Below are 72,089 nucleotides of genomic sequence, written 5' to 3'. Positions count from 1 at the left end.
GACGAGCAAAGCGTCCATGGTATCCTGACCTTGTTTATATGCGACTTGCTGTGGATTTATTAAATTATGTTTCAGCGCAGTTTCCCTAGACAACAAAGCAGTGAAATCGGTCTGTAACCCAGTACTTCCGGTGATATACTACTCGATTTTGGTATAGGTAGAACAATAGCATTTTTCCAACATTGCGGATATACACCCTGCATCAAGATATTATTGTATAACCTTATTATTCTGAGTTTTAAAATAGAAGGCAGTTTTTGTAGCATGGGATATGAGATTCTGTCTGCACCTGGGGTTTTACCTGACATCGACGCAAGGGCTGATTCAAACTCAATGAGGTCAATTTCATTTTCAAAAACGGTAGTGGAGGAGGTATGAATGTCCTTAGACTTCGCTAAATATTCTTTTTTTGTAGAAATGAAAGTTGAGTGGAAATTTGAGTCTTGCGAGTATTTAGACCAAACCATGGAAAAATGATCAGCTATTTCTTTAGGGTTAAATATAGGACCATTCGGACCGTTCACCAGGGTTATAGTTGTTTGTTTATAAGAGCCTGAGATCATTTTTATATCAGCCCAGGCCTTTTTTGTCTTTGTTTTGTGATTAATTTTCTCGGAAAATTTATTTAAACATTCTCTTTTCGCTTGCTTTGATTTCTTCCTAAACATAGCATTGGCTTTTTTGTACGTGATTAGGTTATCGTTTGACCTATTTTTTTTAAATTCGGCCAAAAAAATTGTTTTTCATTCCTTAGCTTGGAGAGTTCATTGTTCCAATAAGGCACACAGTTTTTATGCATTTTCCTGGATGTTTGAGGAATAGAGTGATGAGCTGCGGTGCGAATAATTTTCGTGATTAATGAAGCCTCACGGTTAATGTTATTGGAGGTATCTAATTCATTGGAAAGTTGGGTAGCCTTACATTTAAAATTTTCCCAGTCCGCTTTGTCTATCAAGAATTTGGGGCATGCAGTAATGTTTTGAATAGTCCTTGCGTGCACAGTTGTTGCAATGGGGTAGTGATCGCTACCGTATAGCTCATCTAAGGTATTGGTGCAGAGCTTAGGTGCTATATTTGTGGAGCATATTGTTAGGTCTATGTTGCTAAATGAGGAATGCGTAGAAAAGTGTGTAGGTTTATTATCATTTAGTATTGTAAAATTTTCGGACAAAATCCAATCTTCTACTATTTCACCTCTCTTATTACAAATTTGGGAGCCCCAAAGAGGACTCCAAGCATTAAAGTCACCAACAATTATTACTGGAGTTCATATAGATCGGACTATATTGTTTAAATCTCTAAGAGTGAAGTTTTGTTGAGGTGGTAAATATAAATTTACAATTGTGAACTTAAAACTGAGTGTTATTTCTACTGCAAGAACAGCGATATTAGACTGTATGTGGACGTATTTATGTGGGATATTTTTCTTAATCAACACGGCAATGCCTTGCTTACTTTGAGTGTTATGGGGGAGATTTAGGAAATAGCTTTGAAATTGCTTCGGAACGGATGCGGTTTTGTCGACAGCTAAATGAGTATCTTGGAGAGCAATAACGCTTGGAGAGTGCTCTTTTATCAGAAGCTCTAGTTCAGTGTAGTTATTGTAAAAACCTTTCAGATTCCACTGTAAAACCTTAAACATTGAGAATGCTTTGTAGTTAAATTGATTAAAATGATTACATATATTGAGGATCGCTGATCGTTGTCTGACATCGTCTGATCGTGGATGTTATTAGCGTCGAATTGAGATTGGCTTAGTATTTGACTGATTGCTGAAGAGTTGGATGTGTGTGATTGTGGAACGTATGCAGTTTGTATACTTTGAGCTTGTGTGAGAATATGGGAGAGAGTGGAGTCTAAGAGAAGTGGTGTATGTGGTGAAAATTGAGGGTGAGAGTTGAAATTGAGTTCATTTGGTACAAACGACGGCATTGTTTTGCTTACGTGGACGTTATTGTTTTCTGAGACAAGATTGCTTAAATCTGAGTTTATTTGGAATGAAGTACCAGAAGGAATACTGAGTGAATCAATAGACGATTGAGAGTTGCTTATTTGCTGGTTCTTGTTATTTTCTGTTGTGGTGTTGGATGAAGTTGAATTCGGTTGTATTAAGATGTCGGAGTGAGCATTGAGCGAAGCTGTGCTCGGTGATTTGCTTGATGGGCTAGGTGCTAAAGCGGCAGGGGGTTTCGTTCTGCTTTGTTCGATCTTGCTCAGATTTTGGGACTCGCTTACAACAGCAGCAAATGAGGCGCTGAGTGTGGTCGGTGTCTGTTCCTTGTAGAGTTTAAGTGCTTCGCGCATTGAGCATTTGTTTTGGCATTTGATTTTCAATATTTCTTTAGATTGCATATATTTTGGGCATGATTTAGAAGAGGATGGATGATCGCCTGCACAATTTGCACAGTAGATACGTGAACATGGTGGTGGGTGTGGGGGGAAATTGCATGATTGACAGGAGGGTGCATTGTTGCAGCGTTTAGCTGTGTGCCCTAAAAGCTGACAGGTTTTACACCTCATTGGATTTGGGTAATAAGGCTTGACTTTTGCAATACGCCACGATACTTCGACTTTTTCTGGGAGCTTGAAGAGGTTGAATGTAAGAAGTACGGTTCCTGTATATTGTGATACATTATTTTCCAGTTTTGAAAATTTATAAACGTCTGTGACACCTTGTGCGCTCATATTTTAAATAATCTCTTTTTTGTCCACATTGTTTAAGCATGGTGCGAAAATTGTGCCTTTTGAGCTGTTCAGGTTTTCATGGTAGTTCACTACAATATCACATACACCAATTAGTTTTTTAGTGGAAATGAATTTTTGTGCTATTTGGGAGTTTTTAACCAAAAGCAATAGGTTACCGTCACGTAGCTCAGATATTGAGATTATTTCCTTACTTATGGATTCTAGCGCTTTATGCACAGCAAAACACGAGTATTTGGAAATCGGTTTATTTGCATCAGCAGCACGAATTGTGAGAAATTTAGGGTTTTCTTTTTTCAACTGCGGCAAATCAGGAAAGTTTATTGGGGTATATGTTGGTTTTTTCCTTTTTGACTGGGGACCCGAGGCAAGCAACGCAAACCTGTTGTCCCCGGGATTTGGTGGCCCGCGGGCCATTGTTAATATCACTACACAATAACACTTGTATTGATATACTTGTATATATATACTTTGATAGAAGTTAAGTTAATCCGTAACGCGTTTTGAAGAGGAACACGTGCGCGTTTGACACACCGAAAGAATAGTCACAACAGAAAATCTGGTATATATATTTATTTGTAATAAAATGTAAAATAAATGTTGTTTTTAATTATAGTGAGCCTAAGAACAGTTATTTTGCATGACTCAATACCCAGGCTGGCATGATTTACTTTTGTTCGAAACCGTATTGTATACATCAAAAGGATATACGACAGACGATGAAATTGTCTTCATTCACATAATACGTTATAACTTCTACAATTTTTCGTTGATTCAGACAAACTTAGGCTTAAAATGTAGGTGACAAAATTATCTTTCAGAAAACCTATCTTATGTGGATATAAAAAATTTTTTTGTTCCAGAAAAAAGTTAATAAACTTTGATAATTTAGTAAAAAACGTCAAAAATGCCTTTTTTTAACTTTCAACAGCTGTTTTGCGAAAACTACGACTTCAATTGACACGAATTATATATTGCCATGTAGGTTATATGTGTGCCTTCGAAATTTATGCACTTCAAAGAAATGGCGTGCACTGTGTGCTAGATTGCAAGTAATAACTGCACTATTGTTTTTTGGGAATATCTCGGAAACGGTTCTGTGGAAAAAAAAATAAAATTCATTTTTGGTTTCAGTGACCTCAAATTAGTCTAAAAAACGCTTTTTGGTCGAGGACCATTTTTGAAAGTGAAAATTCAATGACATTGCGCTGACGATAGTTGCCCAAGAAACCTCTCAGACCCAGAGTATCTGCAACGAAACAACGACAAAGGTCAAAGAATTGCTGTTGGGAGCGAAACTGCAGCTAGCAAGACATAAACTTACAACGTGCAGGAAAATGCTAGAAACGACCACGCCAAACATTGATGGGTACAACGTTACAACGCAAACTACCCATGGTGACGGCAGCGCTAACAAGAATTAGGGCCAACATTTGTGATCTCCGCCAGATTAGGAGAGCGCTCTTGGCTAAAGTTGGTCAGACCTGATTTATGTATGCAGCACCCAGAAATCTTACTGGAAATAGGTTCGAGAGTAAGCGCTATTCGAGTTGGCTGTGCTTTTAGAACGGTCTCGTATGAAGCCGTGAGTGTCAAATCTGGTATTATGCCGCCGAACGTAATGGCTTGCGAACTTGGCAGAATATCTGGCAAAGCCCAAAGTCTAAATAGACGACTTACGTCTGACAAACACAAAGAAGGTAGACAGAGGAGCGTGGATAAGTGGCAAAACCGCTGAGACTTAGCGACAAAAGGGAAGTGGGCACATAGAGATATCGGTAGCGTACAGACATGGGTCAAGCAAAGACATGGTGAAACGGATTTCTACCTGACGGAATTCCAAACGTGACATGGCTGCTTCGGAGAGTACCTTCATAGATTTGATCATGATTATCCAATAGAGCGCTCGTTCTGCGGTAGTTGCAGTGAAAATGCGGAACATATCTTCTTTTTCTGCCCGATATATGTGTCCGAACGGACGGCTATAGAAGTTATAATTAAAGAAAGAGGTACGCCATGCAATACAGTAAAACACATGATCGAAGTTCGTGCCAAAATGAAAGACTGGCCAGCGAATGCGCTACAAAAACTGCGGAAAGAGAAAGAGCTGATAAATAATGGCAGCGCTGTGCAGAAAGGAGACAACCAAACAATGGAGAGTGCAGCACTGTGTATGTCAAGGGGCATAAGCAGAGAATGTTAATGCAATGAGAAGGAGCAAATGTTAAATGAGTTTTTTTCGAGCACTAATTTGTAGATTCGTATTAAGGAATTTTCAAATTCAACTTTCCTCACTAGTGGGGGATTGCAGATATTTACCATGCAAGTGGAGGGTTTCTATATTTACTTACCACGCTAGGACAGGAATTCAGATTTTTTTCTGAGGAGGAGGAATTTCATAAGATTTTTCGGCACACTACTAAGGAAATCGATTTATTTCATGCCCACAGCGAAGCGAATAAATTTGCGATTAAGAAGGCCGCGCGGCAGTTAATTTGTGGTGCATAAGCTAAAGTCGGCAGAATTATTCGTTTTGTTTTTTGGCACGTATTTAATTCAGGTTCAAGTCCTGAAGTCATATTTTTTTCCTTGCACATTTTTTTTTACAATTCAAACCAGGAAAGTTTGGTAAAATTTTTGAGTTTATTTTAATTAAAATTTCTTTAAAATACGGTTTCTTTTGTATGTCATAAATGGAAATTTCTTTTCGGTATAAAATAGTTCATACTGGATATGACCTGATTTTTATATAAATCAATCCAAACAGAAAATATGTAGATATGTCGTTAATCTCTTTCATCAAATCCAAATGATGTATGTATATTGATGAGAAAATATTCTAATATCCATCCAGGAAGCCTAACGCGCATACTCACATATGTGTATAAATATATGTATGTACAAACTACCACCATTCTAACAAACCCAGAACACAAGCTTCTGCGCACACTTGACACAGGGCATGTAAAGAACAACAACCATTCGCTGTGGGCGCCTACTCCTTACCCTTCAGGAAAATACCGAATATCTACAATACATATGCGGTTGTTCACACACAATTCGCTAAAAAGGAATCCGCGCGCATTCAAAGGCACAGCATTATGCCGAAAATTATGAATTATGAAGCGAAAACAAAACTGCCCCATAATATATGTACTTAGATACCTTTTTAGACCTTTTGTAAGAAGTGTAACTTATTATGTGGTATATGAATACTTATATTAATGTCGAGTGTTAAGTGTTAAAGCTTTGAAATAAAAAGTACATATTGATTGAAAAATTTTGGTTAAAAATTTTGAGACATCGGTCTCTTTTGTTATGAACAATACTGCACATCAACACAACTTTTGTGCACTTTTTATCAATCGGAGAACCACATACGTAAAGGAATATATTAACTTTATATTTATATACCACGCGAGAACTAAAAATAATGGTTTAGAAATTTTCCCTAGTATCGAAATGTCTTTTCATACTTCATGACTTTTTCATATACTACTTGTCATTTTTTGTGCCAATTACTGTAGCTTTTGCGAACACTTGACTCACAGCAGCTGCGGTATCCAGCAGTTGGAACACATATTTACATACATAGAAGCGTGCATAAATATATATGGAGCCGCGGCCACTCGACATCACAAAAATTCAAGACTTACAAAATATTGGCAAATAATTTCAATTCGACGCGAAATATTCCAATATTGACTATTTTCGGATGGTCGCGAAAATTGGCATATGGGCGGCTCGTTTTATGAATGAAATTGAAATATGAGCTCGAACTTATGAATGAAGTTTTCTTTTTTGTTCTAAATTGTTCAGCGCCGTCGCTGATAGAATCATGGTCGCTGCGACTGCGTCTACGAATGTATTTTGTTTTTGTAGTCGCTAGGCTTAGATTTTAGCTTTGGGCGACATGCGCATGTGAATGTGTGGTGGCAAAGCGGCCATCGCGTTGCGCTTGCTGTTGCTTTTGCGTCTATCAAAATATTGTGTTTTTGTAAGTACAATATTAGGAATATCGACTGGTGAAAGACAAAAGTACACGGAATCAAGAAGGGAGCGCTGTGCTCGCGCATATATGTATGCTTGAATGTATGAACGTGCATAGATGTAGTAACATATGAAGTATAGAAGGCAAGTAGGTATATATGTATATATATATATTATGCTAGGACATAAAGTGGGTATATATACATACATAGAGCAGAATTGTTTTTGCACTTGTTAGGAAGAAACTCGTTCACTAGTGCGTATGTGTATTTGATTTCTTGTAAGAATGTGATGTGCTGTGACATGTGTACATATATATGTACATAAGTCAAGGTTATTGGGCATACATGCATATGTACATATGTAGGTATGAAAGGAAGATGATGTCCTTACGCTTGTGCATTATTGTTTTTCATATACAAATGTACATACATACATATGTATGTAAATGCTGTCGAATACATTGACTATAAAGTGACATACAATATAAAATAAGTGTTGATTTATCTTAAACCGTTTTATTTTCTGAATGCAAATACCTATTGACATGTACATACATACATATTATGTATATTGTCATATACCGTCATTTATGTATGTACATATGTAATGAAAAACTTCATGAATTACTTTCAGAATTTATTAAAACTTATTCGCGTCGCGCGCATACATATCTACGTAGACATCACAAACCTTTTGTTCACAACACAGGCGCAGAAATAAACGCTCTGCGTATTTATCCTCCCCACGTGACTCGCCATCAATTCTCGGCGCAAATTTTTTTTTCGTTTTTAAATTTATTTTTTTTAATGTAATCGTAAAAAAATTTGTAATAAATTTTATGTATCCGCTTATCATTTCAAAAGTAACAAAATGGTAAAAAAATAAGCAGTCGAAGAAATAAACGCTCCGCCTATTTTTCCTCACCACTGTTAGACTCGATTTCAATTCCCGGTGCAAACTTTTTTTATTAATTTTTTTTTTAAATTCGTTTTTTTTTAATGTAATTGAAAAAAAAATTATGTAATGAACTTTACGTATTCGCTTATTATTTCAAAAATACGAAAATAGTAAAAATTTAATTGGTTTAATGTCGAGGTGAGAAATGTGTTGTGTGTTGAGGTGAAAGATGTGTGGTGTTTCTAATTTTTGTGTGGGCAAAAGTCACTGAGGTGTCTATAAACTCGGTGTGCTAAATTTCCTTACTTCAAATCTTTCAAATCTCAATTGTACTAAAAAAAGCTCACAGTAACATTTGCACCTTCTCATTGCATTAACATTCTCTGGCATAAGTGTCCAGCTTGACTCTGCATAAAAAAGTCTAACAGCAGTACAGCAGGGCAAATTAAAGCTACAACACTCGGAGTTAAGGGTTTAGTACGTAGGTGTACTGTTTCGCAACTCAAGTTTAGTAAGATAATACTGACTGTGCGTGGTCCCAAATGAGATGCACCTAAAGCGAGCAGTATAAATCGTGCACGATGCCGTCTATCTTACATAGATTCCCCCTTCGGGTTAAAAAAAAACCGAAACAAGACTCAAGATATATATAGACCAACTTAACACATACTCCTGGTTTATGCAGCAAACGAAGCGATACAGCTGAACGACGAAAAAACACGGGTTGATCACAAGGTTTAGGATCAACGAGCTACTCAGCAAATTCCAACCAAACTCGGAACTCAGCGGCCGCAACACATCTACTCTCATTATTAATATAACACAGTTCTCACCCCAAAATTATCTCAAGGTACCTGATTGTGATACTAAGTCTTTCCTGGCTGTTATCAAAACAGGCCATCAGAGACATGTTCACAGCAGTGTACATAAATCACCCCAAATTATCGCAGGCCCAAAAACTATAGCATTTGAGACAAAAAACTCGTGGAAATGCTGCGCTAATTATAAATAATTATGCACTCAAAGATATTAATTTCCAATTCACATGGGATCCACTCAAATCTCGCTACGAAAATCTTACGATTGTGGTTGACAATCAAATAAGAACTCTTTTCAACCTTCAGCCTGCAAATACTGAAAATGGAGAAAAAATCCTACAAATTCAGACTACAGTTAACAACTGTCTGTCTACCCTTAGAGCATTTCCATTGAAAATTGTAATTGAGAAATCTCAAGTACTCCCGACAGCAAACATTTCAATCTTTCACAAAGGAAAAACAACCCAAATTCGTATATTCAAAGGCCAGAAATATCAAAAAACCAACTAAAATCTGCTTAATAACAAAATGTTCACCGATCAAAATGTTCGCGTAGTAGATATCCGCACCCAAGCGGAACCATCATATACGAAACTAGATTCACTACAGTACGCAAATTTAAGTCTCCACTTCTATGCGGCTTACCAAAATGTGAATGCGATATTAGATTCACATTAATTATTACTCTCCCCATCACACTACGTGCTCACCCTACTTATAATGCCTTTTCTATATTAATTTTAATTTCAGATCTCTGGGCTTTAAGAAATGCCAGTTGTGTTGCAAAACGCACTATTACGTTATTGCCGTGCCTTCCTGGCAATGATCCCAGACAAACGTTATTAGTCGGCCAGGGTACACCGCTACTGCATCAACTGCTGGTGCATTCAACTGGCGTCCGTGATTTACCAGATAGCTGTCGGTGCTGCGACCAAGCTCATCATACCCTGCTGCATCGGCCCACATCGCCGCAGGCTCGCAAACTCACCACACTATATTTTGCAACCTTGCACGGCAGCCAAAAGGGGAACGGAAAATTCGTTTTATACGGCCGCTACCTCTTCAGCTTCCAATCTTAAATCAACAGACAATCTTAAATACATTAATATCGAAAATAAGTGAATACATAAGTAAATGTGAATTGTTATGTCGATTAATTTAAAATATTTTATCTCAGTTTACATATACATACATATAAATAAAATTATAGTAAAGCTATTGAACAGTTGTACACCTTCCAACCTTACAATTCAGGAGGACCGGACGGAATTACACCTATGATGCTAAAGTAGTCAATAGGAACGATTAATATATTGTTACGAATTTTCTGACGATAAAATTCAAATAAATCTCTTACAATAACTTTCTGAGCTCGATCACTGCATTGTTGAATAAAACACAAAAATGAATGGCAACATGCTTGCTTTACTTTATTTCCAACACTTTACCTTTAAGTGCACACGTTCATCTTAAGACTGAATCACTCTATTATTTTTCGTTTATTCGCGCACAAGTTTAATTTCCAACGGAATACACCATGTGTATGCACCTCGGCTTATATACATGTCCTTAATAACTATCGTAATTTCTAGATCTGGCAGCTCGTATCTTCTGGCGAGTTCTGTTGTAGTAGCAGCTTACTAGTCACCATCGTTTTCGTCTAACTTATATATACTTCATGTTTTTGTTTTGGCCTTTCGTTCGCTATTACCGCTATATTAGCTTAAATCTGATCGTTCCGATCTGTCCAGATGTACTACTTTGACTTTTCCCTGTCGAGTTTTGCATTGGTGTTCACGATACACCAGATCATTCCATCTTTTGATTACCTTGTATGAACCTTCCCAGGACGCTTGTAGTTTCGGAGAATTCCATTTCTTTCTTTGGGGATTATACAGAAGTACCAAACTTCCTTCCCTGAATCCTGAGGTCAAATCTGGCCTTCATCTTGTTACTCTTTAGCTGGGTATGCTGTCTCACATAATGGTGTAATTCTTCCCTGTCATTCTGCAGTGTTTCCTTATGACTGCCTACGTTCATTTTAGGAGCGACACCTTTTCCGAAAGATAAATCACTCAAAAGCTTTAAATCGCTTCCAAAAATGATCCTTGCAGGCGATTGGCCAATAGTTTCAATACAGATGAGCGATAGGCCAACAGGAAGATTTGAATGTGTTTATCCCAATTTCGTTGGGTCTTTCCTACTACCTTTTGTAAGTGCTCCTCCAGAGTCCGATTGAATCTTTCGACTATTGCATCTGATAATTCCCAATAAGCAACACATTTCTTTGAATACTGAGAATTTGAAGTGCCTTCCTTGGTCTGAATGCAACTCAATAGGTACTCCAAGCCGAGTCACCAAATTCTGCACAAAAACCTTAGAAATTTTGACCTCTTGGTTTGGTAGAGCGTGCACTTCTGGTCACTTGTTGAAGTAGACCATAACAACAAGTACATATTTGTTGCCAGAGTCACTTGTTGGAAATGGGCCTACAACATCCATGACCACTCACTCGAATGGTGAACCTGCGTTGTATTGCTGAAATCTTCCACGACTTGTCTCCGTTGGACTTTTTGCTGCTGTACACTCCGCGCAATTTTGAGTCTATTCGGCTAATAATTTTCGGCAATTTACCCAGAAAAACCACTGCTTATTCTTCAACAGCGTTGTTCCCTGTACCCAATACGCTTTAGCCACAGGACTTCCTTTCGCCATTTCGTTTTTAGATGGTCTCTCTCTTCAGCCTCTTCCGCTTCCATGATCTTTCCCCGGTCAGCATCATTCAATTTACCTCTTCTTCTTGCACTTGGTTCCCATTCATCATCGGGTTGCAACTGTTATAGTTGCATCCTTCAGACCTCTCGACTTTGAAATAATGCTTACACTCTATAGCACAAGGTCGCTGAGATAGTGCATCAGCATTTACATGGTGTTTCCGTTTTCGATACTCGATCTAAAAGTCGTGCAGTTTGGCCTTCCGGATGCTTGAACTGGAGTAAACATCTTAATGCTGCATGGTCGGTTCTTAACTGCAATCGTTGACCGTAAAAGTATTTGTGGAAATGTTTTTACACTCAACCAAAGCTAACAGTTCTCATCTGGCTTTCACCTTTCCGAGGACTCTACCATACGATTCACATCAATGGGCGAAACGAAACTAAATCTAGGCAGATTACTTCCACGCTTCGCTACGCCCTAATACCTCAAAAAGATAATGCCAAATACTTAGGTATTCCGCTAGACAGACGTCTCACGTAGCGATCGCATATATGTTTACAGCGAAAACAACTGAAACTCTGTTCATTTTACTGGTTAGTTGGCTACAAATCAGCATTGTCACTAGACAGTAAAGTCTCCATATGTAAAACAATTCTCAAACAAATATGGACGCAACTGTATACCACCAAATGCAGTTTTTCCACGGATGACGCCGTGGAAGAAAGTGTGTATGTGTATAATATTTTGTGCTTGGTAGTTTATATTTCTTTCACATACTCTTCGTCTTCACAAACAAGTAATTCCCTTTCTTTTTGTTTGCACCTTTATTTCTTTTAATCTTTTATTCTATCATTCTTTGGTGCATACCACGGTAAAAAGATTTCGGAACTGTTGCCAAGATAAAACCATTAACCCAAGGATGATAGACTACTAGGTTTGTTCAGCTATGGTGAAAACGAAATTGAGCGAATATCTCACACCAAATTTGAAGGAATGGGCTGATTAGCTGATGTAACCGGGGTCCGCCGTCATGTCCCTTGACTTGCTTACGAAAACTCTGAGGCAGTGTTGGTGATATACGAAAAAACTGGCGTAGCCTATGCTCATGCTATGAGACTTTCCTGATACTACTGCTTTGCTCTCAGCGCATTTGACAGAATCGCTGTGTTTGTGACGTCGGACTTGTGCAATTTATTTGTGTATTGTTTGTGTAGTTGGCGGCCGCCGTAGCCGAATGGTTTGGTGCTTGACTACCATTCGGAATTCAAAGAGAGAACGTAGGTTCGAATCTCGGGGAAACACCAAATTAAGAAAAACGTTTTTCTAATAGCGGTCGCCCCTCGGCAGGCAATGGCAAACCTCCAAGTGTATTTCTGCCATGAAAAAGCTCCTCATAAAAAAATATCTGCCGTTCGGAGTCGGCTTGAAACTATAGGTCCCTCCATTTGTGGAACAACAATAAGACGCGCACCACAAATAGGAGGAGGAGCTCGGCCAAACACCCAAAAAGGGTGTACGCGCCAATTATATATATATACATATATATGTTTGTGTATTTTCTTCTTCTTACATTTTGTTCGCATTTTCAGTTCATTCTCTCATGCAACTTCACCAATGCGACGTCTAGCACTATCTGAATGGTGACGTCACCGGGGTCATGATTGCGATTTATTTACGAAAAAACTGAGATGTTGTTGGTGGAATACGAAAAAAATTAACACAGTCCCCACCCATGTAGCTTCGATGCCGTTTGAATAACGACTGATTGGACAAGGGACTTTCCAATTCTGAAAATTTTCCACCACGGTTTTATGAAAAATTTACAAAACAAGTATATATATATGTATGCATGTATACTATATTATATATGTGTATGTTAAGGCATTAAGTGCACCTACGTACATACATATATATATTTGCGTGCCGCTTAGATGATATTTGATTTAGGCAGGAATTCGATCATTTGTTTATTTAAGCTTGAACTCTTGTATCCAAGGCAAATCGACAAAAAGTGATTTCACTATAGAGCTAATTTGTTTTTTCATTGATTGCATTTAGTTTGGATGTTAAAGTGTCTTGCTATTCAAAAAAAAATACTTGTAAATAGTGTTCGTAGCTTTACCGAAGTCACCTATAAGTTGGCCTTATTTGTAAGCTGTTGTATGTATAATATTTAGTAGATATACTAATGAGATGTGTTCTGAGGTAGATCATGGTTTAGTGAGGTAAGTAGTTTAGCGGTTAGTACATATCGCTTATATGCTTCAGTAATGTCATAAATCAAATTTGTAAAAATTACCACAAGTTCTTCTTTTATGTTTGTTAATTGTTACAATTATTGTAATACAATCGCGCATATCGCACAAAAGGCTCATTAAAGGCATAATTAGTGGTATTATTAGAAAGGTTAAATAAACGGTTAATTATTAGACTATAAAAAGAGCTATGGCTTTGAAATTGGCTTGATAACTCCTTACAATCGATATTACTATTAATGATATTATAAACAAAGATTATTGAGAAGTATATTCGCCTATCATGTAATGACTGTAAGCCAAGTAATTTACAGCGACCTATATAAGGGGTAGAATAATCTTGCCAGCTCATTTTAAACAACGCTATTTTTGAGAAAATATTCTGTACATTTTCGATTTTCTTCGAGTGAACCTCGTAGTATAGGTTCCATACCAATGAATAATACTCTGTGCGAGATTGTACTAAGGCAACATAGGGAGATTTCAAAGTTTGAGGATCTTTAAAGTCAGTGGAATTTCTTCTGATGAAAACAACCATTGCAAATGCTTTAGATATTACATAATCGATATGTTTGGTGAATGAAAGTTTAGTATCCAATATAATAGCAAGATCTTTTATGTCCCACTTCCTACTTAGGATAGTTATTTAATTTGTAGTTAACAGAAAAGTCATTTGGCTTCCTAGTATATGTATTTTAGAATAAAACATTTTTTGACATTCAGAAATAGATGGTAAGTTTTGACTATCTATTAAGTTATGTACCTCTTGGAGGAGTTTTGTATTGTCCGCAACCATTAAATGTTTGGGTAAGTCATATATAAAAATAATAAACAGCAATAGCCCGCATGAGCTCCTTGCGGTATACCAGACCATGGATTGACTATGAGTTTAGACATAATGGATCCAATTTTCACTACCTTTTAAGAAACTGGCGAAGAACTTCAAGAGATTTTCTCTAATCACATGGTGTTCCAACTTATACAAAAATATTGAGTGGTATACCTTGTCAAAGGGTTTCGAACAGTCTGTATAAATTGCGTATAATTGGGAATAGTTTTGATTTACAGCTAAAACAAGATTCGAGTACGTAGACCTGCCGAGGGAAAATCCATTCTGGCAGTGTGATATAACCTGATTTATACATATGATCAGATTACTTCATTTGTATTTTGTAATCGGATAATTTAGCAATAGTGCTCTGCTTCACAATAGGCCTATAGTTACAAATCACCTGATTTATAGACTGGTTCAATCCAGCAAAGTTTCCATGAATTGATAAAAGTTCCAGTATTTAAACACATATAGAATATCAATAAAAGAGGATGAGCTTGTAAATCGGTGCAAGTTTAAAAAAGATGTGGTGATTATCCCTCACTATCTGATCTAGCGCTGGGCTTAAGTTTAGAAATCGTCAGAAGCACATCATCGTTACTAATCTCAAAGGAACTGATAGTTTGCAAAGGTGAAGCTGGTAGGTAGGAAATAACGTGGTGCTATATCATACTAGAACTTTGAATAAACCATGGTGGTTCATTGTTGGTTACTGAGTTTTTTAAAGAAACAAATTTTGAAACTGCATTTGTAAGTTTTCGACATAAAATCTCATAGGAATAGGCAGGATCACTTGCTGAATCCAAAAAGCTACAATCGGTTTTATCAAAGAAACTCCTAATGACCTTATAATCAGCCTTTAAATAATTGTGTTCTGCCACGTCCACAGCTGTTTGAGTATCAAAATTATAAAATTTACAAGTATTACATAAAGCTTTGTGATACAAAGTATTCTTTGAAATTGGAGTGACACACTCCGCGCAAATAATCTTCAAGTCGTTTGAAGCAAGCACAAGGTGTAATACTTTACCGTTGTTGTTTAAAATAGAATTGCATTGCACTCGACTTTTGGGAGAGTATAGTACTTATAAATAAAATATCGACATCTGATTTGATATTAATTGGTAACAAAATGGTAAAAACCAAGTTGTATTACTTAAATTTAAATAACCTAAGTATAATACTTCATCGTATTCTACAACATTCAAAATGACATAGTCAGGCATATAAGACAACGCAAATATAATTTCGTCGTTTCGTAATTAGATTTCGTCAATTGTGCCTCCAAAACTGTCCAATTCTACACCTTTACTGCACAAGTCCGCTCGAATCGCAAGTAGTACTCCACCACCTTTTTGAAGACCAGTAGCTTCCGGACAGCGATCATTCCGATAGTAGAAAATCCATGTTTTATTCCGGGAATAAAATGTGGATGAATAAAATTTCAGTTTAAAAAGGAACAAATTCATACACCTTGCAAAATCTCTCCGTTGACAATTAGTCAACTCGGTTGCCTATAGAAGCCAAAAACTGTGCCAGAACAATATACATTTGTGAGAATACAATTCACTTCAGCCGAGAGCCGGCTGAGACCCCGGTAACACTCGAAGGCCGAACTTGGTAGTCTATCATCAAGGATGATAGAATAAAATCTTGCGCCTTCTGAATTTGTTGTGTTCTTAGGCTCCTTGAATAAACATACAAAAGAAAGGTTAATTACTCGCTTGTGAAGAGGAAGAGTAGCGGAAGCAATAGAAACTATTAAACACAAGAAATTATACACATACGTATAGTCTTTCTGTCACTTGAAGGCATTATATTAATCTGTGCTATCACAATTTCACACATGGCACTTTCCTTTCATTAGTTTGTTTAGTTTAAATCTCCTAAATCACAATATTGCCAATCCAGTCACTGAATTTTCACAAGCATCTAATTTCTCCTTCTCTTGTTTGTTTTGCAGAGAACGCTCTTGAGAAGGGTCACGAGCTACGAATAGTGTGAATTGTCAAAAATGAAGTCTAACAACGAAGACTTTTTCACCTCGCCCAGCTCGACAACGTGAAAGTTCTTAACAGAGCCATAACCATAGCCGGTACATTACAGCATTTGTCGATTAGTCATGCACTATCCATAAACAGCTGATATTGAAGTATAATTAAAGCTGGTGCTGGTGTAAAAGGTGCCATACATTAAAGCCATATCCTTAACACTAGTATTGCTCATAACGATATTTACATACATATGTCATCAATTGTAGATGCCATAGCTATAAGCAGCTGATATTTATATATATCATACTTTCACATTTGTACAGTTCGAAGTGCAGAAACTAAAGAGAAGATAACAACAAGTATACCAAATTGTAACAAAACACAATGCAACACAAAGCAACACCATGCAACTGGTTATGGTTACGGTGGAAACCAAAATTCAATTGGTCATGGCTATGGTTATGACTACGGTATATAGTATGTTATTTCGATACATAAATTTATGGCGTTATGGTTATGGCACAGCTGCTTACGCTTACGAGGCAAAACCAAAATTCAATAGATATATACGGCTACGGTTATGGTTACAGCGATATCGTGCGGCAGTGATATCCATTGTTTGATGACAGCAGGTGATTGATACGGTTACGGTTATGGCTAAGGTACGGCACTCTTAATCGCAGCTTAAAACGACCTTACAACTTGCGCGACTCCGTATATATGTATGTTTGCACCCATATATGTATAAATGCTCGACAGGGGAAGGAGTATACAGTACGATGCAGAAAACAACAACAATTAGCTTATAAAAAAGATCTGTGTCGGACACTCCGATATTGGGGAACATTTCGCAGGTATAGTGTCTGTTCTTTCATAGTACGTTTTCCCGATTTGAGCAACACTTAAAAATGTATGAAATGGAGCAACTATGCTCTGAGGTCCACTTATCGTTGTAACTTAACTTTACTTCATTTTATTCGCTCATTTCACTTCTTTTGTGCACGCGGTTTACAGAGAACGTTAAATATAGAGAATTCTCACGAGCTACGAATAGTGTGAATTATCAAAAATGAAGTGAAACCGCGAACACTATTTCACCTCGCTTAACTCGACAGCGGGGAAGTTCTTAACAGAGCTGATTACAGTGAATTATGTACAAGTACATTGGCTCTGCTCAGTTTTTGGTTTCTGTATGAAATCAAATTGACGAATGCCGACGGCATTTGCTTGTGCATTTTTATGTTCCCTTGATAAACGAAAATTTATTCAATTTATATTTAAAGATTTAAAATCCAACGTTTAAAATCAAAGTAACTTTAATGTTTGTTGCTTTAATTTTAAAAGAAGAATTTAAACAAAATACTTTAAAAAAAGACCTCACATTTTGTTGTGCGCGTTTTAGTAAATTTGATGGAAATTTTTACTAATTTTTCGAGTCGAAATTAAATTTAGACAAGAATTCAAAGAGCATATTTGTATATTGATGAATATATAATATATGTACATATATCAATATATGACCTATATATTTGAATTTTTCCAAATCATCCAAAATTATATACATATGTATGTTATGTCTGTCTGTCTGGTGTCTGTAAAACTTTGTTGAATCCCTTCAACTGAATACAAATCCTCTATAGAAAACGCCTCATTACCAGGCGCACAGGAAGATGGCATATGCAAATGTAAATTTGTGAATTTGTGAATTTATATACATATGCGCATATGTATATGCTGTGTGTATGTATGCTCACTAGCGACAGCTCAAAATAAAACGGTAGACTTCTCAAGAAATCCAGCGCGCACTCATAGGCGCTGCGCACATTCATAGGCACAGCATTGTACATATACACATATTTACGTACATATTTATTTATTTATTTATTTATTTAATTAATAGTCTAAAAATACAGTGTTTCTTACAGACTATGAAAACAGATTAATGCTGAATAAATTAATCAAAGTAAAATTAAACTTATAATTAACTAGTTTCAATTATAATGAGTGAAAGGAAAAAAATACATTTTTTATAATTTACAGAAGAAGATTAGATTAATACTAAGAATTTAGTTCAACAATTCATTTAGAACCAATTTGAAGTGATTCTTTGTGGAGCAGAAATCCAGGCCAGTATGATTTGAAAGCGAATTAAAATCACCCAGAGTTCTAGAAATCGGAGCATTGGACGCATAATTAGTTCTTGCCAACCCTAACCAGAAAAAATCATGATTCCGTAAACTTCGCTGAGGAATATTGAAATAGATTTTCTCGAGTAGCGATGGGGAGTCAATAACCCCATTTATCAAATCGAAGAGGAAAGTAATGGAGAGAATGGTCCTTCTTATATCTAGTGATTTTAGATTTATAAGCAAGCACCGACTTTTATAGGATGGACTTGGATCAGTGAAATTTAAAGAACGCAATGCATAACGCACAAAAGCTTTCTGGACACGTTCAAGCCTACTAATATGACAAGCATAATATGGTCTCCAAATAAAGACGGCATATTCCAACTTGGAACGCACCAGAGACGTATACAACAACTTTAGTGTATATGGATCAACAAAGTCTGAACTAAAACGTCGAATAAACGCAAGTACGGAATAAGACTTTGAAATAGTGTGATTTAAATGTTTTTGAAAAGAGAATTTAGAATCAAATACCACACCAAGATCAGTAGTTTCATTTCGATGAGATAAGCTAGAACCACAAATGTGGTAGGAAGTGGGTATAAGAGAACAAGATTTAGAATAAGAGATATAAAAACACTTGCTTATATTTAAATCTAACTTATTTCTTTTACACCAAGAATCAACGTTATCTAGATCAGATTGAAGGTTTAAAGAGTCCACTGTACTTGCAATCCTCGAGTATATCTTTAAATCATCGGCATACAAGAGAAAATTTGCGTTATTAAAACAACTGGAAATGTCATTAATAAAAAGTATAAAAAGTAAGGGACCCAGTATACTTCCCTGAGGTACACCAGAGGACGCAATAAAAGAAATAGATGACGCACCATCAACATTAACAACACATTTCCGAGAGGAGAGATAGGATTTAATCCATTTTAAAAGAGTGGAATGGAATCCTATAGCACTCAATTTGGAAATTAAAACCCTGTGATTAACCTTATCAACAGCAAGATTTGAAACAGTAGATCTACCTTTCATGAAGCCGTGTTGGTCTACTGAAATATAACGACTAACTACGAAATAGATTTTATCTTTCACTATTAATTCAAATAATTTTGAAACCGTGGATAATTTGGCAATTGGTCTATAATTAGCAATATTGTTTTTATTTCCACTTTTGAATACTGGATTAATGGTTGTTACTTTCCAGGCATCTATGAATTCTCCTCGATCAAGGGATTTGTTAAACATTAACAAAAGTGGATAGGCAATTGCAGAGCAGTTTTTAAGAAGATACGAAGATAGCCCGTCTACATCAGATTTTGTTGATGTTTTGAGTTGCCGAATTCCATCTTCGATATCAGAAAGCGTAAAAGTTAACGAGCCAATATTGATTGAGGAATTCATGCTCGAATGAAACTCATCAATTAAATCAGAGTCTACTTGAAAATTTGAACAAAAAAAATCTGCGAAAAGATTGGCTGCATCTGTAGAAGTATGTGCTTGAGTTTCGTTATAGAAGACAACCGAAGGAATACTTGAGCATGATTTCCTGGATCTAACATAACGCCAGAAGGAACTAGGATTTGATTTAATGTCCGATTCGAACTTGAGAATATAATTTCGCTTTAAGTCCCTATCCAAAGATTTAAGTTCTCTAGAGAAATGTAGATATTTATCTTTATCTGTGATGGAATGAGAAAACTTAAACTTTTTGAAATATTTGTTTCTCAAATTTTTTAGTTTTCTCAGTTCCTTAGTATGCCACGGTACTCTATAACTAGTCCTATTTATCACTGGTATATTATTTTTACAGATATCATTAATATTATGCTTGAAAATATCATAACAATTGGCAACTTCAACCCCAGTAAATAAAGAATCCCAATCTATAAAATCAACTGCAGAATTAATTATATTAAAATCAAAGTTTTTAAAACAAAAATTGGTAGTCACATTCTCACGATAAAAATCATTAAACTCATAGAATTCTATATGAAGGACAAGTGGAACATGATGCAGACCAGGAGTAGACAGAGGGTCTACACATTCTAATAAAGAAAAATTTATATTGTCATTAATGAAAATGAGATCAAGAATTCGAGAAAGACGATTTGAGAAATTATTTATCTGAACCAGTCCAAAACTTAAAAAATTATCAATCAAATAAATTTCAGATATACTGCTAACATTGTTTGGACATAATGCAGTACTATCATCTAAACTAGACCATTCAATATTACTCAGATTGAAGTCCCCAAGAACACAAAAGTTGCCGTTATTTGAGGTTAGAGCTAAAACATTATCCACATGTGCTTTATACAGTGTATCAATACTTGACGGAGGAATATATGACGCACAAATCAATATATTTGAAGCGCCATGCACAGAGACACACAGCTGATCCAGGAGTGTATCATTGTTTTTCAGAGATACTAGTGATGAGCTATACTTCCGTTGAACAGCTATTAAAACCCCTCCACCTCTGCAGAGACCAGTTTTCTCGACATCACGGTCTTTGCGATAGACATGGTATAAATTTGGATCAAAAAACTCATTATCGAAAAAGTTCTCATTTAACCATGTCTCGATGAGAACAAAAATATCATAGTCCATGTGCGAACTAAACGCTAAAAGTTGTTTAGATTTAGTTCTCAATCCAGAAACATTTTGAAAGTACATTTTAAGATTTTTTTGGCCATTATTGAGAGCACAATTTTTTATTGCTGATGCGTTGGTGAATCGTTTTTTTGAAAAAAATGAAAAGGTCGGATTTTTACACTCTCTGGCCATATGTCCGCATTGAGCACCTTTTCAAAAGAGCATTCTGATACCCCCAATTTAAAATTAATTTTTCTAAGTGTATTTAGTTCCGTATCTTTTTTAACAAGTTTGTAGCATACCAAAGACTTAGTTTCAATTTCAGCATGCTTCGACACATAAGTCAAAATATCAGTTTCTTTGACATTAGGCGAGAATGATGACAAGTGTAGCCATTTAAATATTGGGACCACTTGTAGCTCATTATTGTTATTGGAACCAATCACAATAGGCTTATTAAATTTCCTTCTACTACTTTTTGTTACGATTTCCCACTGGGATGTCTGTCGTATTGCGGGCACAGATTCAGTAGTAGCATTTAAAACAGAAGTCGCAGAGACCTGAGATGAAGCAGCAACAGAAGCAAAGGTAACTTTTGCAGGTGCAGTAATAGTAGCAGCAGCCGTCTTGGATGTAGTCTTAGCTTTCTTTTCCTTAGCGACGGCAGAACCATGCAAAGCAGATGTTTGCGACGCAGGCTTAGACGTAGCAGCAGAGTTCAGCGCATTGTTTTCATGGTCAGTAGGCGGACAACGAGCAGAAAGAGGAGAGAGCAATGAGCTCGCATGTTTTGACTTTCCACTACCGAGAACGCTAGCAGAGTTCGCAACAATGCATTTGAGATTTATTAACTCAGTTGTTAAAGTGGAGAGAGCGACATCTTTTGCTTCAAGCTTAGAATGCAATGAGCGAATTTCTGCAAGAAGATCATCTGATTTTTGCATTGTTTGTTTTTTTTCTTCACGCAGAGCATTTACAGCAGATAGTATACGACAGTTTTCCGCTCTAAGCGCAGCTAGTTCTTTAACAACAACAAGCAATGTAATTTGTTGCTCATTATTGTGCACATTTGTATCATCCTGATTTTTATTTTTTGTTTCGGCCGAAAGTACTGATAAAGTTTGACACCTAATGGAAGAGCGTCTATCAGCAGAGCAGGTCTTGCAGAGATACGGTTTATCAGATGAGAGCAAGAAATCCACATCTGCCTGTAATAAACCAACACAATCAAGGTGAAAGAACTCTTGACATTCAGCACACTGCACTTTCGGTTGAGGACGATCAACTTTTTGTCCACATACACACGGCATATTTGAATTGTTTTTTATTTAGTTTTTTAATTACACAAATTTGTATTTAGTTCAGACTATAATAAATATAGCTTAAAGTCACTGTCTTTTAAATTTTTGATATTAACACTAAAATGCCATTTTATATTATGTCGAAATAACTTTTATATAGCAAAAATACAGAGCGATTAGCAAAGCACGTCCGACATGTACCACTGTTTATTTTATGTTATTGATGCATACATATGTACGAAGCCGCGGGCACTCGACTTGACAAAAATTCAAGATTTATCAAATATTGGCAAATAATTCTACCCGAAATATTCCAATATTGACTATTTTCGAATTGTCGAGAATGAATGTGAATTGTTATGAATGAAAGTTCTTGCTCTTAGAACTATGAGCTCGAATTTATCAATGAATTTTTTGATGATGAGTTTTTGTTGCACAGTACAATAGTTGAAACTATTCAGCGCTATGGCAACTAGAATGATGGCCGCTACGCCTGCGTCTATGACTGCATTTTGTTCTTGTAGTCGCTAGGCATAGAATTTTAGCTTTGAACGACATACGAATTTTGAGGAATAAAGTGAGTGCCCTGTGTGTGCGGTTGTATGCACATGCATATGTGTATATTAATAAGCATTGTTTTGCTTGAATTCAATTCGCATATTTATATTTGCATATACCATCTTCCTGTGTGCCTGGTAATGAAGCATTTTGTATACAGAATTTATTGATTTGATCAATTGAACTTACATAGATAGATAGATATAGTTAGGGCATCAAGTGTGCATATACGCACATGCACATACGTCGATGTATATGCAGAAGAAGTTGTTTTAGCATTTGCGGGATTTCGATCATTCGAATATTTACTTCCTAATTATTGCATGAAATATGATAAGGTGATGCTCGTGAGGTAGGTCATGTTGCTTCAGTGCACACATATGCGTGCAACACTATATTTAATAAAGATGCAATTGAACTTAGTTGTCCCATATATGCAAATACGTTTCTTTGAAGTTTTCCTTTATTTATTTTAAAGTTTTATACTATCTAGAAAATGCATACATACAAGTGTATGTATATTATTATTCCCTGTAATAAAATGTAAATTGAAAACAATTTGGTTTGCCAAAGGAACAAATAAATGCATATTCAAATGTAAATACATATGTCAACCACAGAAATGTCAACCGAAGCCAAAAAATTCAAAGTCTATAAAATTATGTTGTTTTAACATATTTTTATAGGGAATCTATCAAACGTAACTAATATAAACAAATTTTACATTTGTACAAACCACATTTTGAAATATTCGAATGCAAAGTCGAACCAGTGCAAAAGTTCCGTTTTAAACATTTCTTTTGATAATATTAGTGTGCAAGCTTCGGGAAAGAAAGACGCCATTATAATTGAAGGCAAATTAGTAGCTAAGCGCTTTGTGTTAATGACTAGTAATGCCAGTTCTCACGGAAAGGGAGCCGTTGATGGAGTTGGAGCCGTCATTAAAGAAAAGTGTGGCAAATAACAAAATCTAAAAACATTGTTTTACCAGATGCACTATCGTTTTATCAATGTGCACAAAACAACACAAATGGAATTAAAATGTATTTTATGCCATCTGCTCAAATTAAAAATTTGTCTCTTCATTATAAGTTGGACGAAAAATGGAAGGAAGTGAAAAATATTCCAGGTATATCCCAGTTGCATTCGTTTTGTTGCGATAGCCAACAGTTAGAAGGACTGCATATTCCATTAAAAGAACTTTTTTTGACATTAGTAATACTATTCTCAGTTAAGTTAGTTTCCGCTCTTTGTTTTTACATATCTTATATTAATATACTTATTTTTGTTTTTCTTTATTGAAGATATTTTGTTAAGTTTGTAATTTTTTTTGTGAAAATAAATATATTGAATATATTAAAAACCATTTATAATCATCTTTTGCATGTCTAATTACATAAAAAGTAAAAAAATAAACATAAAAAGTATGATTAAAATTAAATAAAAAATAAACTACTTAATATTATTGAATAAAATAAAAAGCATTATTATTGTAAGATACATCAATGCATAACATTTAAAAATTAGCCGTATTAATATATTTCTTCAGGTTTCGCTGAAAAAAGTGTTTGATTTTTTTGCTTTGAAAGCGACTTCTGTTTTTGTCGCATGCGAATGGCTTGATTTATAATTATCTTGAAAACGAACAATTTCCCAAAATCAACCTTAGCATCAATCATAGTGATAATCAAGTGCTATAGCTCTCGCCTTTTGTCAAAATAAAATAATGTTTTGGTATATGTTTTTTTTCACTTTGAATGCGTACGAATGTCGCATTCGACATTGGAGAAATGCCCATATGTCGATATACCAAAACACTTGTATGCTATGAATTAATTTCGACTCAAAATATTAGTAAAAATTTTCAGCAAATTTGTTTAGTTTTAAATTTACTAAAACGCATATACCAACATGTGAGAGGTAAATTAAATCAAAATATTAAAGTTACTTTGATTTGAAATGTTGGCGCATATAATAATTCAATCATTTTTTCTTCATCACCTTTGTTTGAAAATACAAATTGAATAAATTTTCGTTTACCAAGGGAACATAAAAATGCACAAGCAAATGCCTTGCAAAATGCCGTCGGCATTCGTGAATTTGATTTCATACAGAAACCAAAAACTGAGCAGAGCCAATGTACTTGTGCATAATTCACTGTAATCAGCTCTGTTAAGAACTTCCCCGCTGTCGAGTTAAGCGAGGTGAAATAGTGTTCGCGGTTTCACTTCATTTTTGACAATTCACACTATTCGTAGCTCGTGAGAATTCTCTATATTTAACGTTCTCTGACTTCTCTATACATCAATGTTCTCTGCGATTTAGACTTACTCTTGAAATTATAAGAAACTAGCTGTACCCAGCACGCGTTGATACGCCAACAACAAACCTTCTCCGTGGAAAAATGCATAAATATACCAATTTTTATAATAATCGGTCCAGTAGTTTTTGAGTTCATCGAGGACATACAGACAAACATTCATTTTTATATATAAAGATATAAGTCTATGAAAAATTAAAGAGGAAACTAAGGTAAATTAGAACTTAAATACAAATAAATAATTAATTGTCAAAGCGAATATGTAAAAATGAAAAGAATAAAAAAAAATACTTTGCAGAATTTTTAAAGCATCACGCAAATAAAGCGCAGCTATTAAACCTTACAATTATTCTTCGCAACAATTCTTTACAAAACCTTATTCAACATTGGCGCAATTGAACGGTGCTCCAGCAACGCTAAATACAATGGCTGAACAGGTCGTAGTGCAAAATGATTGTGAGTGTAACCTCACTAAGCGTGCACCATCTGCAAATTAAATTTTGCATCTAGATCTAGATGGTGTCGATGGCAGTCTCAGCGCACCACAATAATTGCTAATCCATAGCAGAACAAAATAGCTCCGTTTATAATAACTTGAAGAGACCATTTAAGCATAGAAAATGTAGACGAGATGATAGCCGTCGACGTGGACTGTGGCAGAGCGTAGTCAGGCCTCACATGTAGACTGCATAGGTAATAGTGCTAACACCACCAAAGTATAATTATTGTACGTTCCGTCAGCTGACACGATGAAACTAATGAGAGACCCATGAAAATGAAAAATCACCACCGTTCCGTAGTATCGTTGATCGTGTACGTGGGGAAATGAAAAATTTTGGATTGTTCCTTAAAAACGTGTCAACTGATTGGTCACTCACCACACAGTACATTTCGGAATCATTTACAAAATAACTTAAAAACAAAGTTGAATAATGTTAATTACAGATAAATGAACTAATTGCATTTGTTGGTTTTTGGCTTTGGTTTATTAAACAATGAAAAAATGTAACTGATAACGCTTATGTGAGTAAAAGTGTGTATGCAAAATTATCATGGCAACAATGTATCAACACAGCCAAATACAAACCCACACAAACCGATGTATTGCCTAAATATGTAATCAATTTTGTGTATCTCACGGGCAACAGAAAGGTACTACGATAAGTCGGTGACTGCAGGCATCATAATTCACCAAACATATTTACAACGTTCACAGCACCAACAAGCACGGCACGTTCGCCAAATCAGGAATTCGCCACTCAGTCAGCCGATGTCTGTAATTTGACGACGTCGCAGTTTGCAGCACGACAATGCGTGCCAAAAGACTTGCTGGTATTTAGCGATAACCTTCAAGAGTAGCATATTTTTGTTAGTGCATGTGAACACAGTACACAAATGGCTGGTTACTCTTTCAAAAATGCCTACGTGGTAAGGCTGGAGACGTCGTGCGCAACTTACTGGTATTACCGGACATGGTACCTGATATCATAAATACGTCCCTGAGCAAATACTTAGGGTGCTTATTGATAGGGCGCGTCAACTACCGTTGCCTAAGGGTAAACTTGATCTACTCATCGACTTTGCATTTACTATCAAGAAAATAATAGCAATAATTCATGTATGCACTAAGCGCTTATCTCACCAGCCTATTATTACTGCAAGAATTCCTTGAGAAGCTCTCTCAGGAGTCAAAACTTAACTAGGCAATTCATTCGACTGGCATTAATAACCCTTGCTTGGATGATTTTTCTACCAGGATGCCCACATTGGCTGAAGTAGCTCGCCGTGTTACTAATCCGGCATCACTCTCAGAGAAACCAAAAAACGTGAAGCTCAATTGCATACGCATAAATCTGATATCGATTTAAAACAATACGAGAAATTCAAATCTATGTCTAGATGCGCAGTATGCGAAGAGTTTAAAGCACTCATTTTGAATGAACACACCGCCAGAACACACTCTCGCCGCTGCTGGAGTAACAAGTTGTGCTTGTGTTGGGTGGATAGCTGCACAATACGCCACTGCAGACTCTAGCATAACTCTGATGTTAACAAAAACAGTGAAGTTTCAAAGCTAATGAGTAACCATCATTCGATTTCCAGCAGCAAAACCATATATTTTTGAATCTTACCGGTAGTTTTGTATGGAAGAAATAAAACAATATCCACATACGCGTTTATGGATGCTGGATCTACACTGACTCTTATAGATCAAACATTTGCAATTGGGTGAGACTGGAATTCTTGATCCTCTGTGAATTCACTGGACTGAAAATATAAACCGACATGAAGCTGATTCGCAACGACTCGATTTTCAACTTTCCGGTAATATTCAAGGTGCGGAAATATATCCACTCTGTGTTGTTTATATGGTTAGTCGCTTAAATATTGGGTGGTCGAAAAAGTCTTTTCGTATTTCTAATCAAACTTCAACTCATTTTTTTTATATTTATAATCAACTTTATTAAACCAAATATGTACCATTTTGGTCGACCACCTTTTGCCATTTTTCTTCTAGAGACATTATTCCATCAGCTCAAAACTTTTGTGGTTTCTCGGCGAAAAACTGCGACAAGTAATTTTCACAGGCTTCTCTTGAAGCCAACTTTACTCCATTAAGGGAGTTCTGCATTGACCGAAACAAATGGTAGTCCGATGGTGCAAGGTCCGGGCTACATGGTGGATGCATCAAAACTTCCCAGCCAAGCTCTCCCAGTTTTTGCCGAGTCATCAAAGATGTGTGTGTCCTAGCGTTGTCCTGATAGAAGACGTTGTTGACAGTAAAGTGTAGAATCAATCGTTCGAGCAGGCTGAAGCAGCTCATAGTGGATGATTCCTTTCCAATCCCACCAAACACACAGCATAACCTTTCGAGGCGTCAATCCTGGCTTTGCGACCATTTGTTGAGCCTCACCACCCTTGCACCATGATCTTTTTCGTACATTATTGTCGTATTTGATCCACTTTTCGTCACCTGTTACCATTCGCTTCAGATAGGTCGACCGGAGCGAGGTGCATCTTTCACATCGAAATTTCCAGAGCGGAAGCGAGCGAACCATTGTTGTGCTACACGAACTGATACAGCATCGTCTGCGTAAACTTCACAAATTTCATTGGTGGCTTGCGTGGCATTCTACCCTTTTTTATACAAAAATTTCAAAATATAGCGAATTTCTTCATTATTTTCACTCATTTTTGAACAGCTATAACTTTTTTTCAACTTCTCCGAATTTAATTTTTTTTGGTTAAATGAAACTTAAAATGTCACCTTTCTAACACCATATGATATGACACAATGCGATTGGTAGCACTGGAGATAGATGACTCCAACGACATCTATTGACAAAATACGAAAAGACTTTTTCGACTACCATCATCATTGATTGCTGACCAATTAAAAATAAAATATGACCATTTAAAAGGCGAAATACTTTCTAAGCTAATTATTGGAGTAAATAACCCCCATTTGATAATGACATTGAAGGTACGTGAAAGTGGATGGCAAGATCCCGGAGGGGTGAAAACCAGATTAGGATGGACAATTTTTGGTGGCGGTAACAATCAGAGTAAAAGTACCGGATTATACACACACAAACATTCGCCGAAAATATTGGAATTTCGATGCCAAAGGTAAATCCGGTTTCAACGGAAGATCAACGAGCTGTATAAATCTTGCGTAACTGCGAATTGCGTGAGGGTCGGTACTTCGCGAGCTTACTGTACTCAAATTATAATACAATATACAATTGCCGGAGCTCTAAGTTGCTTTAAGTGGCTACAACGTAAGTTCTCTAGCAATGCAGAGCTCCAACACAACATGCAGCAAAAAACTAACAACTTAGTTAAAAAAGATTATGTGACCAGGTTACCGAATGAAGCTATGGTGCTTGCGGTGACAGAATTTGGTATTTGCTGTTTTTTACCAACTGCAATCTGCACATGTCAAATAAAATTGGACTTGTGTGGAATGCAGCCGCAAAATCTAGAGGTAACCCTCTAAATAACTCCTTACTGAAAGATATAGATATGTTAACTGCACTTGTAAATATAATGTTCAACTTTCGCAGGGGTAGAGTCGCAATATTCGGTGATATCGAAGAAATGTCCCTCCGTATTAAGTTATGACACCCAGACGCAGATGCTCAGCGTTTTCTCAGGCATACTAATATCAATATTTCGATAAACATTTGCAGGCTTAACGTTTTAAGTTTCGCGCTTCTTGTTCTCCATGTATAGCGCATTACGTGCGAATCCTAAATGCTTCGATTCACGATGCTCAAAATTCTCAGGTAGCGTGTGCAATAAAGAATCACCATTACGTCGATGATTTATTGATTCAACTCGAACCGTCGACGAAGCTATTAAATTGGCGAAAAATGATCGAGGCGTTAGTATATTTAAAACTCAAGCAATTCTTAAGACGTTTTAGCATCGCGTTGCTACTCTCAAGTCCTTTACGAAGATGACTGTAAAGTATAACTGCATACTTTCGTAGACGCAAGTGAAAATGCATACGCTGCCGTATTGCTGGTAGCAGCTAAAGCAAAGGTCGCGCCATTGCGCCCGCTCAAATATAACAAATATGGTTGAGGAAGCACATCGTATACAATTTGAGAAGCGTTGCCTGTGGAGCGTCTGAAAAATCGTTTTTAAGTGGCTTCAACAATTCGTAACAAGAAGCAACTGCTATCAGTGAATGGCACTGAATACCAACAAAAATGAATGTCGTTGATATCGCTACGAAAACGAAGCTTTGCATTGAGGTAGTTTATGAGTGAATAAATGGTTCCGTCCTCCTTACTTTACCTGTTGAGGAGTGGTCGGAAGAAGATCTTGGTACCGTGAACACCAGCGAATTTCAAACTAAGCTTCTAATTCACAACGTGGGAAAGGTAAATATAAACTTTAAATATTTTTCGAATTGGATTCGACTGTATAGAGCTATAGCAAACTGTGTGCTTTACATCGAAAAACTTAAACAACGTCTCCAAGTCACATGGGAAGGCAGTCATCTAACCGCATATCATATTCGGTGAGGAAAACTGTTTATTTTTAAGACAGTTCAAATAAAAAATTTTGATGACTAGACATTGCTTAAAGTTGGTAAGCCTGTATGTAAAGCTGGTCCGCTATGAAACCTATAAGTTTTTATGGACGACGAACTTCTTATTTACGTGAAAAATAGGGCAACATGTTTTCAGTCATGCGGCCAGGCTCAACGTGATTTCATTGTTCTACCACCAGATCATCGAGTAGATTACTATCATCAAATAATAAACGAGGAAAGGTGTTTTAGAGCAACCAGCAATAAAGCTTTCCGTGCTCGACATCGGCATAGACAAGGCAAGCGCCGAAGATTCGTCCGCTTACCGCGGGGACATTGTTGCTTATTTGAGCAATACTTAAAAATATATGAAATGGAGCAACTCTGCACTGAGTTTCACTTATCTTTGTAAATTAACTTTACTTCATTTTACTCGCTAATTTTATTTCTTCTGTGCACTCAGTTTAGACTTACACTTCAAAATATAATAACAAATATTAGTCTTACTTCAAAAGAAACTAAAGAGGAAAGTAAGGTAAGTTAGAACTTATATATAATTAAATAATGAATTGCCAAAGCGAATATGAAAAAATTAAAAAAATAAAATAAAATACTTTGCATCTATTAAAACTTAGAACTATTCTTTTCATCCTTCGCAACATAAGGTACACCTTAAATGAATATATTCATTTACATATGGGGTTCCCCAATTGATAAAAAATGCATATGTATATAATCGAAAAGTTAAAAGCTTATACTGGAAGAGGAGTGGGTACATGCACTTAGCCTTCGGAGTGCCAAATATTTAATATTGAAGCTTCTGTGATCTGTGCAGCGCTATTTATAACAACAGGGGCCAAAGCCTCGAATCGTTAAACTAAAATTTTTCGGTCAATACGAATTTTTATTTCTAAAATTTATTACATACTTTTCCTCTTCAATTTTAAAACTCACATATCGAGTTATACTGTACTACTGTAGGACGTAAAAAGTTGTTTAAGTAAATTATGAAAAAATTTTGTTCACGCTTCATAATTCATATTTTCGGCACAATGCTGTGTCTATGAATGTGCGCTGGATTCCTTCAGAATTTTTATCGAATCGTAATATTTTTCCTGTGGCAAGTGTATCCGCATATGTATGTATTCACATATTTGTATTTCGATTTGCCATATTCCAGTGTGCCTTGTAAAGAATAATTTCTCCATGAAGGAATTTGGTTTGGTTGAAGGAATTCAACAAATTTTAACAATTTGGTGGTCTATTTTTGAATCTATCTGAGGCACTATTAAATTCAGCATACAAGTTTTTAATGATATTTTTATATTTTGTTGAATAAGTAACGAAATGTAAAATAATTCGAAAATAAAGATTTATAAATGGAATGTAAAATTTTTTTCTATATTCAAATATATTACCAATGATCATATTAAAAAGTACCTGTAGCTAGCCTACGGCGGTAACATTTTTCGTTTTTAATTACAAACGAATTCTACTCGTCTTCGTGGGGCTCCTCAAAATTCCTTGCGTTCCTGCGATTCAAACTTCTCTATACATTAATGTCCTCTGTGTTTTATAGTGGAAAGAAACCTGACGTCAGACTGGTCAAAGTTGCGAAAAATAAAGTAATTGTTTTGGAAAGATGCCACCTCCAGTATTAAGTGACCTTGGTCTATCATCCTTGGAAGTTACGTATTCAATTTCTTTTTTTATCATAGCTCAAGGCCAAATCAGGTAATCTCTCATTCTTGGTTAATACTGAAAACAAACAAAACTTTATGGGTAAATGTATGCACGTGTACTTAGCAAACCATGGTGAACCGATTTTTAGAGGTGTGGCCAAGATCAGACCGTTAACCGTATGTACACATAACATTACTTCTCTTGTCACCAGTCTAATTCAGTTGCATATATACATACATATATATATGAGAACAAACATATATTCGCGAAGAGACATATTCAGATCACTTTTGTAAGCATGAGCATGCGTTGGAAAATACAAGTGTAAAATCCACGTTTTTCCTTATTGTTTCGGAATATATAGCTACTAAAAAATTTTGGATATTGTTAAAACTATAGTCAAGATATCAATAGATTAGTCTTTCATGTATGGAATTTTTCTTTTAACGTAAAAAGCTGGGGGGTTCAGGAAGTATAAAAACGTAATTTTAACTAGTACGCAGACAATTAAAGCCCTTCATCCTTTTATAATATTCTGGCACTCATAATAGGTACATATAAGAAAGTATATAAAGCGTTTTTCAATAGGTGCGCTTCAACTTTTTTCCGATAGGGAGGGCGAACGACGCAATATTTTTTTATTTTTCGCTTGTCATTTGTAAACTTCATTAGTATACATTTCATCATGGAACGCTACACACTTGAGCAACGCGTTAAAGTTATTCAGGCTTATTATGAAAACGGGCGTTCAAATCAAAATGCATATCGCGCACTTCATCTTCAATGAGGACGCACATTTTCACCTCAGTGGATTCGTCAATAAGCAGAATTTCCGCATTTGGGCGAAAGATAATCCAAGAGAGATTGCCGAAAAACCAATGTAGCCACAAAAAGTGACTGTTTGGTGCGGTTTACATGCCGGCGGCGTAATTGGCCCATATTTTTTCGTTGACGAGAACGATCGCCACGTTACTGTGAATGGAAATCGATACCGCGACATGATAAACGATTATTTTTGGCCGCAATTGAATGGTATGGACTTAGACGACATGTGGTTTCAACAGGACGGGGCCACAAGCCACACAGCACACGCTACAATTGATTTGTTGAAGAGTAAGTTCGATGAGCGCATTATTTCCAGAAATGGACCGGTCGAATGGCCGCCGCGCTCGTGTTATCTGACGCCTCTAGACTATTTTCTTTGGAGTTATGTGAAGTCGTTGGTCTACAGTAACAAGCGGGCGACGATTTGTGAGCTCAGAGCCAATATTGACCGCGAAATTGCTGGAATTTCGACCGATTTACGCAAAAGAGTGGTCGAAAATTGGGTTCAAGGATTGGACTTCGTAAAACGTGCACGCGGTGGTCATGCAAAAGAAATCGAATTTCATGCTTAAATGTATATGTTCAAATTCGATAATAAAAAAAAATTAGTTAAAAAAGTCAAACCGTTTGTGTTTTATTCAAAAAAAAAGTTGAAGCGCTCTTACTGAAAAACGCTTTATGTACATACCATATTTCTAATGCAAAGAGATGTGAAAATGTTGCAGTCAAATTGGAAATTTACTCTATACATATAGGCTAAGTTAATAGACGAAATATTCGTTTAATTTTAATACTAAAAAATCACCTGCTCCTACTTGTTGTGCAGCACATGTTACAATCGGGTGTTCTTTAAGAGCTTAGGAACTTAAAAGAATTATACAAAACAGAAATATTGTTGGAATGCATTTTGTATTATAATCTGGTGATAATTTCATGACATTTAGTGTCCGACTATAATATCCGGCATAAGTCCGCCGCCGTACGAGTTGCATGTTCTGATCAGTTCAACTTTTTAATACTTTTTCCAATAGATCTCGCCGCGCTAAATGGCAAGTCTTATAGGAACCAAATGTCGTCGATGTTGAGTTGAGTAGTTTTTGTCATTCACAGTAACGGGAGCTCGTTCCTCATTTCGAAAGAAATAAGGCTCGATGGTGCCCCCAGTTCTTTATGAACTTTCGACACAATTTTTTTTTGCTACGTAAATTTTCACAATTTGAAAGAGTTGGTCTGGCTTTAAACGAATAAATTAATGATAACTAGCCAATTCTTACTGAGCAGAAATGTCAACACAGTTTGCTGAACTAAGAATGCGGTCAAACTATAGTTTTCGATATCGATAGTTCCCATGTAGCTAAAAAAGCACCCAATATTTTATGCTATTCAGCCAAAATAAGCATTGCTGCTGACGGTTGTAGTCTTTTCTAGTATTCGTTTCGTTCAAAGTCAAAGCCAAGCATAATTTTTTTACTATAAGCGCGTCCCAAATGCCAGCACGGCAAAAGAAAATTTTAAATGTTTTTGATAATTTCGTTGCAGCATATTAAACCTCGTTAAAAATTATTAACAAAAACAAAAAGTAACATAATAAAAAATAAAGAGTGAACAGTTTTTTAATTGCCGCTCCAAATTACCGGCATGTACACTTAGGGCAAATATGTTATATTCCTTTAATTGGAAAGCAATATTCAAGACTCGCTACTATCGCAACTGAAAGCAGAAAGAACACCTATGTTGTTATAATCAGTGAGCAATACAAACAAACAAACAAAGGCAAATGGTTGGAGGACCCCACCGGTATTGCGGCACTGTAGCTCCCACCAGGAGGTAAACACAACAGAAAACGGGGGCGGAAACGACTTTGTGTGGGCACGCATCCAATAAGTCACACAAATAAGCTGCTATCTAGCGCCTAGCGATAATATCGAAGAATTCCGATAGATGACGTTGAGGACATGGCTTTCGAAACGGAGGACCGGTAATTGTTGCCGGCGATTTAAAATCCAAAGCCATTGAGTGGGGTAGGCCAACTACGAGTTCAAGAGGTAAGAGGGTTGTGGATATATGGGGCACGCTCGAACTGCCGATCATGAACACAGGGGCAGTAACTATATTTAGAAGACCCAGTTGCGAAGAAACAACTCCAGATAAAGCGCTCGTATCTAAGCGCAATGTTAAAGTAAAGACATGGAAATTTCCCGTAAAATTCACAAGCAACGGCTAATACATCTTGTTCAGAGTAGAACATATGGGAACACCAGGTGCGAACATAAGGAAAAATGGTATCCGTAAGTGGAATGTATCAAAGCTCAACCGCGAAGCGTTAATAGCCACCGTTGATGCACATTCCCACGAAGACATAACCCTTAGAAACGCCACAGAAGTAATGAGAGCGGAAAGCCGTCACGTCACACAAGGTTGTAATAAAGCGACGGCTCTAACTAAGAAAAATCATAAAAGTTCCGTTTATTGAAATTGGGAGCTAGGATACCTACACGGGAGCTAAGCTTGAGCGCGATGGATTAAGTCGTAAAAGAACTCTATTCAAGTCATGCATTGTGAGATGGCACTAAGTGTCAAATAAATGTAACAAAAGAGCAGGCGAGAAGCTCCAGTCAGCTGCAAGTAAACTCAAAAGCAACAAGCCACCAGTATCGGATGGCTTACTCACAGAAGTCCTCCAGGAGATCGCAAATATGCAACCATAAGTCTTACTACTTACTGCAGCGTACTCCAAGCTGAAGTTTTGGCGATTAAAGCGCTAAATAAAGACGGAATTAAAGAAAGAAATATCTACATGTATTCCGATAGTCAGGCAGCTCTGAAATTGCTTCAATCATGGAAACTCCCTTCGCACAGTTTTTCTTTATAACTCTACTCTCTCTATGGGTGTCGGGCTGCAGTATCATTGAAGGAAAGTGTAAGGCGGATGAGTTAGCTAGTAGTGCTCCACATTATTCAAGACAAAGTTAATGTACATATGCCCTTGGCAACATGTGAACTGCAAATATTTAGATACACCTTAAGTGTTGCCAGCAGTCAGTGTTGGAGACAGTCACAAACCTGTAGCATTAGAAGACAGACGTGGCCAGAATGGAGTATGGGTCACCCTAATAGTCGACTTTAATCTAATAGGAAAGACGTAAGAACATTTGTACGAGTCCTATCTGGGCACTATCTTATAGGAAGGCATGCCAGTGAAATTGGGGCACCCTATTTTGACTTTTTCCAAGGCTATCAGGTTGTAGAAAAAGAAGAGACAGTTGAACACATCTTCTATGCGGGTGCATGCCTCTGTATAGAGGAATGTTGAGTTTGATCGGAATAGCTTTACTGGGCAGCACCGTTGGAGGACTAACTGATTTATAAGGTCCATAGGATGGTTTAAGTAGGACCAAGTGGAGTAAGGATGGTATAGTTTCTGTGGTACCAGAAGGTGCCTCTATTTGGCCTAGGTACGTCATAAGATAGCCACTTTACTAACCTACAGCGTATAATGAGAAACTACTTGCAAGACCCGCAAACTGTCTATCAAACCCCAGTGGCTTCTCGATGTATACACGTCACTTTAGTAGGGGCACAATGATCAATTCTTGTTCCTGACTTGTGTCGTATCTGATATACAACAAAAATTCCGTATGCAAATGCCTGATACTACATTATCGGATATGCAGACGATATCGCCGCAGTCATCACAGCAAGAAAGCATGAAACAGCTCGTAGAAAACTCAACCAAATCATGATACGGATACAAGTTTGACTAGATTCACATGGCCTCAAATGGGACACAGGGAAAACATGGCTAGTCCTTCCAACCACGAAGCACATCCTTTGTGCACTAGTTTGATCAGGATAGCTGAGGTTTGCTGTGTCAGTGCAAAGAATACTCTTTCAGTCAACGTTCCTTTTGATGTTAAATACGCTGCCCGTTTCGTGTTTGAATCTTATATACTGTTGTAGTTCCCAGATACGAGTCTTTCGTACATATATCTAGTGTTTTTAAGAGCTTGAGAATAAAACAAAACAGAATTATTGTTGGAAAGAATTTTTATTATAAATTTTTGAATATTTTTTTATTTTTTGAATACGTTATCTGACAAACAGTTAGTAACAGAAGTAAGTATACACCGGATACGTTTTCAATTCCCCCCCCCCCAATCGATTCCTTCAAACAACCTAAGTTATAACAAAATTGTGTTTTATTTACATGAATGAAATACAAAAACATATTTAGTCCAAATAATGACAAAATTTTAAAAAGGAACAAAATTATAGCTTTTTATATTAAACTTTATAAAAATTCATGTCTCAAAAGTAAGTATACACTTCATCATATTATTAATTTGTGAAATCAAAAACATAATTAAAATCAAATCCTAGTATTTGGTAACCATTAGACTTTACAATCGCTTTAAGTCGTGATGGCATTGATTGCACCAAGTTTTCAGTTACAGCTGGTGGTATTTTATTCCATTCCTCTTGAAGGACATTTTTCAGTTGTTCCTTCTTTCTAATGGGATGTTAACGTATTTGCCGCTTTAAATGTTCCCATAAATGTTGGATTGGGTTGGTATCCGGGGACTGTGGCGGTGTTTTCAGCTGTTTTCGCACATTGTATAACAGCCACTCTCGTAAAATGTTGGATGTGTGCTTGGGGTCATTATCCTGCTGCAAGATAAACGTTGCTCCAAGGCCCAATTTCGTAGCACTTTCTGTTAAAATATTTTTCAAAATATTTAAGTTACAATAGGTCCATAATATTTTCGATAAATACCAAGTCTCCAACCCCGTTCGCAGCCATACACCCCAAACCATCACAGAGTCCCCTCGATGCTTCACAGGTCCGGTCATATTGTTTGGATCCACTTCCGCGCTAACTTTTCTCCAAACTTTTTCACGTCCATCAGATCCACAGATACTGAACTTACACTCATCAGAAAATATAACTTGGTTCCAAAACCTTCGGTCATATTTTTCATGATCTTTTGCGAATGAAATCCGTTTACTCCGATTGACACTACTCCCGAAGGACTTTTTCCTAACACTGCGCCCGTGATAGCCAGCACTATGCAAAACCCGGCGAATAGTTTGGGTGCTAAATTGTTTTCCAGTCTCATTTTCAACTTCCAATTTCAATTTGGGGGCACTTATTTTGGGGTTTGTCCTGATTTTCCGTACGACTAAGCTTTTTTCTCTGGGACTTAAGAGCGGCGGACGCCCACAAGGCTCTTTATTAGTGGTGCTTCCCGCACTTTTATATTTATTCACAATCTTTTGAACTGTAGCAAAAGTCCTATCTATCAAACGACCGATTTTTCGCAATGATTTATGTTCATTGTGATATTTTATAATCAGTTTTTGTAAATCATCAGAAAGCTCTTTTCCTCTTGGTGCCATTACTAAAAATGCCGCAAAAATTAATACAAAACGTACTTCCCTAAATTTTTATACTCACTTTAATTATTTCCTTTTAGTAGCTTTAACTTTTTTAATCAATACGTAAAAATAAATGTTATGCTAACTGAACAATCGTTTGCTGTATACTAACTTTTGTGACATAAATTTGGCTGGCATCAAAGACAAAGCAAAGCGTGGATAACGGTACCTAAAATTTACAGCTAAATTAAGGCGCATACACTGCGTTACAAAAACGAACTTTTTTTCTGTCCTATGAACGAAATATAATTTTTCGGAAAGGGGAGAAAAAATAAAAATACACGTGTATCGTGATTTCATGTACACGTCAGAATTTTTTTTTATGTATAAAATATAGAGCTCGTAGTCCGCCTGTGTGAAAAGCTTTGGATCAATTTTTAACCCTTTTTCCGTGATCCAATCGCGCTGAATTTCTGCAGGCAGACTCGTGGAAATGTTTTTATTATGTAAAATTAAAAAAAAAAATTGTATCAATTCTCAGATTTTCTTGAATCTCTTTTTTCTAAAAAAAAAATGGACTCCAAATTTTTAAACAACTTATTAACCTTTAATTTATTGTTTCATACAACACACTCTGTGCCGTTTGTGTGTTTGTTACAGTTCCGGAAGTTCCGATCATCTGACAGTTGCGCTACTAGAGAGGAGACGTATACTTTGACAAAAGTGGTCGGATTACTCATGGGTGTTAATTCGTGTATGGGAAGGTCGCAAAAGAGATCAGCATTACACTGAATTTAAGTGGAAGCCGCTAACATGCTACAAAGTAGGCGTAGAAAATCTACCATTAGTGCAGCCATCTCAAATCATTTTGCCATCACTACACATTAAGCTCGGTATCGTATCAAATTTTGTTAAAAACTGGATCGTGAGCCGAGGCGATTGCAAGTTTGCGCAATATTTTTCCGAAACTGAGCGGCGCAAAGATTCATGCAGGTATTTTTTTACGAAGGCTTTTAGTAACTTTATTTTTTTAATGATGTGTATAATTTAAGGAGTTTTCAGTGGTCCGCAGATAAAAAAATAGTTGCAAGTTATGAATTTTCATCAAAATTGAATGCTATCGAACAACGTGCATGGAAAGGCACAGTTGCCGTTATTGAGCAGTTTCTTGGCAACAAACGAGCTGACAATTATAAAAATATTGTTGCAGAAATGATTTCGGCATACGGCGAAATGGGCATATTAATGTCGCTAAAGATCCATTTCCTTCACAATCATTTAGATTGTTTCCCTGGTGATTTAGGAGCTTGTAGCGATGAACATGGCGAAAGGTTCAATCAGGACATTGCGGCTATTGAAAAGCGCTTTAAAGGACAAGACATTACGCATATGCTTGGCGAATACTGTTGGTCTATTTGTCGCGATACTGGCACAAATGCTTACAAACGCAAAAATAAAAGGCCTAACTTTCTTTAAAAGCATTAAAATTTTTAACAATTTTTAATTTTAGTATAATAAAATTAATAAAAAAATTCGGGGTTTTATATCTCTATTGTAATGCGGAGTGAAATACCTTTGTTTTGATACCCACATCGGCATATCTCATGCAATTTTTTTTTTAATTTGGAACAGGTGGCAACCCTGTGAAACATTGTCAGTGGCAACACCTAGGTGAGAAGTCTAGAAATGTGATACACTATCTGTGTGCCCAATTTCATTCAAATCCGTTAAGCTAATCCTGAGATCGTGTGGCTATACAGATATGCATACAACAATTGCTCGTTTAAAGTTATAAAATACAAAACAAAACAAAATTGTGACATGTACATGAAAATCGCCGATACACGTGTATTGTACATATGTGCACCGCGGCTATAAGTTTCTTCTTACATTTCATCAGTCCAAGTTTTGACTACTTTTTCCAATAAATCTGGCCGTATGTCATCAATGGTGACTTGAATATGGCAAATGTCGTTGATGTTTATTTGATAAACTTTTAAAAACAAAAATTCAGGCACATTGGTTCCATAGCGCTCATCATTCACCGTAACGGTAGCTCCTTCCCATTTCGAAAAAAATAAGGATTTATGATACCCCAGTACTCTACGAACGTCGTGAAGAGATTCATATTTGGCAAAGTAAATTTCCACAATTTGGAAGCGTCGTTCTAGCGTTAAACGATTCATGATGACTTGCCAAACCTTACTGAAATGTCAACACAATTTTCTGATCTAAGAATGCTGCCAAACCATAAGTTATCGATATCGATAGTTTTTACACAGCTAAAAAAGTACCCGATACTTTAGTTTTAATCGTTTCCAGTTTCGAGGTTGTATGTTTATTCTGTGCGTCTAGCTGCGTGTATGTCTTTCCAGCAGTCTCAGCAGTCTTCAACGACAACTCCACTTACGTTTGTGACATCTGCTTTGACATTCCGGTGATATTCATCACGTCCCTGACTATACCTGTTGATTGTACTGCAGGCTCTGCCCTCATTTCCGCTTTAGTTGATGATCCCTCAGTTTCCAGCTGGAACGTTTATATATATGTGAATGAATATATTTCGCAAAGAAAATCTCTTTCTATAATTCCACCGAATTCAATCACTGGAATGCTAAATAAAATTCATAACTTAATGCAAAACTTTCTTGCTCTATTTAATTTCAATGATTAATCACTTAATATCGCTTTACACGTTTACACTTTCACACGTCAAGCTTAAGACTGATTTCTTTGTGTGCATACAATTCTGCTTGTATGTGTTACATATACGTGGCAAATCGTATTTTCTGGTCACTTATTTCATGTTATCTTTTATTGTATTGTAGGTCTTCATTCAATCGGTTTTGTTGATCATGATTCATCACAGTATGCTTGTTACGGTCAGCGTCTACAAGTTCGCACGCGTTGTCAAAGACAACCATAAAATATGGTTTTATGTGTTGCATATACTTATGTACGTGTAAATAATTTATAAATTCGTAATGTATCTTTTTTCATTTTTACGCGTTTTAAGCTCAAACTACATATGTATGTCAATCCACCTAAGCAAATACAAAAACTGCAAATGATAAATGTTAATGCTTCCGGCAGTACGCTCAATTACACACTATTCTTACCCTCCATGAATTAGTCGTTGTTCAGTAAGATGTATAGAATGCAAAGCAAGTAGTTGCGTGCTGTTCGTGTGCAGACGTAATTTTTACTGCGCTCCGCGTTTTTAAGTTTTCTCACTCTACGATGGTCATTTAATTTATCAATTTTTATATTTTAACGTCCTCGAGATAGTGACTCTTTGAATTGATAATTATACAAAATACCTTACACTTGCATTTATGTATAAAATGCCTTGTGTGTGCGGACTAATGTTTGAACGCAATCAAGCTAAAGTACAGTGCGGAAAATGTAATGAACTTTTTCATTTGGATTGTGTTAGTGTTTTGCCAGCTGATTTGGAGTTCCTACTCAGGTAGGGCAATAAGTTTTTTTGTAAAAACTGTGCGGCCGCTCGCCGAAAATCTATTCGCTCCCCTACTACTTCCGTTAGTGGAGAGGCATCAAAAAACATTATATCTACTAACTCACCAACTGCCGCTAAAGTTAATGAGAAATTCGGTGTTTCGCAGGTGCAACTAAAGCCTAATTAGTCTCAACGGCTAAGTGATAAAGAAACTTCTAGCCGTCCTATATGAGATTGCTTCTCTTAAAGCTAAGTATGCCCGGGCAATGACTGTTATTAGTGCTCTTCGATCAGACAAACAGCTTTTGATCGAAAAAACTGAAGCACTGCATTTAGAATTAAGAGCCATGCATAATACTAGCATCGAAGGTGTCACCTCTGCTTTTGCCTTGCTCACTACCGAGGTTAACGAGCTCCGTGGTTGTATGCATGCACGTGGTTGTCAGATGAAGAAAGCTAAAACGGCAAAAATTAAAACTAAACATCAAACTAACTCTCCTACATCTGGTGTAAATGCGAATGCTATCTAGCCCTCTCACGGAACAAGTGGTCTAAATGACACTAATACTTATGCTGCTGCTGCTGTGTTAAGAGAGGCTAAGATAGCGGCAGAGCCATTAAAAGGATCATCAGCCTCTAACTGTTAACGCCGGCTTCTGCACCCACTGCTTCAGCACCTACTGTTAGTGTATTGACGCCCACCTCTGCAGCCACTGCTTCGCTCAGTTATGCTGCTGCTGCCGCTGCTAATATCAATAATTCAACTCCGCCTACTCTCTCTGCTTCTTCAACTAATGCTGAAGCTGCTGCTGCTCACATCAATTTGTCGACTGCGGGGGCCAAACAAAGCACTGGTCCCGTACCAGCGAACAAATACATACTCAAACTTCTTGGACAACTATTCAAGGGCGAAGGCGTAAAAACAATAAAAGCTATCGGGATTTAGTTATTGGTATTAATTCAAGTACTGAGCTTGATGTAGTAGCTACGAATAAGTGGTTACATCTTGAGTCCTTTATACCTTCTGTAACTGAGGATAATGTTGCTGAAAATGCAAATATTGATAAAAATCAGATTCTATGTTTTCAGCTGGTAAAAAAGGATACTGATATCCAAAGTTTAAAAAAAAAATTAATTTTAAGCTACGGGTTCTGGGCTGGCGAAAATCCTCCACTGAACCCTCCCCGAGGGTGCCAGCTGGTAATAAGTACCACAGTTTTCCTATTTTTTCAGGAGGTACTTAGCTAAGTTAAGGGTACTATGGGTAGGGTTCAATACTCATCAATAGTACAGCACTACTCAAAGTACTTTTAACGTGGTCGGGGGTGAAGGGCTGGATTAAGGTGTGATGCGACCCGTGCCGAGAATCTGTCAGGCTTGGGGCCCTTCTAATAAATAACTAAGTCTCGAACGGAGCTTACGGATAACTGGCGCCCTCCGTAATAACTAGGCTTACCCGTGTAGTTCGGAGCTATGAACGAGCGGACATCCTTTCTCCAACACTCGTGGGTCCAAAAATGTAAGGAGACTATCATAAAACAAATAAAAAAAAGGAGATCGGTCCTCCTTCTAATAGACCGACAGGAAAAAACAGCTTAATAAGTCGATCGAAGCATATAGCGACAGCCTCAGCGAAAGCGTGGCCAGCTGACACACAATCAGAACTGGACACAGGTCCAAGTACAAGTAGGGGGGTACTAGCCCGGCAGTCAACTGCGATTCAGCCCCCAAAAACGGTCCCGACCGGAAGCACTGCTACTGCTAGCTCCGGTACCGAAGGATGGCCGCTTGTGAGGGTGGTAGACCCAGCGAAAGCGAGCTACCAGGATCGCAGAAAGGCAGCTAGGCTCCTAAGGAGGGTGCACGAAACTCACCTATAGGAAGCTGAAATGTCACAGGAGTTAAAAGAGGCGATTGAAAGAGCGAAAGCGATCATTCCTGATTTCAACCCAGACTTCAAACCAACACAATCGGCTCCAAAACGACAGTGGTCCTTGGAGGATAATAAGCCAAGCGCAAAAAGGCACAAATCAATGGGCGTGACCCCCAGCGTGCGAAGACTTAGGCTGGCACCAAGGCCAGATAAAAATAATAGTGTGCGACGATGAGAGATCGGTTCAGCTGTATAAAGAGGCCATCTCCAAAGTCAGCGAAGTGTACCCAAATGCCAAGCTAGTGGTCGTGGGCAGGAAGGATATTCCGTCCAGGCCGCGAGCAGGGGTTTGGTTACCTTCAACCGTCGAAGACCCGAAAGAGATTATGAAGCTCATTCGGGTCTGCAATCCGGATATCCCAACGCAGGAGTGGAGGTATGTCAAAACACTCACCCACAAAAACAGCGTGGAAGAATCGAAAGAACAGAAGCGCGCCACCATGCAGGCTCTCCTGCTCCTCACAGAAAACTCAATTGAACCGTTAGCGAAATGCGATGGGCAATTGAGATACGGTTTTGTAAAGCTTCACATTTATAAAACCGACACGGATGCAATTGAGTTCCTCACCACGAAGGAAAGTGCAAAGCCCATGAGCGAATTAGAACCCATGAGCGAACACGAGCCAATGAGCGAAGACGACCATCCCACCGAAGAAGAATACGCCTCTTCAGGCTCAGAAATGGGGTTAGGGAGGTTGTACTTCGAACGGGAGGGTAAGTATTCCGTACAACAGCGTAAGTATTCCGAAAGGGAACTTTATGCGAAAACAAAGAAGACCCAGACATAACGCTAACAGCTGATGCATCTTCTGCAGATAAACCTACATCATTGTAAGGAAGCCTGCCTTGCCCTCCTGGATCGTCTGGCCGAAGATCAGCCGGATGTAGTCCTCATCCAGGAACCCTGGGTATGGAATGGCGAAATCTGCGGTCTGAGGACATCAGGTTATAAAGTATACAAGACCAATTGTGAAGGTACTAAAAGAGCATGCATAACGGCAAAAGCACATCTTAACATATTTATAATTCAAAATTTCAGTAACGCAGATACTACGACGGTTAGCTGGGAAGTGAGCGGAAGCAACATCTGGCTAACCTCGTTCTATTTTGCCGGAGACGACACAGGTCCACTGCCGTCGCCGCTAATAAGAAGCCTTGTGGAAGACTGCAAAGCTCACAACCGCAAATTAGTCCTAAGAGGTGATGCCAATGCCCACCATACCGTATGGGGGAGTTCGGATATAAACGAACGAGGTGAGTCTCTCTTTAATTATATTATATGTAGTAAGCTTTTAGTGTGTAACAAAGGCAACGAACCCACATTTATTACGCGCAATAGACAAGAAGTTCTTGATATTACGCTAACATGTCACACCCTATACGGAAAGATGACGCAGTGGAGGGTTCTGAATGAACACTCTTACTCCGATCATCGCTACATAGAAATAAAATTTGGGGGAAACAACTCGCGGGCCCCGTCCGCCAGCAGGAACTTGAAAAAGACCAACTGCCATATATTATACATAAACGGGAACTTAAGGAAAGACTTCCAAATTCCCAAAATATTACTATTGAAGACAGAAAATCACTGAACGAACACGTACAAATCCTTACGGAGGTCTGTAGAACTGCGCTAAACAAGGCTTGCTCTTTAATTAAGTATAAGAAGAACAAAAAGCCGGCCTGGTGGTTGGAAGACCTGACTACATTAAGAAACGAATGCAGAAGACAGTTTAATAGAGCGAAAGCGACACGAGAGAGTAAAGACTCGGACTGCTATTACAGTAAGCTAAAAATTTACAAAAAAGAAGTTAGGAAAGCGAAAAGGTCTGGTTGGAGAACGTTCTGTGGAGAAATCGAAGGAACCACAGAGGCTTCCAGACTGCGTAAAATCCTTTCCAAAAAACACTATCCCACCGGATACCTCCAAAAACCGGACAGGAGTTGGACTACTTCGAGTGACGAAACTCTGAAGTTGCTAGTGGACACACACTTTCCCAGCAACGAATCATCTAACGTATTAATCAACAATGGTACAAAAAGACCAAACTCTGACATTGAAGAAATAATCACTGAAACTAGGATAACCTGGGCAGTGAACACGTTCAAACCATTTAAATCACCGGGCCCAGATGGATTATTCCCGGCCCAAATACAACATTCACTCAACTACATCATGGAGTGGTTGACGGCCATATTTAAGGCTGCTCTGAAACTTAAAAGTGTCCAACACCTAAGGATTTCAGGCCAATTAGCCTCTCCTCCTTTCTGCTAAAAACATTAGAAAGAATTTTAGAAGAGCATATTAGGGCTAACATCCGCCCTAATAAGCTCAGTATCTCACAACATGCGTACTGTAAAGGGAAATCTACTGAAATAGCACTTAACTCACTTGTTACAGAAATCGAGAAGTCAATGTATAATAAAGAATTCACACTGGTAGCCTTTCTAGATATCCAGGGCGCATTCAACAACATCCTACCGGATACCATAATAAAGGCACTGACGGATTTCGGGATCTCTGGCGCTCTGGTTGAGTTCATCAAAAACATGCCCTTGAGCAGATTTGTGATCGCAACCCTAGGGGCCTCATAGATCAAGAAAAAAGTTAGCAGAGGAACACCTCAAGGCGGTGTGCTGTCCCCTCTCCTATGGATGCTGGCCTAAACTCATTGCTAAAGAGCCTAGAGGAGAGAGGACAACACGTCGTAGCATATGCGGACGATGTTGCAATGGTTGTAAGAGGGAAATTTCCCAATACACTTAGAGAAGTCGTGCAAGATTTACTAAACATGGTTGAAAACTGGTCAAAAGCAAATGGGCTAAGCGTCAACCCCAACAAAACTGAACTCATCCTATTTACCAGGAAACACAAAATTCCAAATATAGCTCCTCCGACTCTGGGTGGAACGGCACTGTCATTTAGTGATGAGGCCCGCTACTTAGGCCTAATACTAGACCGAAAACTAACTTGGAAGGCAAATGTCGAAGATAGAGTAAAAAGGGCGACAATAGCACTATACTCTTGTAAACAGCTGATAGGACTAAGTTGGGGTCTCTCCCCATCTATCGTATACTGGCTTAAGGGGGGAAGCTGGTCTAGAGCGCAAAAAATGGGCATATTTTATGAATTTATTTTGACTCAACAAAGGAATCAATCGAAAATCTGTGAAATAGGTTTAATAATATAGCTTTCATGGTACAAATACAAAATTTTTCGTCTGAATTAATTTCAAAATGGCCGCTGTCCAGCAGTTCTCCTAAGGCGCCTTTTTTTCTAGTGGGTCCATTGCCGAAGACGTAAACTCCTTAATTTTTGTCCTGGATCAAAAAATAAAATTTTTTTAGTTTCTATATAACAACAGAAAGAGACTTACGTAGGATTTTTTCGATATTTTGTTTTTTCGCGAAATGGTGCACGTTTGAACAAAAAGTTACAATTTTCACTATAAAGAACGACATAAAATTGTTGATTAAAAAAAAAACTATGTAATATAAATAAAAAATCCTACGTACGTCTCCGGAGAAAGGTATTTCGAATGTATTGTCAAAATTTCGTAAGAATCGGTAAAGATTTGTTCGAGTTATGTCTTCGGCCAGTTTAAAAAAAGTGATTTCGAGAAAAACGCGTTTAAAGTTGTAAATAGCTTCGGGGCATACCTGCGAGGCACTGCCGTCGAATGAAAAATTTGGGCATTTAGATATTTTTGCTGGCATCCCTCATTTGGTATATTATTTCTAAGACCCTAAAGCACCTTTTAGGACAAAAAAAAATTTTTCGATTTTTTCAAAATTCTAGACCAGCTTCCCCCCTTAACACGGCAATTGTCAGACCAATTCTAACATACGGCATATTAGTATGGTGGCCAGCTCTACACAAATTGTACATTAAAAGAACCATGGCACCCGTACAAAGAATGGCCAGTCTTTGCATCTGCGGGGCCCTCAGAACCACACCCACAGATGCACTAAATGTTATGCTTAACATTTTACCAATAGAGCAATACGGTAAGCAAACAGCTGCCAAAGCAACTCTCAGACTAAGAGAAATCGGCCTACTCAGAACGAACCAAAGAGGACACTCCTCAATTTTAGAACAATTCCCCTGCATTCCCAGCACAACGGATTTCTGTAGGACCAAGGACATCAATTTTAATAAATCCTTTGTCACAGTATTTCCTTCCAAAGAGGAATGGGATAACGGGCTCATTGTTAAGATAAATGACTTAAACATCTACACAGATGGCTCAAAACTGGACAACAAAGTAGGTGTAGGGGTCTACTCCGACAAACTCGGAGTATGCCAATCATTTCGCTTACCTGATCATTGCAGTGTATTTCAGGCGGAAGTCACTGCCATAAAAGAGGGACTTAAAGAAATAAAAACGAGAGTATTATCCACAAATGAAGTCTTCATTTACTCGGACAGTCAATCAGCAATAAAAGCGCTTGAATCAAAAACGCACTCGTCAAAAACAGTTCTAGAATGTTTTAAACTACTAGATGACGTATCTAAGTGCTACAAGGTTCACCTTATCTGGGTACCAGGCCACAGGAACATTGCAGGAAACTGTAAGGCGAACGAACTTGGAAGAACCGGTACAACGCTCGATCTCGAACCGGATAAGGCGCTGATACCCATACCCATAGCCACTTGTAAATTACTTATAGATAGGGAAACCATCAAAAAGGTAAATACAAGCTGGCAAAACCTCACAACATGCGAACTAAGCAGACAGCATGGCCGAACTGAAACAGCGGTCGATCGAAGATCTTGCTAAGATTCAACAGAGAAGCTATAAGAAAAATGATAGGTGTATTAACTGGTCATTGTTTAATAGGCAGCCACGCTAGAAGGTTAGGACTCTCGTACTTCGATTTCTGTAGAAGCTGTCTTAATACAGAAGAAGAGGAAACAGTCAGACACCTTTTATGTGAGAGTGAAAGCCTAGCTATGAGAAGACTGCGCACTCTTGATACAGCATTTCTAACCGATGTAGCGGATATAGCCCATCTAAAACTAACGAAGCTCTGCTCGTTTATTAAAGCAACCGGATGGTTTGAAAAGGAACACGTAGAGTAAGGATAAGCTCCAGTGGTATCACAATGGACCCGCGTAAGGTCTAAGTGTGTCTTATGACAACCACCCTACCTACCTACCAACCTACGGGTTCTGTCATCATTTTTTGACCAAGTTCTAAAACCGTCCGTTTGGCCTGCTGACGTCAAGGTCCGCCCTTACAATTTTTTTCAAAAGAAAGATTGTCCAGGCAAAATAATTTAGCCAATTGTCATAGTACATACTTTTGCATCACTAAACCATTTAAACATTCATTTTCAGAATATGGGTTGCATTCGTACTAAGTCGGAGACAATTCGCACCCGCAGTTCTCATTTAGATTTTGACGTCATAATTTTTGTTGAAACCTGGCTCAGTGCTAACTTTTTTGACGATGAATACTTCGACTCAACCGTATACAGTGTTTTTCGAAAAGACCGAAATGTAGAAAGTAGAGTTCTCATTGCAGTGCAACGTAAGCTACAAGCATTCCATATCTCGATTTTAAATGAGGATCCAATTATTGATCAATGTGTGTTTGTATAAAGGGATCATCTCTATATGGCTCTTTATACTTACTTGTATCTTACATACCGCAATAGTAATTTTGATCTTTACAAGTCGCATACGGACAACATTGTTTCCCTAGTTCTAAATAAGGTTGATGATAACCATATTAGTGTTTTTGGGGATTTTAATATTCCGAATGTTTCTTGCTCTACTAACTTCTATAAGCACAGTCTAATCCCAACTAATGTGACATCATCACTAGAATCATATATAATATTATATAATTGATAATCTATTAAGCCTTGATTTGGTACAAATTAATTGTTTCGAAAGATGCTTTCCATTTCAATTCAACCGGGCTAATCGGGTCATGTTCTTCGATTTCAATGTAACTCAAATATGTTGCTCTCTGGTCAAAATAATGAGACACGTATTTTTTTGTTCGCCCGAAAAAAAATTTTTTCAAGAGTTATCGGCAATTTTGTTTTTCGGCTCAAAATCGATTTTTTTTTTATTATATAAGAAACTTTTTTTTTTAAATGCCCATAACTTAGTCAAAAATGAACCGATTTTAATAATTCTGGGTTCAAAATGATCGTCATTACTTACACGAGCGATTTCATGTAGAAACAATTGCAAAAAATTAGTTGAAAATTTTTTATTTAGCAAAAAAGAAAAAAAAATTAAATTTTTTCGAAATTTAATATTTCAAAAAGTGTATTTTGTTTTTTTTTATAACTTTTTCCAAATCAAGAGGACACCTCGAACTTCAATTGAGCTGAATGCCCAGTAGCTAAAATGAGGAATGAATTTTTGAGTAGAAAACCTGTTTCGCACTTTTTGTTTTTTGCAAAATAAAAAATTATCAACTACTTGTTTACAATTGTTTCTTCATGAAGTTGCTTGTGTAAGTAATGGCGATCATTTTGAACCAGAATCAATGAAATCGGTTCATTTTCGACTAAGTTATGGGTATTTAAAAAATAATGTGAATGATAACTGGGGTTCCTACACGAGATTATATGCACATCTTGCCTTTGGTTTAAGTTAGATTGGCATTGAAAATTTAAATTTGATACGGGTACAAATAAAAAAATACCAGTCTAACGGTTAGACTCGATAGAAGTGAAACCTTCCGTAAAACAAACTGAGAGAGGATAAGACGAAAGCAGCATTAGGAGCGGGATAATTATAGGTTCATTATAATATTGCTATAAAGTTCATATTTTATTTTCTTCATTTTATCATTATTCATCCTCAATGTTTTCAATTTCAACAAATGATACGAGTGGCTTATGATAGATAAAATATGATACAAATGCTTTGGTTTCGATGTTGTCAAAAAAAAAATACCCAAACGGACCGAAGAAACAGACTTACAAATTTCTTCCATTTTCGTCTACTTGTATTCATATAAAAATTTATGTCTCTTCCCACCAAAGCTAAATGTATTTGTATATTTCTTCTTGTATTTATTCAAGGCCGAAATCCCGGCGTTACTGCAATACCGGGCCAACCGGTGGTAGAGGTGGAGGCAAGCGCCTAAAACAATCCACCCATTTCCAAAAATCAGTTTAACATTTGTTGTCCTCCGATGGAGGATCTATCAGATGTTAAGCTAATAATAACAGATACCACACTACCTAGTCAATACATTTTCTAATAAACCTTTTGAGAATTACACTCTCACAAAAATTAATGTACGAAATGTTTATACCGATTCACTTAAACTGACTTTCAGTATCTAAACCAAAACACTGTTTTCAATAAATAATCAGAAATGTCCTACAATGCAAATTTCAAAAAAATAAAAAATTTCATTTTCGTTTACATGTATTCATATAAAAATTTATGGCTCTTCCCACCAAAGCTAAATGTATTAGTATATTTCTTCTTGTATTTATTCAAGGCCGAAATCCCGGCGTTACTGCAATACCGGGCCAACCCGTGGCAGAGGTGGAGGCAAGCGCCTAAAACACTCCACCCATTTCCAAAAATTAGTTTAACATTTGTTGTCCTCCGATGGAGGATCTATCAGATGTTAAGCTAATAAGAACAGATACCACACTACCTAGTCAATACATTTTCTAATAAACCTTTTGAGAATTACACTCTCACAAAAATTAATGTACGAAATGTTTATACCGATTCACTTAAACTGACTTTCAGTATCTAAACCAAAACACTGTTTTCAATAAATAATCAGAAATGTCCTACAATGCAAATTTCAAAAAAAAAAAAAAAATCATTTTCGTTTACATGTATTCATATAAAAATTTATGGTTCTTCCCACCAAGGCTAAATGTATTAGTATATTTCTTCTTGTATTTATTCAAGGCCGAAATCCCGGCGGTACTGCAATACCGGGCCAACCCGTGGCAGAGGTGGAGGCAAGCCCCTAAAACACTCCACCCATTTCCAAAAATCAGTTTAACATTTGTTGTCCTCCGATGGAGGATCTATCAGATGTTAAGCTGATAACCACACTACCTAGTCAATACATTTTAAATAATAAACCTAATAAACCTTTTGAGAATTACACGCTCACAAAAATTATTTATATCAACATATAATATAACGCTTCGTAACTAAATAACTTTTAGGCCAGCGAAGACAGCATGGCGCGATAGCCGAGCGACTAGCAATGTGAGCTTCCGATCCAAAATCCTTGGTTCGAATCACAAGAAAAAATAAAAGTTATTTTTATTTAGTTCGTCGCTACGTTTATATCAACATATAATATAACGCTTCGTAGCCAAGAGGGTCGCTTTTTTCGTTTCACTTTTCCTCAAATCACTCCCAACGATTCTAAAGAAGTTTTCACTTCAAAAAATTCTAATATAGATGCCTTCCACTTCAACTCAACCGGGCTATTCGGGACATCTTCTTCGATTACGATGTAACTCAAATATGTTGCTCTCTGGTCAAAATAATGAGATACGTATTTTTTTGTTCACCCGAAGAAATTTTTTTTTTGAAGATTTATCGGCAATTTTGTTTTTCGGCTCAAAATCGATTTTTTTTAATTATATAAGACCTTTTTTTGTTTTAAATGCTCATAACTTAGTCAAAAATGAACCGATTTTAATGATTCTGGGTTAAAAATGCTCGTCATTACTTACACAAACGACTTCATGTAGAAACAATTGCAAACAAGTAGTTGAAAATTTTTTAAATAAACAGATAAACAGCATGCCACTTTAATGCTTAAAATTGAGTTTTACGAGTTGTCGAGTAGTAAACAAGACGAGACAATGGCTTTGAATTTCTCCTGTTGTGACTTTTCTAGGTTAAACAGCATTTTACATGACAATTATGAATTATGAAAATTTACTTTCTTTCTGGATTAGATATTGTTGAGTGCTATTCTACCTTTAAAACACAGTTGCTTAAAATTTTTATGAAATATGTACCACAAATTAAAAAACAACCTTTTAAACTTCCATGGTACACTTAACAACTTAAAAAACTTCAAAATTAGCGGAATAAGCTTCACAAGCAATTTTTATAATCTAAGAATGAATCTATCGTTATAAACTACAAGCATTGCTTACAAAAATTCAACTGTATAAATAAATTTTTATACAGGAACTATATTATTCGGATTGAAGAGAATATTAAGTCTAATCCTAAGGCCTTCTGGCGATTTGTTAAGTCTAAAAAATCAGGTGCTGGGGTCCCTTCTGCGATTCGTTTTAATGACAAATCAGCGTCTACTCCTGAGGACGTAGCCAATTTGTTTGCCGATTTTTTCAAATCTAATTTCACTAGTGGTGATACGTACTCGTTTTCTCCTTGTCATGATAATCCATCTTCATCTTTGAATTTTGGCTATTTAAACCTGGTTTTCCTGCACATTGGGAATGGGATTTTGGGTTTAAAACCTTCTTCGCAGACTGATAAGGATGGGCTATCCGTAATTTTTCTTAAAAACTGCCCGGCTATTGTCATTCCTCTCAAATTAGTTTTTAATAAACCTTTATCTTCGGGAGTTTTTATCAACGATTGGAAAATCACAATTATCACCCCTACTTTCAAGAGTGGCTAAAAGAATGATGTGTGCAGCTATGGACCGATTTCGAAGCTTTCTATTATTTCTAAACTCTTCGAAGGAATTGTAAAAGAAAAAATGTACTTTGTAACTAAGAGCTTAATCTCGCCCAATCAGCATGGATGTATCTCGGGTAGGTCTACAGTTTCCAACCTGGCTGCTTTTGGTTATTACTGCTTTGGAACTTTTCCTGAAGGTTTTCAAGTCGATTGTGTTTACACGGACTTTTTTAAAGCATTTGATAGAGTGTCTCATACAATTCTATTACGTAAACTAGCCTCGCTTGGTTTCCATTCTGTTTTCTTTCAATGGTTGAAATCTTATCTATCCGATAGACGATGTGAGGTAACGATTCAGGGTGAACGTTCGGAACCGTTCATTGCATCTTCAGGGGTACCACAAGGCAGTATTTTAGAGCCTCATCTCCTCGTTCTATTTATTAATGATATTTGTACCTGTTTTTCATTTGCTAACTTTCTTTTGTATGCCGATGATTTGAAAATATTTTCGGCCATTAGAAAAAATGAGGATGTTCCTATGTTGCAAATGGAAATTAATGCGCTCGCTCGCTAGTGCAGTAACTCTGGCATCTCTCTAAATATTTAGAAATGTTTTCATGTCACTCTCGCTAAAACTCAAAAGGTTTTTCAGTCATCTTACAGCATTGATAATACTTTACTACAATCTGTTCATGAATTCAAAGATCTAGGTTTTATACGGTGTAATAGCTCGATGTTATCGGACTCTTACAATCACAAATTATTTTATACTTCCTTTGTTCGCTCTAGATTAGAATATGCATTTGAGAGAATTGAACGTGTACAGAAAGTGTTCTTTAAACATGCTCTCAGGTCGTTAAAATTCTCAAATCGTATCCCTTCCTATCATACCCGTTTGATTTTAATTAACTTAAGGTCTCTAGAGAGTAGAAGGTCTATACTCTCACTGTCTTTTGTTTTTAGTGCGATTAAACGAGAAGTGGACTGTGCATCCCTATTACGTTGCATTTACTTTCATATTCCTACTAGATCGTTACGCAATACTTATTCATTTCATCTTAAATTTCTTAACACGAATTATTCGCGTAATGCTTATATTGCCCGCGCTTTAAGGGGGGGGTAGGGTCACAAAATCGAAATTTTTTTTCTTCACTAATCTTATAGTAAATCATTTCAAGAATGTTGTGTCAAAATTTTAAGTGGATCGGAGCAGAACTCTCAAAGTTATAGCCTTTGTAGGCACTCTACCTCGAATGCGGAGCATCGATAATTTCTCAGAGTCATTTTTTCAAACGCGTTTTTCCCGAAACGACTTCTTAAAAGTCGGTGCCAATCACAACTCCGAAACTATTCAACCGATTCTTTTCAAATTTGGCACACGTTTTCTAAATCAAAAATACCTCCCCCCTACACTGTTTTTTTTTATTTTTTGTTTTTTAAGGTTGTTTTTCACTTACAAAAATGGCGAAATTTTTCGCCAAAAATGCTCGTTTTACGTTTTTTTGCCACCAAAACTACAAAAATAAAAAAAAAAAAATTTTATTAATGTAGGGGGGAGCATTACGTCATACTTTAACTGAAAAATTCGACTTTTTTAGTTTCAGATGATTCTACGACGAATGCCGATTGGCACCGCAGAGCACCTCTCGAAAAACATATCTCCAAAAAAACTCTGTCATGGGCTTATTTGTCAATATTTTATTATTAATATTTTTTAAAAACTTATTGAAAAGATGTACAATAACATGTAACTGATTTTATTAAAGTATCTTAAGCCATATTTCTGTAAAAAATTCACAAAAAAAGTGTTTTTTTTTTAGCGCTAAACCCTACCTCCCCCTTAAGAGAATTCAATAAGATCTCGAGTTCTATTCCACTTGACTTTTCAGTTTCAAAAAATGAATTTTATAAACTTCTAAACTCTTTTTTCTAATTTATTTAATAATTATAGTACAATAATATATTAGTAATTTAAGCTCATATTAGATCTAAGTGGTCTGTAAAAACAATAATTATGTTTTAGACTTATAATAAACGAAATAAACGAAAAACAGGTGTGACCACCATCAAGACTGTAATCGGCTCTCAGCGAAGGAATCAGCTAATGTGCTGACGTAAAAAGGTCTTTTCACAAGAGAGGTCGTAAAAAACTGAGATTGTGTTGGTCATGCACGATAAAACTAACGCAGCCATTGCCCATGTTACTTCGTTACCGTCTGAACCGCGGATGACTACACATAAGCAGTTAATTGACGACATGGCGCGCTTCCAGAAATTAGGCGCCAAAAATTACTGACGGATACCTACAGTTCGTTTTTACGTTAATATCGCGATTTACATATTTTGGATGAATTTATATTCAAATAATATGTATATGTATATAATTACACCCTTTATTGGGTATTTGACCGAGCTCCTTCTCTTATTTGTGGTGTGCGTCTTAACCCTTCGACACCTTTTTTAAATGCGCCACATTTATAATTTATTTTTAAGTATTGTATCTTTTCGAAGAAGGCTGAAGAAAAAAAAGGTGATTAAGAGGAAATTTATGGTAAAATATGAAATCATATTTATTTATGGATTTGATGGAAGCCCATGTATAAAAGATTTTTGATTCCTGATGATATACTGGATTCTTGCTTTTCGCCTCCTTGTCGACAAAGACGACAATCTCTCTTCGCTGTGAGTGTATTCCCAGGGATAGTAATTGATTTGATGAAAAATGATTCCATAGTCAAACGAGTAGTGAATTGAGAAATAACGACTGGATTATTCATGCCATTCGGTAAAGGAAAAACATTTATATGCTAGTTGCTTTATTCACAAGGCGATTTCTCTTAGGTCGACACGATCAAAGATTGAATGTACCTCATATCGACTATTGTAGATGCTGCAAGAATGAGGAGGAAGAAGGATATACCAGACATCTTCCTTGTCACTGTTCCGCGTGGTATACCAGTAGGTTTAGATACTTTGGCTAAGCGTTCTTGAATAATACTGATGATCAATGGGTTTGCACTTAAACAATATGGATCGGCAACTATTAGTTTAAGCCCCGACTGTCACTTCCGCCTACCATATATATTCAGTGGCCGCCGTAGCCGGTTGTTCTTGTCGCAGTTAATTAAGTCCTGCCAGTGTAGTTATCGGTCATCATCGTCTATCTTATCTAACGATAGACCCAGGAAACATGCTGTTTCGACGGGTTGGTTTCAAAGGGAGGAGGGTGTTAGATGAATAAGTTTAAGGGGACATGTGAATAGATGGTTAATATCGTGCGGGGTACCTTAACATGCAGGACATACATGCTGGTATGTTGACAGTGGTCAAGGACAAATTGAAGATTGTGAGGTGTTCTCTCCCTTCAGACCAAAATTTTTGACCATCTGCATACTGATAACGTCTGCTGAGGTGCAGAAAGAAGAAGCAGTGGTGTTGCTCTAGAGATCTCCGAGGAGTCGTGGAGGTTCCGTTTGTGGTGTTTGATATCTGCGTGGTGTTTGATATCCCCGTGTGGGTTTTAAGGCCTGATAAGGTTTTAATATGGCATCACCCGGTGAACTCCGGTGGCTGCCATAGCCGAATGGATTGGTGCATTTACCATTCGGTTACGCACAGGTTCGAATCTGCGGGCAAAGGATAGAACAAGTTTTTTCAAATAACGGCCGCCACTCGACAGGCATTGGCAGGCCTCGAGTATATTTCTGTCATAGAAAAGCTCCTCATAAAAACCATCCGCCGTTCGGAATTGTGTTAAGTCTGTAGATCCCACCATTTTTGGAAAAATATCAAAATTAATACCATAAATTGGAAGAGGAGCTGGGTGAAACACTCAATAAAAGCAACAAATGTTCCAGATGGAACCGATGAATCGCAGCCAGAAAACAAATGAAACCTGGCCTGAGTAAACGACGGAGATCGAGCATTTAGCACATTTGTGCTATGCGAAGGAAACACTACATTTCAGGAAAAGAAGAAGTGTCAAGCTCTCATATATATAATATTTATGAAATGCTGAAACAGTGACTTTTATACTGACACAGGAAACAGAAGCTCACTTTATCCAACCAGTGCATAAAGTCCACCGGGTTAAAGTTGAACAGCCTACCTCGATGGAGAAAATCACAAGAAAAGTAATAAGAGAGTCCTTACCTCAATTTACCGACCCCGAAGCTTGGATACAAAGTGTTACAACTGCGATAAGACTAGGCATATTGCACGCAATTGCAGTATCCCGATACACAACCGCTGTTAATCTAAAACAAAATAGCTCTAAGGGGCGATAACTGTTTCCCACAACTGAATGCCCTACAATCTCCGTCTCATAAATTGAAAGGAAAAGTACAACTTGACAGTAATGGGAACTGTAAATGCGCGATTCGAAGTGCTTACCCTGGATACATGTGCAATGAACTCGATCATTCGGTCAGACATCGTAAACAGTAATATAGAACCATTGGTTGTGTACGAGCTTCTGATAGCAATAGGAGATAGAGCTACGACTTCCGCAAAGGCAGTTTGCGAGGTTGTTACTGGAACTTTGTAAGCTGGTCACAGATTTTTATTGGCTGAACTCGTGGACGAAGTAATAATTGGTGTACATTTCATGCTTCTGCACGGATTCACGGATTTATCTTGGATTCGGATAAAAGCAGTACCACTGATTATCGGGGATAAGCCACCGTCAACGGATTTCGCCAAAAACTGAAGCAGTTATCTATATTGGCTAATGTGGAAGTAGGCTGTGGGCTGCGAGGGTTCCAGTAAGGACGCTAAATGATTTTAAGTCACCAGTTATTCTGTATAAGGGAGCATATTCAACGGTGATTTTAGAAAGTTTGGAAAAACTGCCATTGGGAAACATCGAATAGACACAAGAGATGTAAAGACAATTCCTCAAGCCGAGTTCCACTATCTAAGGGCGGAAAAGCAAATCGAATTATCCAACATATACAGCAATGTGTTTGGTGTACTGTTTAAAACGTATCAATAAGCTCTGGGAGCTCAGCGGTTGTGCTGGCTAAAACGAACGGTGGAAGCACCAGATTTTGTGTGGACTATAGAAAGCTGAATGATGTTACGAAAAAGATGTTACCGTCGTTAGATGACACTCTCGACACTTTATCCGGCACGAAAAGGTTTTCACACTGGATTTAAAAAGTAGCTACTGGCCGGTAGAGATTGAGAAGACAGCATTCAGCATAGGAGATAGATTGTAGTATTTTTTCGTGATGCCATTTGGATTATGCAACACGTCAGCAATCTTTGGGTGCCAGATGGAGCATGTGGTGAGGGGACTTCACTGGAAAACGTGCTTGGCCTATCTTGATAACATCACCATCACGGGTAAAAATTGTTTGCGAATATCGGGAAAATTTGGAAAAAGCCCTTCAGTGTATTGCCTCAGCTAATTTACGATTGAATCCAAAGAAGTGCACCTTGCTGAAAACTAAAGCCACGTATATTGGACATAAGGTGACAACCAAAGATTGGCCACGACCAAGAAATGTGCACGAAATGTGAAGTTTTCTAGAATAATGCATGTATTACCCCCGTTTTGCTCCAGGATTCGCAAATGTGGTCCAGAGTCCCCACGATCTCACTAAGAAAAAAGGCGCTTTTTTGAGGCACAAGGAACATGAGGAAGTATTCCAACAGCTGAAAGAGCTTCTTTGTACTACGCCTGTGTAATCGTAGCCCAGTCGTGGGAGAAAAGTACTATCACAGATCATAAATGGGCAAGAAAAAGGGATAGCATACTACAGCGGAGTCCTCCGAAAGTCGGAAATTAATCTATGTGCGGCCAAACGGGAACTCTTAGCTCTTGGTCTCCCTCACAGTCTGTTCCGTGTTAAGTGCAATTATTGCAATGCCTGGTGCCAATTTCGGAGGTGCTCTGGCCTGCGCACCACCCGTGAGTGGACATGCGACTGCGTTGCCTCCTATTGCAGAGTTCTGCACTCGCAACGGCCCCCTATGGGGCAGCCGCCCATCACCATCAGGCATCAACAATAACTGCGGAACGCACAGCAGGACCAACACAGTAAACCACACGCATCCCTCACACCCGGCGTTACGACAATACTCCCGAAGAGCTTCAAGGTCCTTCAACTTAACTGCAACGGACTCATGAGCAAAATAGAAGAGCTCCTGTCTGATTACCAGGGATAGCTATTACGTGCACAGAAAGGATCGCGAGAGAGATAGCGGCGAAGGCCTAGCGTTTATAGTCCACCACATAGTGCAGTATCGTCTTTTCGACGAAGGCATCAGCCGCAAGGACTGACCTTAGAATGTCAAGGTGTAGCTGTCCAGTCAGGTGATGCCGAGCTCGAAATTTATAATATATGTATGTACACCCCCTTTCACCTGCTGCTCGGCAGGATATTACCCTGAATTTATTGCGCTCACCAGAGATGAAAACCGATTGGTAATATGTGACTTTAACGCGCATCACGATCTTTGGAAGCCTACCAAACGATCGTAGGGGACAGCACTTGGCAGAGCATATAGACGACTCCACATTCAGCACAGTGAACGACGGCGCCGCCACCAGGGTAGTGGGTAATTCTGGTAATCTATGACATAGTTTGCATCAGACCACTTGTCCATTATCATCTCGACTGTGAGATCCGCCAACTTTGTTTCCGCGGATCACCGGTTATAAATATATTACGGCGGAATTTACCAAGGAACCTTTGCCGCTCTCCCCATCCCCACCGACGTGCGAGTAGGTGAACGCGCATTCAGCAAGGTGCTCAGAGCTACTATGGCTCACTTCTTTCCCGCTGGAAGGAGTCGGGACATACGTCCCAATTTCCCACCTAGCTTGACCCACCTACGCCAGGCCAATACTGGGATTCCCACATAAAAGATATCAATTTGGAGATTCGGCAACTGGTCACCCAACATAAGCGGACGGATTGGGAAGATCACTTGAAGACCTGCAACTGCACTCATAGTATGAGTAGGCTCTGGTCCACCGTAAGGTCCCTGTCGAACCCGAAAAAGCCCAATGACAAGGTGAACATCACGTTCAACGGTAGCATTTCGTCGGACCCGAAGAGATGCACGAGCTGCTTTAGCCGGCAAATCATATTGCATCCTCCGGCCGGCAGAGCCAAGCGTCGGGCCACCAGACGACTGCACAAGCTTCCGAACAACAGTGCGCCACGGCGAATCTCGGGATTCCTGACTAGTGGAAATCAGGGAGAGTGGAGAGGACTGTCCTAGTAGCGCCGGACCTAAAGAAGGTTTTCGAGGCTGTCAGTCACTCCACGCCACGATATTTTACATTCGACATTCGCGCCAGGTCTGAAGAAGTGGTTTGCGAACTATCTGAGTGGTCGACCGTCGTCGGTAATACAGTGAGACCAAATCTTTAAACAGAGGAAGATAAAGCAAGGAGTTCCGTAGGGTGGTGTCTTTCCCCCTTGCTTTTCAACTTCTATATCTCCAAGCTCCCCAAACCACCAGAGAGAGTCTCCCTGGCCTCCTACGCTGACGACTATACGATAATGGCGACGGGCAATGGCATTAATCGTCTGTGCGCCGAGGTGAACGACCACCTCACCTGCCTTTCTCGTTTCTTCCCTGCGAGGAATCTACAACTTTCCCCCACAAAGTCCACGGCGACCCTCTTTACCACCTACCACCAGGTAAAAATCGACAACACACCAATAGCGACTGTCCACTTTTGACAGTTCGCTCTCTTTCTCTGCGCCCCCAACCGCATTTGCTACTAAAGTCTGAAGCCGCAACAGGGTCCTCAAATCGCTATCCGGCAGTACTTGGGGCAAGGACAAAGAAATGTTGTTGGCGACATTAAAGGCAATTGGCTGGGCGGTTCTAAGCTACGCTCCGTCTCTCTGGTCGTCTGGAACCAGTGATACGCATGGGACGAAGTTTCAGACTGTCATTCGGACAGCGACGGGTTACTTCCTGATGTACCAACTCCAATACCTACATGACGAGGCACAGATGTTCTCTGTGAAGGAGCACAACAAACTGCTCAGCAAGCTATTTCTAATATGGTACCACCGCAGACACCTGCTTTAGCCTTGAACGCCTCCCAGGCCCGTAAGCAGGCACCTTTTCAATTACGCCGACGAGATCCAGGTCAAAACAGATCGACAATGACTGGACCAGACAGTGCACAAACAGACTATAAACGACATTCATGGGGAGACACTTAGAGCCTTCTTAAGCTCCCGACCCCCGAATGTCGTTATTCGGACTCTAACCACCCATAGCAGACGAAGAGCTCCAGCTACCTCGAGAGATCCGCGTAAGCTTGGCGTAATTACGTTCTGGATACTGTACTAGGTTAAACTCCTAATAATCCAAAATTGACCCCGACATACTAAACACATGTCTAGCATATGAAGACACTAACCACCTTTTCACATGCCCCATCAAATCCACTCATCTAACACCCCTCTGGACCCGACCTGCCGAAATTGCAAGTTTTCTGGGCCTACCGTTAGATGAGCTAGATGAGAAGATGATCGGGGATGTATATAACATTGACAGGGAACCGTATACTGCTACAATAACAACAACCCCAATATGAATGCGCAGCTTCTTCAAGTTGAACGTGAAACGTCGCTGTAACATATATACATAAGTAAATAGAATGAAGAATACAGTAACATAAAATAAAAAAAACGGAGAAGTTAGCAAACAGCATATAAAGAGAAAGGTAAAGAAAGGAAAAGAAAAAACATGTTATTTATATACATAAAAGGCGCTTTAAGGCACCTGCAGTTTCCTGGCGTCTTCGAATGGCAGATGGTTTTTTATTAGAGGATTTTGCTTGGCAGAATAATCGCCGAGGGGCGACCGCTATTAGAAAAATGTTTTTATTAATTTGGTTTCACCAAGATTCGAACCAACGTTAATTGCTCAGACATTTAGCCAAATTCTGCAAAAACTCGCCAGCATGTGTAAATTGTAACTTGCCCAAAAAATTTAAGCGCATGTTTGGTGCAAACTGATCCACTGATCACCCTGCCTCCTCTATCAATAAGTTCACGCAAGCAAAATAAATTTAAAAAAATGCGTGTAGCTTAGTACGCATAACAGAAGTGAAACTTTCAAGGCAGGCAAAGAAAGAGGGAGAGACCCGAGAGAGAATGAGAGAGAGAGAGAGAAAGAATATATATCTTAATAAATTCACAACATTTGCAGAGAATACAAATAGAAAAAATTTACAAAGATAAAATAATGGTTTAAGATAAATCAACACTTATATTATGTTGCATTTCAATTCATAGCTTATGTATTCGACGACAAATTACATATGCATGTATGTTCATTTGTATATGAAAAACAATAATGCACAAGCGCAAGAACATCATCTTCCTTTCATATGTACATATGCATATATGCCCAAATAACCTTGTAGTCCAGTCAAAAGAGACAAAAAAATAGCCAACTAAGGAATTTTAGGAGTATGCGAGTTTATGGTTTTATTATGTAAACCCAATCACTGTGAACTTAAATTTGAGTTTTCGGGGTCGGGGGTTGTGTCCCGCGGCCGCCATCTTGGAAATAAGGGTGCAACTGGTTTTTGCGATTATCTCGTGAATTTCGAAAGTTACGAAAATTTTGTAAAATACTTTTTTGTAATTTTGTTTATAACTTTTTTATTATTAATTTTATGTATATTACAATAAAAAGTTAAAATTACGCGAAAAATTAAGGGATGAATTGTTTTAAAGCGTAATCACTTTTTTTTATTGATTTTATGGAAAATACACATCAGAGCTTTTTTATAGAGCATTCTTTTGTGAACATTTTTGTCTATAAGTTTTTTCCGCTATCTTTATTTAGTCGTATGATTTTGAGCTGCTAAGCGGAGCAACCAATACATTAGCGAAGCGCGTACATGATTACACAGGCCGACAAAATTTAACCAACATTCAGACCCAGAAACCAGACTATATATTTCCGAAGGCTTATGATGCGCTGAATCCAAATCTGGCCTCAGGATTGCTCTATCAGCTCTGGTTTTCGAGATATCCTAACCTAAAATGCAAAAAACACCATTTTTGCCCATATTTGCGGTTATGTAGCCTTGCAGATGTTTTCTTTTACCAAAATTAAAGAATGGCATCTTTAAACACAAGCCTTCTTTTTTCAAATGGCGTTTTATTTGCTCAAATATCATTTTTTTCGCAGAGATATCGCATTTTGAAATTTTCATGTTTCGAAATTTACCTACACCTGAAAATCGATTAAGATAACATAGACATGATATAGTCGATTACTAATTTTCTTGAATTGACTCTTATTTTTCTTAAAATTTTGTCTCACACCATAAGTGTGCTGACTCACCACACCCCTACACTATCTAACCTTTAGGTACCGAGTCACATACAGCCCTAACCCCTAGAAACCACCCCTATCATACCGCGAGCAGGCTAACCCACTTAACCGCAAGTAGGCTTAGCCACAAACTCCAAATTTACATACTATTTCAGGCCCTCAAACCCAAGAAAATTAGTAATCGACTATATCATGTCTATGTTATCTTAATCGATTTTCAAGTGTAGGAAAATTTCGAAACATGAAAATTTCAAAATGCGATATCTTTGCGAAAAAAATTATATTTGAGCAAACAAAACGCCATTTGAAAAAAGAAGGCTTGTATTTAAAGATGCCATCCTTTAATTTTGGTGAAAGAAAACATCTGCAAGGCTACATAACCTCAAATATGGGCAAAAATGGTGTTTTTGCATTTTAGGTTAGGATATCTCGAAAACCAGAGCTGATAGAGCAATTCTGATGCCAGATTTGGATTCAGCGCATCATAAGCCTTCGAAAATATATAGTCTGGTTTCTGGGTCTGAATGTTGGTTAAATTTTGTCGGCCTGTGTAATCACGTACGCGCTTCGCTAATGTATTGGTTGCTCCGCTTAGCAGCTCAAAATCATACGACTAAATAAAGATAGCGGAAAAAACTTATAGACAAAAATGTTCACAAAAGAATGCTCTATAAAAAAGCTCTAATGTATATTTCCCATAAAATCAATAAAAAAAAGTTATTACGCTTTAAAACAATTCATCCCTTAATTTTTCGCGTAATTTCGTTTATAACTTTTTTATTATTAATTTTACAATAAAAAGTTTTGAATGAAAGTTGTAGATAATATTATTATCTACAAAAAAGTATTTTACAAAATTTTCGTAACTTTCGAAATTCACGAGATAATCGCAAAAACCAGTTGCACCCTTATTTCCAAGATGGCGGCCGCGGGACACAACCCCCGACCCCGAAAACTCAAACTTAAGTTCACAGTGATGGGCTTTACATAATAAAACCATAAACTCGCATACTCCTAAAATTACTAAGTTAAATCTTCTTTTGACTGGACTATTGATTTATTTATTCACATGTCACAGCACATCACATCCCTACAGGAAATCAGATACATATACGCACTAGTGAACGAGTTTCTTCCTAACAAGTGCAAAACCAATTTTGCTCTAAAGCCTATGTAGGTGTGTATGTATATATACCCACGTTAAGTCCTAGCATGCATGCATACACACATATCTACTTGCCTTCTAAATTTCCTATAAAATAATTGTATTCATATGTAACTACAGCCATGCACGTTCAAACATACATGCATATGTATATGCCCGAGCACAGCGCTCCCTTCTTGCTTCCGTGTACTTTTGTCTTCCACCAGTCGATATTCCTAATATTGCACTTACAAAAACAAAATACCTTGATTGACGCAAAAGCAGCAGCAAGCGTAACGCGAAGACCGCTTTCGCCCCACGCATTCCAAAATGTTCTAGAACACAACAAAAACGCATCGCATTCACTTCATGCCTCAATATGCGCTTTTCGTCCAAGCCCAAAATCTAAGCCTAGCGACTACAAAAACAAAATACATTCGTAGACGGAGTCACAGCGGCCATGATTCTTTTAGCCGCGACGGCGCTGAACAATTTAGAATATTATATGGTACCAAAACAAAAAAGGGAGACGTGATAGCCTAAAGTGTATCTAAGATATATATACGGTATAGCTCCCTCTCTCCTTTTCCTATACGTTTTATCGTTTTTCTCTCTCGCGGAACAAAAATGCCCAAAACGTAGCATGGCCTTGAAATTTTATTCTCCATTCTCGCTCGTCCATCGACGCCTAAGAAGTTTCACTTCAAAAAATAAAGGTAACTTAATAGTATTCTAATCCAAATAACGATATTGAATCATTGGGTAAGTAATAAGATAGAGTCACAATCCATAAATTTTTGGCAAACGGGCATATGGATGCCGTCGGTGGAGTGATAAGAGGGAGAAGACAAATTCTAGAGGTGAGAAACGATGTCTTTGCTCGTATACACTAAAAGAAATCGACACGAAACAAGTGGAGTGTCGATTTGTTGTTGGCTAATGACTGAGAAAGCGTGCGGTAATCGAATGTACAAATGTACATACATAGTACATACAAGCATTTACATGTATGCACAAATGCAAGTGTAGGCATATTTGATGCTTGGACAATATTTTTATTTGCCTCTTGTTTGTAGGATTCTTATATAAACAACAATATTCTTATTTAATTAACAATATTTTATAGTTATTTTATTTAAATAGTTATGTTAAATAAAAGTATATACATCTACATACATACCAGGTGTGTTCAAAAAATTAAGTGAAGGTTTTAACTTTCGCGAGCTACCTTAACCTTCTGTTTGCACTGATCGATGAGATCACCAACAGCGACAGAGCAGTTCTGCAGAAGAGGGAGCCTAAACTGTCCAAGATTGTGCTAGACAAGCACTTAGTTGGAGCACAGAGCACTCGAAATGTGGGTGTTCTCCCCCGAGAGGAAGACATCGACATCAGATTCATACAGGAGCCATGAATCAAAACCTATACGACACTAAATCACACGGTAAGTCAAGATCATGTATAGTCACTAAAAAACATGTAAAGGCTTTTCTGTGCTCGGACTTTAGTACTACGGATTTGAAAGTTGTGAGGGTGGAGTTGCAGATATCGTCACTATATCTTGCGTCAGTGTACATACCATGTGACGAACCGGCGCCGCCAGACTTGGCTAGGTTGGTATCATCACTTGACAACACTGATAGACTGTTGATGGGCTGCGACGCAAACACTAGGAATGAGCTTTGGGACAATTCAGAGACGAATGATAGAGGTGAGTCACTGTGGGATTTTATGTTAAACACCAACCTTAACATATGTAACGTAGCGACCACTCCAACCTTCAATTTTCCGAGCTTGGAAAACTTCCCAGGTTGGGAAGAAGTCTTAGATATTACTCTGTACGCAAACAACAGCTCCCATATAGTTAAAAAATTGGAGGGTATCCGACAAGAAGTCGTTTTTGGACCATAGTTGGATTCTTTTCGATAGCAATCTCAAGCTTGAGAAACCGACCCCTTATTGAAATCCAAGTAAACCACACTGGTACATATTCAATAAAGTAGTCAGGTCTAAACTTCAACACATAAATAAGACCATAAGGTCAAATAAAGATTTGGATGAGAAAGTAAGCGCTTTCGAAGTTTCGTTGACGAAAGGGCTTGAAGCTTTATGTCCCGCCACATATGGCAAAACAATTTATACTACCTGGTGGAATGAAAATTTAAGTCAACTTAAAAAAATAACAAGAGAAATCTTCAACATCTGCTACCAACACTAGTACTTCAAACACTACAAAGATTGTCTTAGGGAATACAAGAGAAGCTCAGACAGACGCCTGGAGAGATTTTTGTAGTTCATTGAATCAACCAAAGATACGGCAGATTAGGTAAGCTTTTATCAAAAGAACACTTCTGTTCTTCTTTCTTGAGAAAGGATAACACAATACACATTTCCCAGGCAACACAGAATATACTGAGAATAATAGTAACGGTGTTAAAACGTCCAACTTGTCATCCAATACAATCAATCACGTCAATCCCAAGATAGAATTCTATGGGCGATGAAAAAATTTAGACCATGCAAAGCACCCGGCCCAGTTGGGATATCCTTTTCATGCTTTGGAATACTCGGGAAACGAGGCTTCTGTGGTTGGAGGTCTTTTTCAAAAGCCCTTATGCTAGGGCTCATTTCAAAAAGCTGGAGGAGGGTTAAGGTGATTTTTATCCCCAAAACTGGTAGACGCGGCCATGATACAGCGAAAGATTTCAGACCCATCAGTTGATCCTCCTTTATTATTAAAACTCTTGAGCGATTGTTGGATGTATATCTCAGAGGAAAGGTTAGAAACACAACAATGTCATCATCCCAACATGCCTACCTCAAAGAAAAATCTAAAGAGACAGCTCTTCATGAGGTTATACGTAAGTACAATTGAGAGGAGCATATAATACAAACAATACTCACTAGTCGCTTTTCTCGACATTGAGGCGGCTTTTAACAACAACATTGTTAGTTGTCAACCGAAAGGGAATAAATGCAGTGGCGTAAGCGGATGACATAGTACTTATGGTTTCAGGAATGCTTCCAACCATAAACAGTGAGATTATGGAAGAAGCTCTGGGATTACTAAGCAATTGGACCACAGATTGTGGTTTAAGTGTAAACCTGAGCAAAACTGAACTGATGCTATGCACTAAGAGAACCAAGATACAAAACTTGAATCTCCCAATATTAAATGGCGTTACTCTTATCCTAACCCAACAGGCAAAATACTTAGGTTCCATCATAGATCCCAAATTCAGCTGAAGGTCCAACGTAGAGTACAGGGTCAAGTAAAGGAATGTAGCACTTTACACATGGAGGAGAATGTTGGGTAAAAAATGGGATCTTCAACCCAAACAATATAATTGGTTCTAGCCAGCCATTGTAAGGCCAATACTAAAATACGCAGCACCAGTCTGTTGGCTAGAAATAGAAAAGAAATACAACCGAATCAAGCTGAACAAGATACAAAGAACAGCGTGTATCTTAACCACAGGAGCGCTTAGCACCAGTCCTACTGAAGCGCTTAATGTGCTAACACATCTATTACCATTAGACTAACATATAAAAACAATCGCTACTTGCAGCGCGGTGAGGCTCAGAGATATAAGAAGTTGGACAACGAGATCGTACGGTCACAGCAAGATGCTCCTACAGGGACCCTACTGCTCAAAAGCAAATAAGACAGTCCCCGACCCTAACTTCAAGAAAGACTTTACGGTACGTTTTCCACCAAGAGCCGAATGGAGGAAAGGAAAAGTGATTGGTACATTCGACGTTGAAATCTACACTGACGGTTCTAAGATGAACTGTGGTGTGGGCGCTGGCCTCTGTTCGGAGCCGCTCAACATATCCAAATCAATCCGACTTCCTGACTATACCAGCGTGTTCCATGCAGAACTACTAGCAATCAGAGAATCATGCAAATCACTAAAATGCTACAAAGAAATTGATGCAAGAGTAGCCATCTTTTCAGACAGTCAATCAGCTATTAAGGTCTTAGATTCCAATTCCATTTCATCCAAATTAGTTTCACAGCGCAGAAAGGAACTAGAGCTGCTTGGTCATTAGCTTCAAATTACTCCGATATGGGTTCCCAGTTATAGTAACATATGGGGTAATGAGATAGCGGATGAGCTAGCAAGAAAATTTCGGCACTAGACACAACAAAGGCGGTAGCAGTCGCCACCCCACTCAGCACAATAAAAACTTCCACTACTACACACTATTATGCTTTAGCCGAAAGAAGGTGGAAGCAATTAACTACATGTTCTACAAAAATCACATGGCCGTCGTACACAATCCAAAGGACGAATTATCTGTTGGGATGCGCTCGGCCAAACATTTCATGTATAATTGCAACCCCTACCAGTCATTGGAAGGTGGGTATCATGTAGCCAGACTCAGCCTTCGTTTCAATCCTATCAGCAGAAGCTGCGAAGCGGAAGGGTTGAAATAAAGTCTTTTCCACTACTTCTGTGAATGTCCAGTGCTAGCTAGGACAAGACTTCGCTCTTTCGGTAAGTTTTTCTTACAGCAAATTAAATAAATTTGCTGCTATACTCTAATATAATGGTTCTGACTTAAAAGAAATAAGCACATAAGAGATCATCAGCGAGAACAGTGGTACTAAAACGGTGCTGGTCTCTAATTTCGATTAGTTCAGTATTAATTTAGTAGAATTTTCAAATTTCGCGGGCTACGTACCATACATTCGACTTTCGATTATTATTATTTCTTATATTGAAACACTCTTCTCGAAGATGTGTTTACGGGTTAGCAGTATAGCATGTTTAGTTTGTTTGTGAAATGCATTAATAAGACAAGTGTTTTGCGTGTTCGGCGATTTTCTGCTATCTACTCTTGGCTCTCCTGGATTCTTCCATTGGGACGATTGGGTTTTGATGTCATAACCACATACCCACCCCTCATCGGGATTATAGTTGACGTTATTCAACAATTCCCGAGCAAAACTTTGTTGCCGCACGCTTTATGCCCAAATTTTTCCGAAAAGATTGCATAACGAGTGCCAACTGATATGCCGACATCCTCAGCAACTTCTCTAATTGTGATTCGAGGATTCTCCATTACAATTTTGCTCCCTTTCTTAACATTTTCATCGGTTGTTGATGTGCTGGGCGTCCAGAGCGAGCGTCGCCATTCACATCTCCTCGAACTTCTGTGAAAAGCTTGTACCACTTGTAAACATTTTTTTGACTCTGAGTAACCTCACCGCACTGTCAACATTTCAAATGTTTTTCAGCAGTTAATTCCATTTTTTACACAAAATTTTATGCAATTTCTTTGATCCATTTTTTTCGATAGCTTATTATATGCTTTCAAATAAGTCCCGTTATACATAAATACGATCATTCGAAGCACAACTTATTTGGTCATTTCAAGTCTTGCTTTCGCGGTATTAATATAGTATATCATAGATCGGAAACAAGCAGACACAACTGAAGCTGAAAGAAAAATAATTTTGCATATACATAATGAGGGCAAATCAAGTACATAAATCGATAAAACGGTTAATCGAAGTCCTTTTATTATTTAATAAAACGTTTCAAAGGGGGAACAAATCTTAAGAGCCGACCTCATACGGGAGACCTCGTAAATTGACCCTCAGAATCTAAAATTTACATCAACGCAAGTGGTAGCAGAAGTTCTTCACGAGATTAATAAAGAAGTCCATCCGAAAACAGTTCGCAGGACCTTGAAACGTGCCGGGTATAGATCGCGAATGGCTCGAAGGAAACCACTCATCAGCAAAGTCTATGAAAATAGAAGAATAAAGTTCGTAAAGGATGGTAAATATAAGCCACTTGAATTTTGGAGTAACGCCATTTTTATCGACCAGAGCGGGTTCAGCATTTTTCAATCGGATGGGAGGATTCGAGTCTGGAGAAAACCCAATACCGAATTCGATAAAAGAAATACAGTAATTACAGTGAATCGTGGTGGTAGCGGGTGTATTGATGTGCGGATGTACATATGTCAGCGGAAGGCGTGGGTAATCATGTATTGTATAGATGTTATTATAGATAAATCTCTTTAATTAATATTTTAAAAGAGAATTTGCATGAAAGTACGCAAAATTTGTGTGTCGGAAATAACTTAAATTTTCAACAAGATATTGATTCGTATGTCTCGCGTTTTTCCAACACCACCATAGTGTCCAGACTTGAATCCCATCAAACATTGGTGTGAAGAACTCGATAGGCGTGCCGCTAAAATTAACATAACTAGCAAAACCCAAAGGAGATACTCCAACAGGAATGGCGACATTTGATGTGACTAAACAATAGCTATGCCAAATAACCTTAATGAAGTCACCAGGCAAAACGGAATGCCTTCTAAATATTTAAATTCCCTTGAAACTAATATTTTATTTGTGAAATTGAATTGTGTGAATAACTTTGTACTTTAAATGTATGAAAAATTTTGTGATTTTTGCTAATTTTTCATTCATGGAGTAAAGTTTTGTTAGGTTTATATTAGTTTTAAATAAACAATAAATTTGTGTATTTTTCCTAGAATAATGTTTGGAACTACATTAATTTTTTCTCACGATACCGCTTCTTGCCTGAAAAATGAGTGGTTGTGTGAGTAACTTTTTCCGCGAGTGTGTACGTAGTCCGCGAAATTTGACAAATTCTACTTATTTTTTTAACACACCTCGTATATATGAATAGTATATATTACATATAATATAATACATACAATACAGTAATACAATATAATACTATTCGGAAGTGCGTAGGTTCGAACCCCCAGCACAAATATCATACACATTTATTTCTAATTTCTAATAGCGGTCGCCCATCAGCAGCCCTTCCCCCGACTGAATTTCTGCTATGAAAAAGCTTCTCATTAAAAACCCATTTCCCATTCGGAATTTGAAGCTGTAGCAAAGGAGGATGGTTCCATATGTAGAACTTCACGCAAGTGGGGAAAGTTACTGATCGCCATTCACTTGGAAGTGGCCAGGACGATTCTTCTGCATATGGTTCAAGCAGCTCACAACGCCCAGGATTAGCCCAAGTATCCTCTGGGTAGCTTCCGAACACCCGTTCGGGGGTGAGCTAACGTGAGAAGGCGAAGCATTCCAGGATAGCTGGTTGTGCGCTATGTTTGGGACCCGCCACTTAAAACTCTCCCTCCATGAAAATATTAAAAAAGCCTCGGATGAGACTTTCCTATACTGATGACGACCACTGCAAACGAAATAAGGACTACAATTTGGGGGCATGCCCCTCGAATGTCCGGTCCCTTAATGGGGAAGGTGCATGTGCCCGGCTGGTTGTCGTCCTCGTGAGAGTAAAGGCTGACATCACTGCCATTCAAGAGATGCGATGGACGGGTCAAGGCAAGAAAAGCGTAGGACCTCGTGACGTGTACTACGCCTGCCGTAAAAAGGAGCGCAAAATTCGGTGTTGGATTTGTTGTGGGAGAGAGACTTCGTTGCCAAGTAGTGTCGTTCACTATGGTGGACGAGCGTCTCGTAACAATCTGCAACAAGGTACCTAAATACGTGTGTGAGAGGAGCTTGAGATGCTGGCCTATAGG

General features: G+C 37.9%; 2 non-coding genes and 1 pseudogene across 2 annotated transcripts; all 3 read right to left on the bottom strand.

Moving 5' to 3' along the window:
* Positions 1–50,487: 50,487 nt before the first annotated feature.
* LOC129250952 (U2 spliceosomal RNA) lies at positions 50,488–50,683 on the bottom strand. The gene has a single exon (XR_008582874.1). It is a non-coding gene; the product is annotated as a U2 spliceosomal RNA (small nuclear RNA).
* Positions 50,684–50,915: 232 nt separating this feature from the next.
* LOC129250911 (U2 spliceosomal RNA) lies at positions 50,916–51,111 on the bottom strand. Its single transcript, XR_008582847.1, has one exon. It is a non-coding gene; the product is annotated as a U2 spliceosomal RNA (small nuclear RNA).
* A 232-nt stretch (positions 51,112–51,343) lies between these two features.
* Positions 51,344–51,528, bottom strand: LOC129250968 (U2 spliceosomal RNA; annotated as a pseudogene).
* Positions 51,529–72,089: the final 20,561 nt, after the last annotated feature.

Source organism: Anastrepha obliqua, chromosome 6 (assembly GCF_027943255.1).
Source record: "Anastrepha obliqua isolate idAnaObli1 chromosome 6, idAnaObli1_1.0, whole genome shotgun sequence".
Classification (NCBI taxonomy): domain Eukaryota; kingdom Metazoa; phylum Arthropoda; class Insecta; order Diptera; family Tephritidae; genus Anastrepha; species Anastrepha obliqua.
The sequence above is the reverse complement of the archived record's forward strand: the minus strand, read 5'-3'. Positions and strand labels throughout refer to the sequence as shown.